Here is a 60948-nt window from a genome sequence, read left to right on the forward strand (position 1 = left end):
GTTGTGGTGGTTTGCCGTAATTTTCAATTCTCTTCAAGGAGTCCATATTTTCATCGTGTTTGGATTCAACGCAAGAGTACGTCAAATGTGGAGGGATTCTTTCAAACAATAGAGTTGAATAAATATACTCCCTCGTCGGACCTAGCATTTAAACCAACATCCTCATTATAATTATTAATAATATAATATGCACCATATCATGATCATGAAGTAGGGACGCAACACGTTAATGACGTTTTCGTATGTCTATGGTTTGTGGATGTGTTCGCCTCAACCCGCACCATTCATTAAGGGAGTGTTCATTAATACTTTGGTGGGGGGGCTGGTCATCCTCCAATTTTTCGCTCGAAAACTTTTTTGACCCCCCTCGATGGACCGCTAAACTTTTTTTGACCCCCCTCTTTTGACAGACAAAACTTTTTTGACCCCCCCCCCCATTATCGTATAACAAACATTATTCTTAATAGTGTTGTTTCCAGTGGTGTGGTATCTGGGTCACATGTCATTGAGGGAGGTAAATGTTTGAAACATTCCCGGTGGGGCAATTGCGCATGAAATACAAGCACAAGGAAATTTTCATTTTATACTTAATTTAGATTTGTCCCAAATCAGGGTGCTTATCTGATTTTACAGGTATTAATGAAATAGAGGATTTATTTTGAGGTTCATAGGCACATCAGCATATAATTTGGAATTTTGGATCCGTGGCTTTTATGATAGTACAAGTGCAAAAATTTGGCCATATTGAAGCTTGAATGGTCAACTATTGTTAAAATTGGTACTAATTTATGCAAAAAGCTAAAATGGTCAAATATGAGATTAATTTGGTCACATAAATGTACACAGGTATCAGTTTTGGCCCCCAAAGACCGTGGCACCTGGGCCTGTGCCCACTCTGCCCTATGGTAAATCTACCCATGGGCCTATGTGTACAAAATAATTTTGCAATAAGAAATAGTAAACTGAAGTGTGCAGTTTACGTGCAAAGAAATCCAATGACTGTATTTGCAATATTTTCTTGATTTAGTTGTATTTTGATCAGATTGGTACATACTCATGTTTGAAGAGATATAAAATTCTATGATAAAAAGTGTCAGTATTTGTTAGACCAACCAAGATGTTGCATGTTACTGATCATCTTTAATATTATGGTCCTGTGTCATAAACTGGGGTACCTTTGTGTTACATGTCACAATTTGTTGAAAATCAGAGGTGGTGTGGTATAAAGTGCTGTAACATTTTTTCCATAAATCTGACAATAGTAAAAGTATATATTTTCGGATAGCTTATAATATAGGGATAATAACTTTTTGAGTTTCAAGTTGATATACAGGGTTGCCCAAAATATATACAGGGTGAAACAAAAAGAAAGTGCTTGAAAACTTGTCCATGTAATTTATCTATTTATTTTTCACTGAAATGATTTTAGCAATAATTGTGATATATTTGAATAGTATAATGACGAAGCTTTCACAAAATATACAGTTTGTTTAAGTTTTACCTAAAGTTAAAATATACAGGGTTATGCCAAATACCTGTACAAAATTTATATAAAATATTTAGATAACTGTTTATGTACACATTATTTGGCCAAGTATTAACAAATGAATACCCAAATATACTCCAGAATGACTTGAATGTTGCAGATTACAGTAAAAATGTTAAATTATGCCATACAAAATTATACAGTGTGTCATTAAAAAGTAACACAACATAATTTCTATGTAAAATTATACAGGGTGTGATTTAATAGTAACGCAACAGGTTGAAAGAGGTCGAAAAAGAGGAAAGTAAGCCAAATTATTAACGAGTCAATCAAAGTCGCTATCTTGGTACCATATTGCACCCCATTTGTTGTTAGTTGGAAAGAATTTCAAATAATATTGAATGAAAACAGCAATGTAACTGTGTGGGGTTGGCGTGCCGATATTATGACAATAAATGACAAAAGTCTCGTTTCGCTTAAGGCCAAGTAAATAAAAAACCATGTTTCTCGTCCCTCCCGCTTCCTTTTTGAAGATTTCGCATTTTCTTTTTATTTTGCAATCTTTCTGTCATAACTTTTTGTAAAGATACTAGAGAAGTTGCAACTTCTTCTTATAAGCCTTTACAATAGTATTAGAAGCATTTGTGAAAATGACCAGAGGGGTTGACATCTCAAAACAACAGAATGTTTTTCAGCACCTAATCTTTACGCTATAAAAAGGATAAAAAGTGTTTAAATAGGGCAATTTAGAGCATTTTTTCAATAAAAAATAAAAAATAAAAAGCCCCTCTTCCTCCTATTTTTCCAAAACCTGGACGAGAAACATGTTTTATTTTTTACTTTGCCTAACGGGGATTCCCTTACAGATTCCCTCTTAAAACATAAATTCTACGTATATTGTGAACGTCAGCGCATTATTATGACAATTATTATGACAATAAATCAAAATAATGACGACAAAAGGTTCATTTGAGACATTGCGACACTGAAACATTGCGAAACTGGTTAGGTTAGGGTTTAAGACGCGGTATAGCTAAGTTTATAAGCATATTCAGCAGTTGGCCTAATTAAAGATACGGACGGTAGACATTGACCAGTGAACTACATTCATTGTGTTTGTAAAGTACAATCCACCTCATTGGTCAAATATTAGTCGCCTCTAGATAGAGTATACTATAGGGCGTCCATACGTCCATACACCATAGGTTCTCGAATGTAAAGATTCAGGCTAATTAAAATTCGATATTGGTTGGTTATGTATATCATATGATACTTGAGATGCAGGTGTTTTAATCAGTCCACGTAAAAGGCAGTATATACAATAAAATACTGTGTGTGGTTGTATTTAGTAGGTAATTGGTATATGAATGTTTTGCAATCAGTTTGCTGCCAAGGTAAACGTAGTTTCTACCTTTAATTAGCAAAGTATATGTTGCGTTTTGCCTTGGAGACCAGACTAGACAATTAGTTGCGTGCCGATTTATGCATGACCCTGATATTGAACTTAAACCTACTCCGAGACAATCGCTTGACGTTATTGACATGAATAGAAACAATGACGGTGACTTTTTCGACTCAGTGCGTCTTAATAGGCAAATCATTCCTGAAGTTTATCCTTCCGTTGGCTTGCAAACAATGTCTTTTGAATCTAAGCCCATCGAGCGTAAAAAATTGGAAAGACTAAGAATCACATGTCTAGCGATGCCGACATAATTATTCCAGGCAATCTAGCTGTTTTTCAGTCTCTCTACTTCAAAATACGTACATTTTTATGATGTCCATAGAACACAATACTAAAAGTCTTCAAATATTCCAGCAGGGGAAAGGGGTATACTTTGCATAAAACCAAAATGAGAACCCGGGCTTAGGGTAACTTGGGGTAATATGGCAGCTAGCAGTAACTACCCATTTTTGCAAAATTGCCGTGCAAAATTGTTGATTTTCTGATGGATAATCAGGCTGCTGCACGTATTCCTATGTTTAGAGCTCAAAGGACATTCGAAAGGTCGCATTAGACCCAATGATTCAACAGCGGGCTGTACAATTTTCTCTACAAGCAGATTTTTGTGTAGGGTGCCATATTTCCCCAAGGTGTCATATTACCCCAACTGACCCTATACATTATATGTATATAATTAATGCTCCCAATACCATTGCTACATATGATTTAGTACACCATTACATCTTCTTTCTTTAAAAGGACATTCAGAGATCTGTCAAATTCAAACTACATTATCCCCACTAGAATATTTACATATTATAATTTATATAAAATATTTAGATATAAACTGTTTATGTACACATTATTTGGCCAACTATTAACAAATGAATACCCAAATATACTCATAGAATGACTTAGATGTTGCAGATTACAGTAAAAATGTTAAATTATGCCATACAAAATTATACAGCGTGTCATTAAAAAGTAACAAAACATATAATTTCTATGTAAAATTATACAGGGTATGATTTAATAGTAACGCAACATAATTTCTGCTATTTTATGTTGTGAAAAGAAAAAAACAGGCTTAAAACATGAACATGTTTTCTACATATACATCATCCCATGAAGCAATCCCTTGTTAGGCCTAATTATTTTTAAAAGGAATGGATACTAGCCGTGTTTATACACTTCACCATACTTGTATAGGGTGTAACATAAAATTCCATGATTTGATATTTTCACAATTGTATGTGATCTAACTTCAGACATACGTCGTACCTTGTTCCTTACAAAATGTTTCATACAGTGTAATTCCAGTGTATTTGGTAATGCTTAAGCATGTCAATAACTAGGTATGATAATTGAAATGTGTACAATTTGCCCAATATACATAGGCCTATTAGAATTTGGAAGTTCAAAAATAAAAAATATATTTTGAAAAGATTAGGACATATTTTGTGATACCTTATACGATTTATACAAGTGATTCTATATTCCTAGAGTCAGCAGGTTTCCAAAAATGTATACTCTTACTATTCTAGGGTGATTGGCTCACAAGATGAAAAAAATGTGTATGCTATGCAATTGCGCAACTTTACACTTCAAATTACTGAGTCTTGCATAACGACAAACAGCATGGTCATGTGACGTGCATTTTCCCAGATCTCGGAGGTTTGTAATTTCGCTGCCATGGTGAATCATCACAATCAGATCGCATCAACTAGGCTGGTTATCCCGAACCTGTCACAAACCTATCCACACGTAGATGGTAGCATCCACCAATTATCTGTGCAGCTCCCCAAATTCCATTAGGTGAAGGAAGTTTTTGATAACCAAACAACTAATAACTGATTTTTGAAAGCAGGAGGAAACCGGAGAAAACCTGCGAGAGCGAGCATGGACCAAGTGCATATGCGTCCTTGAGCCGCGCCGGGGCTTTAACCCAGGACCTCGGTGGTGCAAGGCGAGGTAACAACCGCTGCGATCCCTAGGGTTTTTGTTATAATAAAATCAATTTAATAATATCTAACTGCAACATTTTCCCTTTAAAATGAGACCAAATATTATTATTTCAATTAAGGTTTGCCAACAAAAATTACTAGTAACAAAATTACAAATGATATAGTGAAAAAGTGTGATTCTGCATAGACTTTATACAGTCCCTCTCCCTAATCCTCCTCCCCCTATAAATCCTCAACCACCCTTGGCACATTTCATTTAAAATGTCATGAAAAAATAATGAAAGATGATTTGAAAACAGCACTTTACATGAGTAATAAAGAATAAATTAGCTTAAATTTAAGGCCTTAATGAGCCTTCTGGGTGAAGAATACTCAGGAGACAATGTTTTGTAATTCATACTGCACGTCAAAATGTAACAAAACCACCTTTTTGGATACCCCAGTATATTGCCCAGGACCTTATATTAATTAATAGATATGTGTACACTAAGTGCCATCATTTTTTCAAACAAAAGCACTGAAAACCCAAACTTGCCCATGTTAAAAGTGACATAGAGGGTCTCAATGCGCGCGAAAATTTTGGGTTTTAAAGCGGAAAACTTTTGGCCCCCCTTTCCTACCACCTAAAACTTTTTGGTCTCCCCTCTTTTAAGGTCCAAAACTTTTTTGGCCCCCCCCCCCCCCCCTTTTTAACAGCCCCCCACCAAATTATTTTTGAACACTCCCTAATAGTGAAGTAATTGAAATTGTTTGGAGTACCAAAATATCATTAATTACTAACTACATTAATTCCATAATTACGTCAAACACTTTCAAAAATTCTACATATTTTAAAATCGTCCAAATAACTTGATTTATGTCTCATATCGAAGGTTATAGAATGTAGTTTACCGATCTACTATTGAATTTCATCTAACATAATTTTTTTTTTCAAGATATGGGCAAATATGAAAAATGGCACGTTGTAGATGTACATTACAAAAAATGCCACCTTTAACCACACTGTACCATTGTTTGAAACAAAAACACACCCGTTGCGGACGTTCACACAGAAAGTGTACTTTTAACCACACTGTACCATTTCTTTTTGTTGTTTGAAACAAATTAATTTGGCACATTTTCAAAGTTTAGTATAAATACTTTGTTTTGAAAATGTTTCCTTGTATGGATCTATGTCCAATATTTAGAAATAATATCCGGAACTCGTTGCGGACGTACCCATTGACCAAAATCAGAGCGTACGTCCTCAACACAAAAAATGTACGTCCGCAACAGTAATTTTAACCTGTAAGATAAAAATAGATTTTTGTCTTTTCTGTGCTTCTTCAGCTTGGTCCGTCATGCAAACAAAACTGTATTAGTTCCCATCAAAGATATGTACACTTCAGAGTAATTATGACTGAAACACTTCAGAGTAATTATGACTGAAATACGTGTACCTCAAAAAGTACACTTTCTGTGAGTACGTGCGAACCGAGAATGGGATTGGAATTGGAATTAAATTTTCAGGTTTTATACTTCTCTATTACAAGTGTTCCAAATCTATGCCTCCATAAGTTAGAATCCTGTCCAAATTGAAATGACCTTGTAGAACGTTAGTAAAACATTCACATAATAAGTTATAAACATATCAATGCCCATAAAACATTAATGAATCAGATAGCAGCGTTTGCACAGTATTTTTGTTGGCCCTAAGAGCACATTATATAAAACGTACTTATTTTCTCTCATTGTATGACATTTTTGTTGGAATAGTACCAAAGTTCATACGCACGGCTTCTATTTTTAGTAAATATTATCTCTACCATTATTGTAACTTTCAGCTTCGAGGGCGCACTGCCATTTTAAGGTGTTTACGATTCAGTGCGTTAAAACAATAAAAGTCTCAGGTCAACCTATGTTGAGTTTTTGATCATTTGGCATCTAAATCATATAGTTTCACCTGATATTAGTGGCATTTAACTGTGAGACTTCTGAATATGAGAAAATTCCACCCGAAATTAGCCATTTTCCCATTGAAACCCGTGTAATACATAATTAGTGGTATTTAACCTTAAGCAAATAATACATGTACACATACACTTTAGTGCGACGATTTTACATTATTGATGTAAAATTGCTCTTGTATTGTGTGTAAGTTGAGAGTAATGTTGGAGTTTGCTGTTACAGATTCGAATCAGTGCGATTGTGTGGTTGCGTCGTCAGCATACGATCAAATCGCCCTCCTACGCTTGTGTTTACGCCACGCGGGATTAGGTTAGCGCGCGCGATTCGAATCTGCAGCAAATTGAGACGAGATAGACCATAGAGATGCGTAATTTTAATTACGCAATCGTTAAAATTATTGATCCATGACATTATTGCCTTGATCGCTGACCAAGGATGAGATTCAAATTATTGGCCGCTAGCGATGAGCGATTGACCGACGACCAATGGGATGAGCTAATAAGTTATTGGCCAATGGTTGTGTTTTGACTAGCTTTTAGCGTTGAGACATTGATCGGGGACGAATGAGATGAGTTGTAAATTATTGGCTTCCCAATGACCAATAAAATTAATTTTGATTCACCGAAAACTGTTTCTGAAAGCCTAATTTTACTATATCGTCTACTTAGCTGCAACTCATTTTATCATAAATATTTATAAATCAAGATACGCACTTCAAAAACAACAACAATCAATTAAACAAATTCCCTAAATAAATCAACCGCATCTCATGTATATAATATTGTAGTTTTTTACAAAGTGGACATAATATTTAAAACAAAATACAAACAATATTCTTATGACGCTAAAATTTGGGAATTAGCCAATGGAAAAATCGAGCGAAGGTACCGGATTTGGAGTCTCAAGGGATGTGGGAAAATGAACGGAAAGGAAATGATTAACACCAAATGAACCAAATGAAACAGAAATAAGTTTAAGAATGTATTATGAATTTACATCATCAGACAAACGGATCAAAATAATATAATGTATTAATATAAAGTCTTATCAGAGTTACATTGCATCATGATAAGTACTATAATTGAATATAATTCACGTGCAAGACATGATGACAATATAATCGCCATCATGTGGACCAATCTAAACTAATCATGCATCAGGAGAAAGTCTGGAAACGTCTGTACTGGTTTGAGAGCCGACCAGAAGTAATTCATTTATCAAAGCACAGACAATAGCTCGCTCCATGGCAATCAATTGATGTACGGGACAATACAACGTTCACTTGATGAACGGGTATCATGGCTTAAATAATACAATAATCAATATTCAATTATGCAAATAAATTATCGTCACAACAATATTATATTAAAGGCAGATATTGTAAAAGACGCATAATGGAAAGTAATGCCCAGTTATTCTAAAAACTTGGTTTCGATCGTCGATGAACAGAATTTTTCAAGCGATAAACTTAGTTCATGGAGAAAACCGAAGTTTATAGAGTAATAAAAACAACAGCTAAGTTTAATTATTATTAATTATTGTGACTTTACCCCTCGTTGTTAACTAAACATATCTCGAGATTAAAACAAGCAAATTGAAGGGAACAAACGGCATTTGAAAGCTAAGCCTGCGCCTTTGACGTTGATGGAAGCATCATGTCACAACAACAAAATGTGATTACAGAGCTTTTAACTGAAGCGTGTCTGGCATTGTGCGTTCTGGTCAAACTTGCTGCGCTTGGCTTTCTTCTGTATGACTTCATACGTGTGGGGACTGCTCTATAAGCTTCTATAATCTGACGCTTCTATAACCCGAAGGTTCTTTTCTTTAATCGGAAGGTTCTTTAGTCTGATACTTACTTAATCCGAAGACTCTTTAGTACGAACACGTGTTTTGCAATTTCGGACTAGAGAACATATTTGTAAAATTCGGAATATCTATATATAAAGCCTATTTTCATATTCGGATAGAGAACCTGTTTTGAAATTCGGAGCCGTCGAAATAAAGAAGCGTCGGAATAAAAAAAAACATTTGTAATAAAAAACCGTCGGATTAAAGAACCTTCGGACTAAAGAACCGTCGGACTAATGAACCGTCGGACTATAGAAGTTCCGCCGTCATTGCTTGATTACCCGATCTGGCGTGAAGCTGATCAACATCATATATATAAAACATTCAGTTCTCCATCGTTCGAAAGTGGATACAATTTTTTACCTAGGTCATACGTCTCCATCGGTCCAGTAAATGAATAAGTTGAAGACGGTCCCTTCTGGTGAACACCCAAAATCAGTATTCTAATCATGTATAGGCATGCAGGTAATACGCCAGCGACAATCGCCATTGTTAAATCTAAGGAAAGGCAGAGTGATTGAAGCGAGCCAAACCTTCTAACCTGATGATCCGTGGATTGATGATTGCATTTAGAGTTAAGGATATTGCAAGTAATTAGCATATGCATACTTATATACACAAAAATGTTCTTAAATGTTTATCAAACGTTTTAATTACATTTAAATATCGGTCTATATAAAGATCATGAATGAGTTATTATAAAATATTTTGGGCAAACATTTTTGCGAATTATTCAAAAATGTTAATAAATGTTATGAAAAGCTTTCATACACTTATAACCCGACATTTAAATATTTTCTGTAAAACGTTAGGCGTTTGCTGGGCATACGCATACTGAAGTAGTTACATAGCCTCTTTCTGAATAAGTTCAGGCGAGATAAATAGTGAATATTCATCTACGCAAAGGTATGATTTGAATTGAAATTACTTATACGGGTAAATGCTAACACTATGTTTTCTTTAATCTGTTGCTGCTGGTACCACAGTTTCCATATCCTTTTCATACATGTCATTTACAAATTCGTTGCAGTTATTAGACGGATTTTTGTTTGTATGATATTTCGTCCACACTCGCCAAATTGCCACAAGAATCAACGGATCAATCATCATGAAAATACCAAACAATGATGGAAATGTCATCAAATCGGCAAAATCAGGATGATCTGCAAATGTCATCAAAATCAACGTCAGAGTTAGTGCAACATTTTGACATCCTGTCTCGAAAGCAATGGCCCGGCATTTGGAGTGTGACTGCTTAAGAAGAAGAGCCATACCGTAACCAATGCTAAATCCCATGAAAGGCAGCGTAACTGAAGCGAACCAAACCTTCCAGCCGGATGTGAACATTCCAGGATTGATAAGTCCATTCAAAGTTATTGATACGGGAATCCCGATAAGTGCCATGATACTATTAATCTGAGAAAACAAAATGATCATAAAACAAAATCTGATATTTGTAAAATAAAGGAATATATATATGGTCGAATCCAACCAAAAGTGTCCACGGGCTAAAAATAAAAGTCCGAAATAAAAATGTCTCCACAATTTGTTCCTTTTGCCCATTGATTGATGACATATTGGCCTTATAGGAACCAAAAGTGCCATTACTAATCTTGAAAAATAAATCCAGGACGTGTGATAGTAAATGTGATATCAAAACCCAATGTTACCTACGAATACCACTAGGATGCTTTCACTATCGCAATACTAATCAACCTAAAACAAATGGAATATTCCCATTAACGCTTTTTTTCGTGTAATGTAGACCACAGGGTGTCAGGAAAATGCTAACTCAACCAGAAAATATTTGTTTTTATTTTTATAACGCGATCAATATGATCTTAGTCAATTTATGCTAGTTTATTTTTGAAAATGAAGTTTAGGTCAGTTTCTGTATTTTATTTATCAAATGAGTATGAATCAATTTACACATTGTATAAGAACGAGTATGATATATGTTTTCAAGAATATTAGGAATTATACGCATACACCTAACGCTTTATACAATGAAAAGGTGAAGAAACCTGGGTATTCGTAGGTAACATCAGCGATTTAACAATATCTATATTGAGTTTATAGGTTTAAATTTTGCTATTATGGTAATGAATTTATTAAATGGTAGTTTTTAGATCCCTTTCAGATGGTACGTCCAAATGAATAAATGCTATTACCTTAGATCAAAATTTTTTGATGCTTTAGCAAGATTTTGACCACTTCATTTTGATATACAAGTAGTTAATCAGCAATTTTACATAATAAATAATTGTTGAATGAATCCGTATATGGGTAATAATAGTGTCCTGGGGTACCGCTTAAAGTTTTTGACAATTAATTTCCATTGGTAGGGACACTTCATTACACATGTCATGTATTATGCTGTATTCGTAAGTAACATTTCAGTATTTGTAGGTAAGAATTAGACTTTTGGTGGATATCGCAATCAAAACTTCATTTTATAAAGCACTTTGAATGTATTATTTTCTTTATGTGCGTTTATTGATACTTTAGACCGTATCATGTATTAATAATGTCGGTTCACAACGGTTGAAAGAGGATTGAAGTAAAAAACAAAGGCACTAAAGTGACTTTAATTTGCTTAATTGCACACAAATCGCTTAAAACCGTTATTGCAGACTTGTGAAGTCCATCTTTGAGTCAGTTACGTCTTGTGGCCTTTCGTTTGAGGGCAACTACAATTAGCTTTATACCAGGGTCCATCAATGTGTTGTCTAGATCATGAGACAATGAGAACAGTCGTTTTTCCATGGTATTCGTAGGTAACCTTAGCGAAAACGTCAAAAGTTACCTTCGAATAAATCAATTTGGACACAAATTACTAAGAAACCAGAAGGTCGGTAAACATTTAAAATGAAGCACACATGACAGTTGACAAATCCAAGTATTTATCCCTTCTAATCTTCTTTGAATCTGATTTTTCTTTCAAATGAGCAGACCGTCGTCTATTTCAGTACATATTTTTCACCAATTAAGCCGTATTCAGTTTTGCATGGTGGGCATGTATGTGAATTCGCAACTTTCATTGACATATGATTTGATAGCAAACATACAGGCCTTCGTTATGTACCAATATGGGCATTGGCATGAATGGCGGTGTTTCACAATACAGTCATGATGTCAAAGTGTATTCGTAGGTAACATTCGGTTACCGAAATTTACCTACGAATACTTGCTTTTATTGTTGACATCTCAGAAATATTTAAACGCAGGTTATTGAAACTTGGTAGAAATAAAGAGTGTATTACCCTGCACCTATTGCTTAACTATTGTTTACTATTCTCTCACTTTGTGGAAATGACACAGCTTTTAACATGTATTCGGAGGTAATGCATATTTTTTACCAAACCTACCTTTGTGCCATTTAGAATTTCTGGCAGCTAAACACAATAACAAAGATGTCCGAATGCAATGCATTTCAGTATTGGACATATCAAAGCTTGTATCAATTGCGCATTTATTAGTGATTTCCATTTTGTAAAGATATATCTAGTGCTATGAAAAATTGTATTCGTAGGTAATGTAAAAAATACCACTCAAAAAATTATCACAAAAATTCATAATTATGTACAAATATGTGAAAAATTGAACAGGCAATCTTTGAATACACACCTTTCAGGAAATCAATTTAGATTCAATCCAATGACTTCTTTTCATAACTGATTTAGATGTTTTTAAAAATACCTTAAGAAATATTTTGAAAAAATGGGTAAAAATAGCATGTTTTGGGGTCACTGTGTCTAAGTTTTTCACAGAAGGGGGTCTTATTATATATGGCGCGAAGCGTATGATCAAGGCGAATAAACACAATATAAAAACGAATGCCAATTGATTAATACTTTTAAGTTATGGCCCTGAACATGCCGTGTACACTTTTCGTTGGATTCGACCATATATATATATATAATAAAGGAATATATACGGTCACAGGAATGAACTTTATTTTGAGAAATTTGTTATTGATCACTCCCTGATGAGAGGAGGTGTAAAAACCTCCTCGAAACAATGTGAGCCATAATAAATTTTTGTAAAAATATCATAAACTTGTATTAGCATCTTTTACTTCTTGATACCTCCTATTTATTATTATATAGTTGAGCACTATTATCAAATGAGAAAATCATATCTAGTGAATCATCAGGTGGAAGTGCCATCGGATTGCAAAATAACTTTTCTTGCTAGACCAAATAAAGTGTTAAATGCGCATATGCATGTTACCCACGAATTTAAGCCTTTTTCACCTGTTGTACGCCATAAAATTTCACTTTCTTTAATACCTTTCAATATTTTACGTGTGACCCATATACACTAGAAATCAGAGAAGACTTTGAACGTAAAATAGAATTTTATTACCTATATCTACAAAGAAATATTTTGGTTATTACAAATTTTAAGAAAGATCCAGGTGTACAGGTAAGATTGTGTCTATTCTTCGAGCTCTTTTCTAAGTGGCTGTCATTTAACATTAGTTCGAAAGATTAGACTAAATGCTTTATAGAAATATAAAGTTAGATTTTGTATCTCGTCGCAGGATGAGGACCACGGATGGGTTCGTGGGGTAACAGCGTCTGAAAATTAGCAAATTCCTATTAATTCTTTTAATAAAAATAAACACACACGGAAAACTACACGGAATATTTTGAACTGATCATTATGGCATTTTGGGTATAAAAATTTTGAGAATAATAAAGTTGCCAAATTCAAATAGACATAGCAACCAGTTTTATATTATTATTTTAAGTAAAATCATTCCACATTTTCATGCAGCAATATTCTATTAAATCATGTTTGATGGTTCCTATGAACTAAAACACTATCAAGACATTGTTAAGGTTGGTCTGAACCCTGGAATTATGGAAACTTACGGGCCTCATAACTTCTAAATTGTTGGTCTAAAGTATATAAAAGTATACATATTTAGAATGGCAAAGACTTGATAAGTTCATCTGTGAGGTCAAATTTGGGCCAAAATGCCATTTTTGGCCCCAAATCCCAAAAATAGCGGTTTTTGGCCCACTTCTTTTTCGTGCATCCTAACAAAAAAATTCTTGGGCCAATTTTTTTTTTTATTAATTTTTAAAAACCAGATCAAAATATCTAGGACCCTTTTTTTCATTTTTTTTAAATTTTGACCAATTTCACCAAAAATATTTGAAATTTGAGCCAAAATCGGGCTTTTTTATGATTTTTTTTGGAAAAATCAGCGTTTTTTGACCATTTTTGGTGCAAATGTTCATGAACATGGAACAATCTATGTAGTGATTTAACCCTGGATGTGATGACCCAAAAATTGACTATTTTGTCTTGCCACAGTGGTCGTGGTCGTTCCCACCAAATTTCATAAACCTGCGACAATCTATAGTGATTTGACCCCGGGACCCCGGATGACATCAATATGCCTTTTCATGAACATGAAACAATCTGTCGTGACTTGACTACGGATGAACTCGAATGATACCAAAATGACCTTGACCTTTTTATTTTGCTTCAGTAGTTGTTCACCCTAAATTTCATAAACCTGATGGTGATTTGACCACGGATGACCCCAAAATGATCTTGACATTCTTTGAGTCACTTAAGGTGACATGCTTTGGTGATCGTTCCTACCAAATTCCATGAACATACAACAATTTATTGTGCCTGGACCACGGATGAACTCGAATGACCCCAAAATGCCCTTGACTTTTTGTCTTGCTTCAGTGGTTGTTCACACCAAATTTCATAAACCTGCAACAACCTATGGTGATTTGACCCCGGATGACCCCAAAATGACCTTCACATTCTCTGTGTCACTACCAAATATCATCGAACCGTAACAATCTATGGCAATTTGACCTTGAATGACCCCGGATGACCTTATCATTTTTGCCTTGCTTCGGTGGTCGTTAAGACCAAATGTTATAAACATGCAACAAGCTATAGTGATTTGACCCCAGATGACCTTAAATTTCATTAACATGCAACGATATTATAGTGATATGACCACAGATGAACCCAAATGACCTCAACATTTTTGCCTTGCTTCAACGGTTGTTTCCAACAAATGTCATAAACCTGCGATAATGTATAGTGATTTGACCCCAGATAACCCCAAAATGACCTTTACCCACCTGGTCCACTCTACCCCTAACCAACCCTCCCAACATACCCTAACTCACCCCTAAGTAGATCTACTAACCCCAACCTACCTCACACATGAACCCATTACATGTACCTTTCTACATGCAGTGTGATTAAGAGAGAATTACCATGTGCCAGATATGAGATTCCAGTCGTATTCACACGGTCGGACATAAGTGACTTATTACCGGTAATAGTGATTTATTACCGGTAATAAGTGACTTATGTCCGACCGTGTGAACACGACTTTAGGGAGATGTGCGCATAAGTTATTCAAGTTACTAACTTCATTACCATACAGGGGCCGGGTGTCTCAATAAAATAGGCCCTGTGGATTGGAGGTCTTAACTTAAAATGCTGGTAGTAAAATTAAAACCTTTTAAAGATTTATTTCAATTGGTGCATACATCATCAAAATCCATTCACGCACGACTGAGTTAATTGGGATTATTCGCTGTAAAAATGACGTTATCATCGGATTAACTACTATAGCAATAGATAAATACAATTTTTGACAATATCGCCCTGCACTATAACGTTCACGCGGTAACTATGCATTGAACCATATCATACTGATCACTCGCCCCCTGTAAAGTCGTGTTCACACGGTCGGACTTGTTATGTATCCGGCCCTACGGATCCCCAAAATGAATTAGTGCATCGTTAAGAATGGGACACAAAATGCCACAGGTCGATTTGCTTGTTGTGTATGGGTCAAAAGTGAAAGTTTCTCCATTTTTTGTAAAGGTTGTGGCCTAGCTCTAGTTAGCATGTTACACAGCAAAGAGTTTTAACTCTTTTAATTCTACAACTCTGAACATGTCATGGCAGATCGTAAAAAAACTATTCTGTTCCTGAATCCCTTGAACTTGCGTCCATTTTTACCAAAATCGGAGCAGCTTTAATTTGTCACCTTTGTATAACATGCAAATTGACCTTGGACCTGTTGAGCCTCATAACTTTGTAAGTATTTGTCCTACGCACAAAGATGTTACATTTTTGTGATCATTTGGAGCATGTTTAATTTTTGCCCCCTGTATGATGATAATGATGTAGGGGGTTGTGGGTCTTTTTTAGTGTCACGGGGTTGGGGTCGTTTTTAGGGTTACTATATGACAGGGCAGATAGTAAAAACTATTCTTTTCTCGAATCCTTTGAACTTGCATCCATTTTTACGAAAATCGGAGCAACTTTAATTGTTCTCCTTTGTATAACATGCACAATTGACCATGGACCTGTTGAGCTTTATAACTTTGTCGTACGCGCAAATGTTACATGTGTGTGATCCTTAGACCCAGACGAATAATTTGACATGTTTTTTAGTAAATTTGTAGCATGTTTAATGTTTGCCCCCTGTATGATCATATTAGGGGGTTGGGGTCTTTTTTAGGGTCACGGGGTTTCAATATAGCTTGGCAGACAAAATATTTGAATTCAGCATACCCGATTTACCAAACAAGTGCAGTTGCCAGCTTTTACGCGAAATGGCCGCTTGATAAGCACATAATTTAAAATATAGAACCAGTCTACTACATGTACGTCACTGGTTAAATTACTTTAAGGGGACTCGATCTTTTGTGCGTAATTATAGAGGGCCAGGGGATTCACTCTATCATTAAAAAAATTATTTGAAGAAGTCAAAGAGCCCTAGGAATAAAAACTATAGTGTAATTCACGCCAGATACAATTTCTTTATACGACAAAAATTAATTTTTGTAATCGATCAAAAACAAACGTTTTATATCAATTTTAAATTTAGCCTGAATCCGTAAATATGGTACCTCTCGCCCTTTTTTAGGTCAAGGCTATTTTTACCATTATGCAGCGAACCATTGTTGAAGCTATTTTACATACATGTACAAAACATTCTAGAGAAAGAATGAGGACATATAGTGTTGAAATATCTTTTTTTTTCATGAAGTCGTAAATTTTAAGGTCAAATTCCTAAAACCAAAACAAAACATTGCGACGCAGATAATTCCCGACTTACGCAATTTCATCATCACATCAGTGTCTTTATTATTTGTTTGAAACCTTTCCCAAACGTTCGGACTATTTATACATAAAACGGCTAATCTATCTTTACAAAACGCGTCTTTTTTTAGTAAACAAAAGGCTAAAGATGGCATTATGAGATTTATCTTTTATCATTACACTCCATCCGCTCAACTGCCACGGTGGACGAGCGGTAAAGCGCTAGACGCGTAATCGAAGGAAGTTTAGAATCGCTGGTTCGAGTCTCATCATGTATCGTATCCTTAAATATACTTCTAGCCCTTTTCTATTCACAGATTATCCATTGTATTCCTTTTGTTTGAGGTTCGTTGCCTCGACCATTACCTAGAGTAATGGAGGTAGCAAGCTGCCCAGAGACCGTTATCAACACAATAGCTCAAGATAACGGTCTCGGGCAGCGAGCTAAACAAAAGGAATACCATGGACATTCTAGAAACACTATGGAAAGGATCACAACATACATGTAGAATCTGAGTTGGTTACTATTATTTGGAAAAAATGCATTTACAGCTCGATTTAAATGCAAATGTTACATGGCAAGAGAAAATTATAGAGGGCTCCTGCAGTCCGTAGAACAGTAATTAAATTTTAATTAGCATAACGAAGTAAATATTCATAAATAAAAAGTAACCGTTTCGTTGAATGTAAACTCAGTACATGTATATAAACTTGCCATTGGTTTTTAGAAGGGAATCGGCCTTTATCCTTGCCCAACCCAAAAACGCTCAACGGTCCATGCAAATTAGCTGCTAGGCAAGAACCCCCGTGATACTACCCGACCAGGGGAGCTTCGCAAACTAACCTGCGGTACTCATTACAAGTCAAGAGGCTGGGGGTGCAAAGCCTTACTGTGACCTACCCATAATGGGGAGCACCATTGGACACAACGTTACTAGGTCTTTCAAATATCACATTTTGAAATGTAATGTAATACTCACATTTTTCTAAGATATAAATTTCATGGTGTTGAAACAGATTGTAGTCCATATAATTTGCATTATTCATTAATCATTTGAATAACAATGGTCACGGGGTGAATAAACTCCAGCGGATTAAAGCAAGTGAATAACCTACCAAACCACTTCAAATACAATTGTCAATTGAGATCAATTCTGTATTGATTTGATTAAATCACTTGCATTTGTCATTAAATAGACTCGCACGCAGGACACATGGGAAGAATATTACACTATCTCGAGGTGTTTTTATTTTGGGAAAAACCCACAACTTTTACAAAATAATACATCAGTTTTTTCCATTTTGTTTTTTGGAAAAAGAATACACTTTTACAACTAATTCGTTTATTTTTGCTCGCCGTATATGTAAGATAACATACTGTAGTTACTGTCCGTTTTCCTATACACAATACACAGTGCTCTTTCCCATTGACGCGTGACCTCTACAAATAGCCCTACGTTAAAAGTATGGGGATATGACTAGTTAACGTCGCTGTGTGAAAAATAACCGGCCAATATTAAAAGTACTCTTCTAAAGTTCTAGAAAATATAGTTTTTTAACATGTCCTAAATTTTTAGCTAATTTAGATGTTTGGAAATATTCGTACTTTGGTGTTTTAGTTAATGTTAAAGGTAATAGTACATTGCCTAGTTAACGTCGCTGTGTGAAAAATAACCGGCCAATATTAAAAGTACTCTAAAATTCTAGACAATATAGTTTTGTAACATGTCCTAAATTTTAGCTAATTTAGGTGTTTGGAGAGGGTCGTACTTTTGTGTTTTAGGAAGGACATGTAAACGACAGATAACACCAAAAATATGAAGAAATTATTTCCAAACCGTGTTAAGTCAACAATCATTATGTTGCTCATTTTCAAGAATGCTGGTTTACAAAAAGCACGCCATTGTCTCATTTCGTGAACAAAGGTACACATACCATTGTTTCCTTTCGTTTCCTTTATAATCGGTTACCCAACTGAAGCTATGAATACCAGCTTTATTGCGATATCGCACATGAAAACAGACACTTGTGCACAACCAGAGAAGATCCGATTTAATCAGTTGAGCTGTTTCAATGAGTGTTATCTTGGTTTAATAGCTTTTAATGGGGTTAAGTCCTGCAAAGGTCGAGATGAATTCTACTGTAGACATGACTGCATCATGAACGGTTCAAAACAGACCATCACCATAGATAATCGGTGTCTTGTTGAGGTATGGTTCGCATGTTAGTCGCTCGGAAGGCTCGACCCCTTCGGGGTCTCGCCTTCCGAGCGACTAACATGCTCACCATACCTCAACAAGACACCGATTATCTATGGTAATGGTCTGTTTCTCACCCTTTATCTACTACGTAATGTACCTCTTGAAAAGCAATTGTTATTGTCACCTCGTTTACTTCCTTTCGTTGTCTAGTACCGTGTTATCAAAAGCAATCAACTGTAGTACTGATTAATAATAAAATATCTTTTATACTTGTATTACTTGTATTCTTTGCGAAACATTGTTTATGCAATTAATAGAAGCATGGAAGGACTATGACAGAAGCAAGCCCAGCATCATCAAGTTTGTTCTTGAGGAACGGTTAGCATACCTTCTCAACGATCGGTGCCCATCGGCTCAGCTTATAACGTATGAGCATCCCCACTGCAACTGGTACGAGAATGCAGACCAAAGTTATAACGATATCTGTGTATGGGATGACTGAAGCCTCATCGGTCCAAGATCGGCTATAGATGAATAAATTCAGGGGCATCATTCCAAAAGCTAAGATGACAGAGGCAGTTGTCATTACAACACTGTAATTTGAAATGGATTGGAATGAATTAATGTATACCGTACTAAACTACGTAGAATGGTGGCTATACAAATAAAATGCAATATATTGCCGGAACATTTATACGGAAGTAACTATACTATCTGTACTATATCATACAAGTTTATGCACCAACATCAGATGCATCAGAGAGTGCGATGACAGATTTCTATGATATGGTACAAGGAGCTGTGGATATCATACCTAGAAGAGACTTACTCATCGTACTGGAGATTGGTATGCTAAGATTAGAAAAATGAAGGAGAAAACTCGGTGTATAGGCCAACGTGGACTTGGGATCAGAAATGAACGTGGAGACAAACTGGAGACATTTTATGAAGCTAATTTAACCTAGTCATTGGGAACACGTTTTTTGAACATCATCCACGGTTACTACGGACCTGGAGCCCAGGAGATTGGTTACATCATGCTTAGGAAGAGAACATCACTCCAAAATTACATTGAGCTTGCAATGGAATAAATGAAAAATGCTAAGTCACCTGGCATTGATAATGTAGCTTGTGAGTTGTTAAAGGCAACTAACTGGGAAAGAAGGGATAGGCCTAATGTGGAGTCTATGTTGTATCATCTAGAAATGAAATGGCCAAGAGACTGGTGCAGGGCAGGGAGGGCAGTATCTATAAAAGAACTTTGAAAGAGTGCGCCAATCACCGGACCATCAGCATAATTTGTCATGCAAGTAAAATGCTTCTGAAGATCATCATCAAGAGAATGAGGAACAAAATGGAGCAAGAAATATCTGACGAGCAGGCAGGATTTAATGAAGGAAGGGGGACTAAGGATCAAATTGTTAATATCAGGAATGTGATAGAGAAATGCATAGAACATAGATTTCCTTTTTACATATGCTTCATAGATTACAGTAAAGCTTAGCCATCCTCAGACATGTCAGAAGTGGGAAACTATGAAAAGGATGGGTTTCCCAAGTCATCTTGTGGACCTGATCAAGCGCTTATATGCAGACCGAGAATCTGCGGTCAGAAGAAGTAGTGGGGACACAGATTGGTTCAAGATTGGTAGAGGCTTACGACAAGGCTGTGTACTATCACCAAATCTACTCTGAAGACACTATGAGAACAGATTTGGAGGGGTTTGAAGGTGGAGTGAAGCTTAGCGGTAGATAACTTGACTTGGTAGATACGCCGATGATACCACTTTTTGTAGCTGCAGAGTAAAGCTGATTGATCTTTTGAAGCGCATCAAAGAGGCCAGCGAAGAAAAAAGCCTTCTCCTGAACACAAAGACGACAAAAATAATGGTTGTTGACAGTGATGAGGTTGTGATAGATGGACAGGATAGCAGATTGAGGAAGTGAAGCAATTTGAATACCTGGGTTCAATGATTAACAACATCGGTGACAGCACAACTGAAATTAAGAGAAGACTGACTATTGCAATGACAACTGTGCAAGGCATGTCAAGCATATGGAAAAGTCGAGGCCTATCCATTGACCTCAAGGTACGCCTACTTCGTGCAACTGTGTTTTCCATTGCTACTTACTGATGTGATTATTGGGCTATGACCAAGAATGACAGGAAAAGAGTTGATGCTTTTGAGATGTGGAGTTTCAGGAGGCTTCTGCAAGTGACGTGGAAAGACAGGAGAACAAATTCCTGGATCCTTGACAAGATTGGTACAAGTCTAATTATCAGAAATGGCATAATGGAGAGAAAGCTGAAGAAAACGGGGGCCATACTGTCAGGAAACATGGAGGTGTAGAAAAACAAATTGTGCAATGAGCTATGGAAGGCCGACGAGGAAGGGGAAGTCCACCAACATCTTGGACTAATGATCTGAAGCTGGTTTCTAACCAAGGAATGCAAGGTACAACGCACTTGAAATCAGATCGAGTGAGATGGCGTATTCTTGTGAAGACCACAGCAGCGCTACATAGCGCCACCTGACACACACATAACTATAGAGGTCCTGCATGTGATGTAGTATGCCGCAAACGTGGCTGAATGTTCAACTCCGTTCAATAGAAGCAAGTCAATATCTCTAACATACAAACTAGTTTACTCCACATACAATACATAACTTGCACCACATGTGGATCTCAACAGTATATTAAACAGACTGCATTACGGCCGAGGCGAGCGATCGCTTTCGCTCGCCACCGCTCGCCCAAACTCGATTTCTAGTGAGCAATTTTCCACTAGCCATAGGCACTAAATATCACTCGCTGCGAATCTCCCAAAATCAGTCATTGCATCAGCCAATTCAGCATTAAATCGATTTTCCAAGCGGAGAAAGTCAAAAAGTTTTAGTCAAATTTGTAATTTTTAAAATTTTATTAAACGGAATTTTTATTTACCTGAGGCATATGTCTCCATTGGTCCAATAGGTGTATAAGTTTGAAACTGTCCCTCCTGGTGAGCACCCAACGATCAACATACCAATCGCAAACTCGGCTTTAATTTGTAACGCATGAGCCAAACTAAATGTGAGCAAAGGCATCACAAGAAACTGAGATATAAAACCAATGATAACTCCCACTGGACGACGACACTGCAATAAAGATATTCATAGTAAACGTGAATCACATTTTGGTAAATAATGAATTTCCATTTTACAAATCATTTTTGACAGTTTCGTATGTATTGGTTTGTATCAGAGTCATTGACGTTCCGTCAGCCTCACTGCTGGCGGTACGGCACAACAGTTCCATATCGTTTTGGTACAACAGATCCATATCGTGGTGACATGTCGCTAAGAGGAAATTTAATAACGACACGTTGTCTATTTGGAATTCAAATTGATTTTCTAATGAAAAACGCTATCAGCATCAGATAGGATGAGACATCAGTCACTCTGATGAAGTACATACACTCTCCGTAAGTATTGCCCTGGTTTTAACGCTTTGAGAATTAGAAAGGATATAGAAGTTCAGTTGCAAGGTTTATGGTTTTCAACGGTCGTGTATCTTTTGTGTGATAAGGCTTGCAAAAAGAGGTAGGCCTATATCTTAACAAAGTCACACAGGGGTCAAATTTCAAAATTGATTAGATTTTGTTCAAGTCCACCCCAAATTATCATTATTAAAAAGTTTTTGCGGGACATGAGAGCACATCAGAACTAGAAATATCGAATTGGATTCTGTATACGAAGAATGTCCTTCTGATATCAAATTTTTTTAATACGCGATATAATACGCGGTACAAATTTTATGGTAAATTATTAAAATATGTAGCTGGGAGGAAAAAGCTGGGAGGAAAAGCCGACGACCATTTGAAAATTTTGACCTTTCGTATAAAAGTTTTTTCCCCAAAAGACCTGAAAATATAAGGGTTTTGGGAAAAAATGTGTATCATCAATTAATACGAAAGGTCAAAAGTGTCAAGTGATCGTCGGCGTTTTCTCCCAGATACATACACTTAGTACATCATTAGATTTGCTTCGAGGACTGTTAAATATGAAAAGATTTTTTTTTTATTATGTCACCAATTTAAAAAAGGACATTCCTCGTATTCAGAATGCAAATTGATTTGTCTGATGTGCTCTCAGGTCCCACAAAAATACTGTGCAAATGTTGCTATCTGATTCCTTAAAGATTTCAGGATCAATTTAACGACATCATAAGAGGTTTATATTCAGGTTTTTTTGGGGTGTGGGACTTCCAAATAGTAGGTTTTTTTCGAAAAGAAAGTGCGCTAGCTCGCGTGTGCAACTATTTTGGCAAAAAGTGGACTTAAACACCCCTAAAATAATTTTGTTTACGTAGTTCTAAAACAAATCCAGTATAAAATAGGTGATGTTGACATACCTCAATGACGTTTGGTGCTGTAACACAGCACTTTCTCAAATTGAATGACCAGCTTTGACCTTAGACGTCTGTTGCCTCCTGTTGGTAGGTGACGTAGGTGGCGCTGTTTTGGTTTTGGTTTGTATACCTCATTTAATAAGTCAATCCCCCCCCCAAAAAAATTGAATCGTCACAGTTTCCAGCAATTCAAAGATAACCCTCTTGACGCTGGTTGACCCTTTTAAAGGTTTTTTTTTATTTTATATTAAAACTGGTTTGTAAAATCGCTCGGAAACCACTCCTTTGTGCCGAATAACGTGATAAATATGTCATCACTAATGACCGCTATATAGGTCATTTTAAAAAGCTACCCCATTAGCGAGGATCGTCCTTAAAAACACCACTTCTTCCAGTAAAACATATAAAACGAGTTTTTTGATACCCCAATCGCGGATCCGCGTTTTGTTTTTCAAAACTGCCCTAAATCTGCGTTTTCTTTCACAGGGCTGTTACAAGTATTATTCTAGTAAGATTGATTGGAATTCAAACAATCATAGAAATATTCAACAAATAAATATGTAATCTCTCTATTTGATATCAATCCAAAGATCAAAGTTTAATTTATTTACCCTGGAGATATCTATATCTCATTTCAATGTGCTTGCTGTGTAGTTTTGTCATTTTAAAGGGTGAATGTCCGATATATGTTCCCCGGGTAATGGACAAATTTCAAAATGTCTGCCCAAAATCCTTATCTGCTCTCGACATGCCAATAACACTTTGCCACACATGACGTGTAATCGCAATTTTTTACCCCATAAAGTATACACCTGAAAAATACCGTTCTTTTTTTTTACTGTGTTACAGCAGCAACATTATACGGAGGAGTCTGGCCCCATATCGTTTTCGTACTATAATATACAAGTCTGACACACACATTCCCCACTACTATTCATGTTATCAGTGGTTATTGAATATAAACTTGCTGGTATTTGCAATTCAACTTGACATGGGAGCCAGATATTGTCATTTGAAAGAACCATTATACTGAAAATAATAGATGGTTTGATAGCCTTCTTTTGGCACATTTTGGGTTACAAAAAACAAATAAAATCATTTTCCCGACCCATAATATCACAGTTTTAAACGAGAGCAAGTATGTTTTTTCCTCTCATGCTAAAATATTTTCCTCCTTTAAGATAAATAAATACATCGCCATAAAGTATACACATGAAAAATACCGTTCTTTTTTTTTTTACTGCGTTACAGCAGCAACATTATACGGAGGAGTCTGGCCCCATATCGTTTTGAAAGAGAGATCGGGTACCTATGGATACGGGACATGAGCATGATAAGTACGGGTACGGGTCCCTAATACCATTAGTACGCGTCCCAGGCCATGAGTACGGGTACGGATATCCTTGAGTACGGGTACGGGTCCAAAGCCAAAATAGGGCGCGAGTACGGGTACGGGTACTATAATATACAAGTCTGACACACACATTCCCCACTACTATTCATGTTATCAGTGGTTATTGAATATAAACTTGCTGGTATTTGCAATTCAACTTGACATGGGAGCCAGATATTGTCATTTGAAAGAACCATTAAACTGAAAATAATAGATGGTTTGATAGCCTTCTTTTGGCACATTTTGGGTTACAAAAACCAAATAAAATCATTTTCCCGACCCATAATATCACAGTTTTAAACGAGAGCAAGTATGTTTTTTCCTCTCATGCTAAAATATTTTCCTCCTTTAAGATAAATAAATACATCGCCTAAAAATTAGAAAGCAATATGTATGTGGCTCCAGTACTTACCGTAGTTTTGACATCCTTTATACTAATTACGCAACCCATTGATACCATGATAAACACCAAAAGAAAAGAGATTAGTATTCTATTAGCGAGTATTAGTTCATCGATATAGTGCGGTGGGTTTTCATCGGTGTCATTCATGGTGTTCATATTTATGGTCGTGGCTAATTCGGTTATGAATAACGTCTCCAAGCTGAACTTTCTTTTCAAGAGTGCATGTAGTGTATAATTTTGCTGTACTCCCAAAAATTGTTCAAATCGAATCAAGTCACTATGCAGATTGACGAGGCACGAATGAAAACCAAACATAATTTGACCTTATATTAATCAATAATTCATTTTATCACAGATCCTGTATCTGTGATTTTATTGACATTTACCATGTTTACCAAACATGGAAGTATAGTCAAGCAACGGATACAAAATAAGTTTATAAAACATAGGTTGCAGTAACTACAAGGCCGGTCGACTGCAGATCCTTCGAAACACGCTCCCTAACCCTAACCCTAACCCTAACCCTAACCCTAACTAACCCCTAACGCTAACCCTAATTAACCTCATTGTGACATCATCCAAGCAACAAAGTTCAATTCCCATTGAAAAAGCGTTATCCGACGGATCTGCAGTCAACCATTCTGCTACTTTTTATGGAATAAATAATGTATGAGAGCAAATACACATGCTTAGAAGAACAGATTATTTTATAGCATCACGTATGGTACATGCATTTGAAGTGAAAGTTATAACACTATTTACGATATCATAGTCAGCTAAAACTGAAGTCAAAGACATCATGGAAAGGATTGGAGATGGGCAGGACATGTGGCAAGAAAAAACGACAACAGATGGACAAAAAGAGTCAACGAGTGGCAACCAAGAACAGGGAAGTAAGAAGAGGAAGGCAAAGACGAAGATGGCGAAATGACTTAAAAAGCATATAGAGGCACCACTTGAGCAAGGGATGCGCAAGACAGACAGAAATGAAGGATTCTTCAAGAGTGCTTCATACTACAGAGGATGAAACAGCCTAGGTGAGGTGAGTCAGTTACACCCATTAAAGTAAAAAAAAACCCCAGGGAATCAGGAGTAAGCCCATCAATATTCAAAGTTTCAGAAATATCTATTATCTATTATTTGGTGGGTTTTGGGAATTGAATAATTCAATCATTAGACTTATGCGTAACGTAGTAAATGATGACCTGAAATTTATATCGAAGAAATCAACATAATCTTTGCCGAGATGCCTTGAATTTTTGCGGTGGCACCTATCCCAAGTTATTGGGGCCCCTATGGTACTTAAGCATATTTATTGGGGCGGGCCCTGGTTCCGGAGGTACTGTAAGCACAGCAAGCTCATCAATAATAATGTAAAAACGTTTATTTTATGTTTTAATGCCATTATACAAGTATCTATACCCTTTGTTAAGATGTAAACAAGATTTAAGATAAATAGCGCCACCAGTGTTCAACTTTGCTTAAAAATGAACACAGATCTTACATTAAATAGTGATACTTTTGGAATGGCATTTTACAGAAGTTGAATCAAATTAGCACATACTTACCAGAGGCCGGAAGATTTCAAAAAATGGGGGGGTGGCACCTATCCCAAGTTATTGGGGCCCTATGGTACTTATTTATGGGGAGGCGCCCCGGGCCCTGGTTCCGGAGGCACTGTATGCACATACTCACTCAGTAAACACAAAATGTAAAAACGTTTATTCAAAACGTTTTAATTACATTTAAATGTCGGCGTATATAAAGATTATGAATACGTTATTGTAAAATATTTTGAGCAAATATTTTTGCAAAATATTTTATCAACAGTTAAAATAACATTCTGTTAGAATGTTTTGCATTATGAACATATGATTAAAACGTTTTCATATCCTTCAAATATAACCCGACATTTAAACCTTTTATGTAAAACGTTTTGTGTTTGCTGGGCATACACATAGCTAAATAGTCTCTTTCTGAATAAGTTCAGGCGAGAGAAAAAAGAAAAAATTATGCATGCAAAGGTATCATTTCAATCAAAATTACTTATACGAATATCTCTGTTTACGGGTATAAAGCTAACCCTATGTTTTCCTCTAATATGCTGCTGCTGGTACCACAGTTTCCATTTCCTTTTCATTCATGTCATTTGCACACTCTTTGTAGTCATGAGATGGATTTTTGTTTGTGCGGTGTTTCACTCGCCAAATTGCCACACAAATTAACGGATCAACCATCATGAAAATACTAAACAATGATGGAAATGTCATCAAATCGGCAAAATCAGGATGCTCTGAAAAGGTCATTAAAATCAACGTCAGAGTTAGTGCAACATTTTGACATCCTGTCTCGAAAGCAATGGCCCGGCATTTGGTGTGTGACTGTTTAAGAAGAAGAGCCATACCGTAGCCGATGCTAAATCCAAGGAAAGGCAGCGTAACTGAAGCGAACCAAACCTTCCAGCCTGATGTGAACATCCGTGGATTGATAAGTCCATTCAGAGTTATGACTATGGGAATCCCAATTAGTGCTACGATACTATTAATCTGAAAAAACATAATGATCATAAAGCAAAATATGTAACACAGAACACAGATATTTGAAAATTAAAAGAAAAAAAATGCAAAAATTTGACAAACTACCCTGAAAATTTGTTCTTGTCCGAGCGATCCCTCCACACACACACATACAGACAGAAAATACTATGTCTCATTCTGAATATAGTTTTAGGCGAGACAAAACTGAGTCGGACTACTACGTCGTGGGTAGTTTTAAGGGAAGTAGCGTGTGGATGTCGCACGTCACTCATTGTTATATTTGGGTTACAAAAGACTGTTCTTTCTTGAGTTAAGCCACCCGGGTAGGCCACTTCTAGTCTACAAGCTGATATAACAGCGTGGATGATTTAATACGTATTTATAAATATAATTAAGAACCAGTCTATTTACGCCACTGGTTACATTACATTACTTAATACTCTTGAAAAGCAATGGTTATTGCGGTCACCTCGTTTACTTCCTTTCGTTGTTCAGTACCGTGATATCAAAAGCATCGACTATAGATGTTTAATAATAAAATGTATTTTACTTGTATTACTTGTATTCTTTGCCAAACCTTATTTATGCAATTAATAGAAGCAAGCCCAACATCAAGAAGTTTGTTCAAGAGGAACGGTTTGCATACCTTTTCAACGTACGGTGCCCATCGCTTCAGCTTATATCGTATGAGCATCCCCAATGCAACTGGTAAGACAATGCAGGCAAGAGTAATAACGATATCTTTGTATGGGATGACTGAAGTTTCATTGGTCCAAGATCGGCTATAGATGAATAAATTCAGGGGCATCATTCCAAAAGCAAAGATGACGGAAGCAGTTGTCATAACAACACTGTAATTTGAAATTGAATGTAATTAATTATACCATATTAAACTACGGAGAATGGTGGTTATACAAATAAAATGCAATATTTTGCATGTACAGTGTGACCCGGGAGTGTGACACGAGTGAGAAAGGACCTCCACCATTGAGATTTGAAATTCAGCTTGCTATGGAACAAATAAAAACTGCTAAGTCACCTGGTATTGATAATGTAGCTTCTGAGTTGTTAAAGGCAACTGGGAAAGAAGGCATAGGCCTATTGTGGCGTCTATGTTGTATCATCTGGAAAAAGAAGAAATGGCCAAGAGACGGGTGCAGGGTAGTATTTGTTCCACTGCCGATGAAGGGGAATTTGAAAGAGTGCACCAATCACCGGATCACTAGCCTGATTAGTCATGTAAGTAAAGTAAAGTAAAGTAGAAAAGGTTCTTTTTCAGATCCAATTATTCTGGTACTTACTCAGAAATATTTCAATTCCTACACGAATCTTGATCACTCTGTTGTGGTGTTTCTAGGTGTTTGATGAAACGTGTTTCCAGGGTTTTCAAGAAACACGGTTTTCCACTTGTTTCAAACCCCACCGCACACTACGAAACCTACTTGTGCACCCCAAGGACAAACGCGACCTATTGCAGACAGCCGAGGCTATTTATGAAATACCGTGCCAAAACATACATTGGTGAAACTGGTCGTTTGTTCGGTACAAGACTTTCAGAACATAAAACAGAAACTGAGAAAGTGAGTGCAAAAGCTTTACTAGGGCTCAAAGAAAAGTCTCAAATTCATAAATCAGCAATAGCAGAATACGTAGCAGCAAAAAATCATGTAATTGGGCGGGAGGAGGCATAGATCATTGACCAAGAAGCAGACAAAACAACACGCTGGCTGAAGGAGGCAATCTGGATAAGAAGTAGGGGCCATATTAAACACCATGAACAAAGACGAGGGGGCTTACAAACTAGACAAGATCTACGATCAACTCATCAATAAATGGCAACCAGGAAGTTTGGAAACGTCATCAAGACCAAACAGTGTTGCCGTTTCATCAAACATCTAGAAACACCACAACAGAGTGATCAAGATTCCTGATAGGAATTGAAAAATTTCTGAGTAAGTACCAGAATAATTGGATCTGAAAAAGAATCTTTTCTACTTTATTGACTATGAACGATCCTGATGAATCGGTTTTAAAAGGGATGTAAGTAAAGTGCTTCTGAAGATTATCATCAAGAGAATGAAGAACAAAATGGAGCAAGAAATATCTGATGAATATGCAGGATTTCGTGAAGGAAGGGGGACTACGGACCAAATTGTAGTTAATGTCAGGAATGTGATTGAGAAATGCAGAGAGCATAGACTTCCTTTTTACATGTGCTTCATAAATTACAGTAAAGCTTAGCCATCCTCGGATTTGGGAAACTATGAAAAAGATGGGTTTCATCTTGTGGACCTACTCAAGCGCTTTATGAAGACCAAGAATCTGCAGTCAGAAGAAGTGGTGGGGACAAACAGATTTGTTCAAGATTGGTAGAGGCTTACGACATGGCTGTGTACTATTACCAATCCTATTTAACATGTACCCTGAAGACATTATGAGAACAGCTTTGGAGGGTGACATGAAGATAATGATGACGATGACGATGATGATGATGATGATAATGATGATGATAATGATGATGATGAACAAATCAAATCAAATCAAATCAAAGATGATAATGATGACGATGACGATGACGATGATGATGATGATGATGATGATGATGATGATGATGATTAATACACAAACGAAAAGAGGAACAAACATGCCTAGCATGTAATTCTATTTTAACATGGAAAAATTTGACCTCTTATCTACTCGCAAACTGAGATTATGCATATGTTATCTCTTCAATAAACATTGTAAAAGTCGATTTGGCCTTAAAAATATGTCACATGTTGTTCGGATTATAAAGACACAGTTTGTTGACCCTATAATGTTTGTGCACTCATAAATTGACCTCTGAGTGTATTTGGTATAAATGCATGATCTTCTATAACAACAGGTTAACTTTCTTGTTGAATGGAGGCCTCGAGGTCACTGAACTGTGTATTTGGAGATGATGTATTTTTTGGGTCATAGCACACGTGTTAAGCAAAAACATACATGAGAAGTAAACAGGTTACATCTTCTCTGCTGTGACTGATACCATAGAAACGTGCTCTTTGTTTAAACATTGCAAGTAACATGAGAGGCAAACATTAATGTTTCATATTAGCTTACAACCCCCCAAAGCAATGTTGGAGCCAATACTAGGCCAATTGTCCGTTCCTGTCTCAGTATCAAAACAACATTGACTGATGGGGGCGGGAGGGGGTGATAATTTCATACTAAATTAAATCACGACTCTAATAATCATCTGACATCAGTTGTATTATCCATCATCATCATCATCATCATCATCATCATCATCATCATCATCGTCATCATTATCATCATCATCGTCGTCGTCGTCATCATCATCATCATATCATCATCATTACCTGACTACTAGCCACAAACCCATACCAAGGAAAATAAAATATCAATTTTGCTGCAAGCCCTCAGAGAAAAGTAATATACAAATGTTTAAAATCATGTTTTATTACAACGTATCTAATAGTAATAGGAATTTGCACACAACCATGACAACTGCTAAATTAAGCTGAAATGAAGAAAATATAGACTATAAAAAAGTCTAAAATGAAAATAAATGTTGTTCATAATTAAAATATTTTAATTTTTCTTTTTGATTTTGAAAACATTAGTCTAGTTACATAAAGTACTACAAATAAAAATTCCCTTTAAAAGGGAAGGCCAGCCTCAATGCAGAAGAGGTCTTGTAAATAGTTTGGGTCACCGTGAAAGGCATTTTTTAGGATCACGCTTACATCCATGTTACATGACAGTTCACCAAACCATCAATGGTGAGAACATGCACACTGAAACAGCAAAAAACATTAACTCCTATAACTCCTGTCAACTCTTTAATTCATTACTCCAAATTGTTCTGTATTTTTGTCTTTACTGCTTTTTACCCATGCTTATTATTAAAATCAAGAAATACACTGCAGTTGTTAGTTAATTCGCTATGTTAACTCAACTTACATGCACATTTTATTTTAAAATAATTTTATATTATTTCGCAATGTATCGTTTACTATAAAGTAGATAGTGGCAAGCACACGATAAAGGACTGATCATTCACTACAATCTTCACTTTTAAACTGTATTTTTTGAATGTGTTGATTGTTAGTCCGAAACTCCTGCAAAGCTATGGACATGACATCTTACCTACTCCATTCTGTAATAGTCTGCATTGTGTGTTTTTTCAGTCTTCAATCATTTTGTTGAATGTAATTTTATGAATCAAATAAAAAAGATAGAAATTGGCCTCACTTTAGTTATGTGTCATTTTACAGTATTTATAATTTATAAAGTAAGACAATAATTTATTTATTTTCTATAAGTGCATGTCAAAATATGGGATATATTGTTCAATATTATAGCTAGCCCTAAAAACTTTATTTTCAATCGGATTTTCCCGTTGAAAAGACAAAACTGATGTTAAAGATAGCAATAATATCATCAATAACATTTTGAGTCAATTTTATCCATAAAACGATACAGGATAGGATAGATAATTACTTTGACTTCAATGTGGTCCATATAATGAAGATTTTGATTCTACAACATTATTAGATCTGTTATCAACATATCAATTATGCACTCACAGGCAACCAAACATCATGCTATGCTCAGTAGTCCACTGATATGACCTCGTGATCATTCCCCCGCTTTGACCATGTCATTTTTTTGATATGCTGATTGCTGAACAAGTTTATGTTTATATGTGTAGGCCTAACCTATGATAACTTTTTAAGTCATAATTAATTCAAACATAACTTTGGCAATACTCAATCGTTTTCGTTCGTTGAAACGGCAAAACATACTTTCTTTTCCTTGCAAATCGAATTAGCAGACATCAAAAACATTTCCACCACGAGAAGTAAAAAAATAATTCATACCAATAGAAGAAGGCTATAATCTTAGCTAATCTTTAGTGTACACAAACCCCATCTCAGAATTAGGTACCAGCCCTATGGGCTGGCGAAAAGAATTTGATTGCAAAGGTGGTTTCTAGAAAAGGGGTAAATTTATTTTGTTATAAAAGCCCTTACATCTACAAATTATGAAACTGATCAACTGGACTCACCTTTTTTGAGAGGTTACAGTATCGCACCTTATCCTATATGCATCTTCAGGCTGTCTGATGATCTGTCGGCAATTGGTCACTGACCACTGGCGAGATAGTGTTGCCAGAGGTCGTTGATTTAGAGTCAAACTTCTTAGGAATGTTCTTAATAATGGAATTATAGGCCCCTGCCAAAGGGGCCGCCTCCCCTGTTGAGTGAGGCTGTTCTTTCTTCACATAAATCGCTTCCTTGACACCCCTTTCGTACCACCTGCGTTCCCTGCCAATTTTGCCAATGTCTGCTTTGTTTCACCTATGTGTCCAGTTGGTCAGTTTCATAATTCCAATTTAATATTTTATTATACCTGGATGAATGACAACCTTCACAATAGCAAAATAAATAGGAAGGCTTGAAAATTGTACCAAACCTATTCTTTTAGTTTCTGTTCATCAATACTTTATTCAAAACCAAAATGATTCAAATCGAACAAGTAATAATTGCACAATTAAAAAAACCTATTTTTCTCAAAAAGTGGATGTAAGGGCGGGCTTTAGCAACACTTCAAATAACAATCATTATTTTTATTTACCTGAGGCATATGTCTCCATTGGTCCAGTAGGTGAATAAGTTGGAGACAGTCCCTCCTGGTGAGCACCCAACGATCAACATACCAATCGCAAACTCGGCTTTGATTTGTAACGCATGAGCCAAACTAAATGTAAGCAAAGGCATCACAAGAAACTGAGATATAAAACCAATAAGAACCCCCACTGGACGACGACACTGCAATAAAGATATGCATAGTAAACGTGAATCACAGTTTGGTAAATAATGAATTTCCATTTTACAAATCATTTTTGACAGTTTCGTATGTCTTGGTTGATATCAGAGTCATTGACGTTCCGTCAGCCTCACTGCTGGTGATACGGTACAACAGCTTCATATCGTGGTGACGTGTCTCTAGGAGGAGGATCAGACATGATTTAGTTGCTAGGCCCCCTAGTCCCTATTCATAACGACACGTTGTCTATTTCAAATTCAAATTGATTTTTTAATGAAAGACGCTAGAATGGTGAGACATTCACTGTCCATAAGTATTGCTCTGGTTTTAATGCTTTGAGAATTAGAAAGGATATAGAAGTTCAGTTGCAAAGTTTTCAAAGGTCGTGCATTTTTGTGTGATTATAAGGCTTAGAACCTCGAACCATAAATGTTGTTTGATCCAACCACAGCTATCAAAGTTCTCTATAAGCATGCGCAATTTGCAGTTAGCATCCTGGACAACCGATTCTTTTGTTTGGCAAGGCTCACTCGGTCATTTAATGAGGCAATACAAACGATCGAATTTGGTGTTGAAATTAGCTAAATTTTTAGTTACACCTTTTCGATGTAAAATTAATTTTCTCGGCCAAATGAAAAGCAATCATTTTCATTTTTTCAGTAAATGTCAGGAAAAATTGTAGTGCTTGATACTGTATTTTTTTTCAAATTCTAGTGTTAAACTTAGGCGTGAAATTTAGTCATTTAGTGTAAGATTTTCGAATGAAGGATTTTTCCCAACTTTCTAACGCACATCACCGTGAGCGATATATCATAGTTTTGTCAGAATTTGCGTTTTCATTTCACCATTTTTACTGCCGGCTGACCATTTTTCAAAATCAACGAGTGAAATCTAAGGCTAATACTAGCATTGTGGATCGATATCCCTGGGTTTAATAGGAATACCGGCATGGCTACAGTGTTGCTAGAACTTCAATATAGCAAAGAAATTCCCAGGCCTATAGCGTTCCTACTGATCATGTTTAACCAGAACACTCAATTGGGGATTTGGGCTACCAAATCGCTGGTCGGGCAATTTGCTTTCAATGGAAAATTGACCTGGATAAACAACAAAGGAAATATCGACTATTTCTGCTGGTTGCTCTCGAGATAAAAGTACTAAGTTAGACATTTTCGGAGCAAAAAAAAAAAAAGGGTAAAATAAAAACGGAAATTCTAACAAAACTATAATATATAGACCCACACGATGTGCTTTACAGAGGTGGGAAATATCTTTCTTTAGCAAACTATATTAGTTTGAGACGCTAAAAATGAATTCCGTAAAAAGCTCGCGGGCGAACTGAAGGCCTATAAAAATCAAAAATATCACGCTAAAAGACACAATTTGATGCTTAATTTTAACACCAGGATTTGTAAAAAAAAATGTATATCCAAGCACCAAGTTTTTAACTGACATTACTGAAGAAAAAAAAATATTGCTTTATATTTGACCGAGAAAATTAATTTCATAGCAAAAGGTGTATCTCTGAATTGTGCTGATTTTTTAAAACATGTATCGATCGACTTTCAGCGCGACTAAGCATTTCTAAAGAATCGGTTGTCCAGGTTGCTAACTGTTTGAGCATTCACAATTTTATTGCCCACAAAACAGTGGGCATCATTATAATAAATAAATAAAAGCATAAAAAAAGGGAAACTGGGTCAATATAATTCAGGGTTGACATAGGCTATTGCCAAATGTCATGCTATTTAGTAAATTAATTTACCGGCTTGGGTGGAAAATACCGAGGTATACAATAGGCTTATGTCGCAGAGATATGTCGAATCTAAAAAAAAATTGATATCAGAAGGACATTCCTCGTATTCAGAATGCAATTTGGTGAGTCTGATGTGCTCTCAGGTCCCACAAAAATACTGTGCAAACGTTGCTGTCCGATGCCTAAACTTATAAGTATTTAATATTATTATAATTATATATTATGTTTAAACACCGAGCATTTATAAAGAGAGATTATGATGAGCTTTCCAGAAACTTGTCGCTCTGTGTGCACTGGAGTATTATAATATAACACTATGGTATTATAACACTATGCAAGATAGGCATTCGTCCTTGCATAAATACTCATTAATTATTTGCGCTTGGTTAAACACTATAATTTAATAAACCTTACAATTTATAAATATTTAAGTGGCATCAGAGAAGATGTAAGGAACAGGAGGGTTAACAGAATTATACAATTGAGATAATCCCGTAGGTAATCCTGTCGCATCTATTCATAGTCCTTTATTCTGAAGTAGTTGGACATCCACTTATAGTAGCCTTTGATGTGATGTGTGAGACCGCTCAAGGTTGACCGATTTGCACTTCAGAATGGGAAATATTTCCAATGTTTCTATAGAGATTTTGTCGAAAAGTTATGAAAACCGTGTATTAAGGACCTACTGTTGAATGGGATACCACATGTGGATAATACAAGAAAGAAATCGAGTATTGTAAAAATTTCCCCCACAATCCGCACTTTTTTGTAAACATATACATTTCTAAAGAAGAATTTTTTAGGATATTGTTAAAGAATTGATGATTGTTGATCATTTCTATTTAATTTTTTTTAATGTATTTTCCTGTCTTTTCCTGTAAACCTAATAAAGATATTCTGATAATTGAATACCTGAGTGGAAAAAGGGCCCAACTCCAATTTTTTACAAAAATGAGTTAGACCCATCCTTTTATTGCCAGCAGACTGTTCTTCCTTGTGTGTGAAAGATGAGCCAAAATCCACGATCTAAATGGTCTTCCATGTACATGATGTACACTTAATCATGGTTTTCATGGAAGAAAGGCCCAACTCCATGGATTTGGGCCCTTCTTCCACAAATATTGGGTTAAAGAGGAATTTTGTTCATCCATGAAATCTGCTTTTCACTACAATAAACATTCTTGCTAACATATTACATGCTTCTACTTGTGCAATTAATGGATTTCTGTAGCTATTTATAACACATCTGCTTACGGAACTGGTACTTGCAGTATATTAGTGGAAGAAGGGCCCAACTCCAGCTCGTATTAAGACCTGCACCGTTGCCATGGAAACATCATATATAATTTCCAATGTATGTAATATTGTATGTTCATGTATTGAAGGTCCCCTGAAGATGAAAACATTCTATCTATAAAACTTTTCAAAATATTAAGTTTTTTCTTAATATCTCAAAAACAGTTTTGATGGAGTTGGGCCCTTCTTCCACTCAGGTATTCAATTAAAAACACCCTCTATTATAAATAATAGAGGCTGAAAGTGACAAGAAGCGACGAAAATTGTAATTTGCCATGGAACTTCAGGCATATTTTATCTGAAAAATTACTGCATGAAGGGCCTGCATGTATGGTACGCATGGCATGATGACATTCAAGCACTGACCTATCCCTAAAACTAGTTAGCTGCAACTTGTGTATCACATCCGTCCCGGGTTCAAACCCCATTGTGGTATTCTATTGTTTAGCGGCTATAGAGGGTAATGCATCATTTACTTTGAATGAGCGGTCTCACACATATTTTGTCTGAGGATAGCTGGATCAACCTCCTCTTCCTTACATCTTCTCTGGTGGCATTGATCAAGCCTCCTAAAACATTATTTTTCAGTTTCTGAAAACCACCTCACTAGCCCTAGAACTCTGGCCATAGTATCCGTTTTTACTTCTACTAGGGCCAGAGGCACTTACATTGCCTCATTTCAAATATTGAGTTTTAGTTTTGGTTTTTGTTTTGGTCACGTGGTTTTCTATTGTCCTGCCTAACCACTTGAATCACAAGATATCGAACTCATTGTTTCTACCTTTTGTTTAAAACTAAACATTTGTGACAGGTAATTTCGGTTTTGGTTTCAGTTTCTTATAAGTGGTGTGACGAATAAAATTACAGGATTTTCGAGTTACCTGATCTAAGTATACAAAAGAAATGTTTAAATTTCGCAGTGCAATATTCACGAGCAGAGAAGTCGAGCAAAGCAGTCTACATTTGAAAGCATTGATTTAGTTTGAAAGCATTGACTTGAGACTACGAAATAGCCTAAGCTGATTTCACTGTGAAAATATATAGACCATCGAAATATTTGCATTCGACATTACAAAAGGGCTACTATTGTAATTGTATAGGTGCTATAAACAAAATCGATTCATGTCCTTAATCCCATGTACCAGAATCGAAGGAAAGGCCATTATATGACCTCTAATAACCTAATGACTTTTACTGAAGCAATTTTTACTGCAAAAAGTAGAAGATAGAGGGGAGAAGAGATTGTGTGATGCGTGTGTGTGTGGGGGGGGGGGTTGGAGGGCCAGGGGAAATGGGCCGGGAGAGAGAGAAACATATGAGAGAGAGCATTGGAAGTGAAAGAGAAGGGGAGGAGAGCTCGAGATGAAGATATCGAATGTAGGGGAGGAGGAGGGGAAAGGGGTAATTTAGGGAAGATGTGGTTATATAGGGAGGGGAGCCCCCTCTTAAAGAGGTATGTGTTGTGCTTCCCGGGGATAATAAACTAATTCATAATCAAAACATCACCATGCATCGTTTATGTTTCATACAAACAAACAAATCCCCCACCCCACCCCATCCTTCAATATACGCGCATGTATATGATTTCTAGGCCTAGAACTCGTGAGTGTAATATGCCACCTACCGTCGACAGAGAGCATCAACTGTCGTCCGCGGGATAGATTTCCGATATCAATCATGATAATAATTATGTTAGCACAATAGGCTATTGTATACTTCTGGTTATATACCCTACACTGTGTCCTCCCAGCATAATAGTGTTATGATTGCAGACCAGATCAGCTCTACTTTTTAATCCCTTGATTTTTGGTTTCTGAACAAAAGAGAAACCAAAACTATATATTTGAAATGAGGATTGAAAAAATTGTTGGAGATGCTTGAACGATCCAGTACAAAAAATGACAGCATTTCAATGCTTGATCGAGGTCACTAATTAACATGATAAAACCCACTTGAGAACACACAATCGCCGGTCATTTCTAAAGATGCATTTATACTCAATCGCTTTTGGAGAAACCTGAATCGCACGCATGGTCAGTGTACTAAATCGCCGTCGTATTTGCCTGCTGAGCATGCGCATGATTCGCTGTTTTTCAAAAGCGACACGTAGGCCTATATTGACACCCTCTGTCGGTCAACGTTCTCTAAAATTGCACACATAACTTGTGTAGTTAGCGACAATGATTCAGTCTGATGATGAGTAACCCGTGGGTATAAACACAGCTTTACACAATGACTAATTTACATAGGCACAAAAGACCGTGTTCATGTACCGTTACTCAGCCAAACATGGCAGAGTAGGTCCCGGATCTTCTGTACATGTTCCTATCTCCTCAACGTTATACCTTTCCAAGAGATAGATAGATAGATAGATAACAATCTTTATTCAGGGTATTTCATTCAGTTTACAAAAACTGGTCTCCCATGAGACCCTGATAATAATTACATAATATAAGATTTTAACAATTTACATATCAAGAGATAAATTACATTTAAATACAAAAGAATTGAAAAGCAAAATTGAAAAATGAGTACATTATGTACAGTAGGTAATATTTACAAATCAAGATGATAAAATGTATTTTATAAAACATGAATTTTAACAAACAGGAAGTGAAATTTAGTACTAACAGAGGTGGAAAGGTGTGAATTATATGCTTATCTTTGATTTTAACATGTTCACATTCATTGATGTAAGATTAATGCGAACATGAGAAGACAGTTTGTTCCACACTGAGGCACCTCTGTAAGAAAAAGTTCGTTTCCCTGAATTATTATTCCAAGATGGCAAGACAAGTGTATTACAAGATTGACTTCTGGTACATTTTGAATGAGTTGAAGAAGTAAAAATAAATTGCCATGAGAGGTAAGAAGGAGCATCATGATGAAGACATTTAAAAACAGTTACAAGAAGCTGTTTATCCCATCTTTCATTTAATCTGTCCCAGGAAAGGGTGTTCATCATATCAGAAATTGGTGTTCTAATGTCGGCAGACAAAAGAACACGAGCAAGTTTGTTTTGAAGAATTTGGAGAGAATTACAATGTTCAGAAATGCAGTTTGACCAAATAGGACTGCAATAATCAAAGTGTGGGAAGACCAATGCATTGGCAAGTAAATTTAATGTGGCTGGAGGAAGATAGAACTTAACTCTGCGAATGACACCAATACGTTTAGAAATAACAGAAGAAATATAATTGATATGTTCATTCCAAGTTAAGATTGGATCAAATATGACCCCCAAATACTTAAATTTATCAACCTTTTCGATAGACTCATTACCATAGATAAGTGAAATGTCATCAAAATTTTTTTTTTTTTTTTTTCAACAAGGAAAGAGATACGAAAAGCGAACGTCTACACCTCACCACACTGTCTATCCAATGTTATAAATAAGGAATATTTTATACTAAGCGGTTACCCGTATTTCGCGGTTCTCGGCTGTCATAGTTATTGGCTTTTGCAGATCTCAAAATCGTTAAATCTCATGGATGACCTAACAAACGCAAACCTGGGCTTCCTTGGCCAAAGTTACACCCACCGACCAAGTTTGAGCTCCATGAGCAATTTGAAATCTTTGTTTTTTGACCTATGACCTCTCAACCGTAGGTCTGACAAAAAGGTCACAATGGAACGTTTGTTTGTTAGTCCAATTTCCACCTACCCACCAAGTATGAGCTCCATAGGCAATTTGACATTTTTACCTTTTTGACCTTTGACCTCTTAACCGTAGGTCTGAAGAAAAGATCACCGTGGAAACTTTTGTTTGTTAGTCCAAGGTCGACCCACCCACCAAGTTTGAGTTCCAGAGGGGCAATTTGAAATTTTGACCTTTCTTGACCTATGACCTCTTAACCGTAGGTCTGACGAAAAGGTCACCGTGGAAACTTTTGTTTGTTAGTCCAAGGTCCACCCACCTACCAAGTTTGAGATCCATAGGGACAATTGAAAATTTCGACATTTCTTGACTTATGACCTCTTTTGAGCTCCATAGGAGCAATTTGAATTTGTTACCTTTCTTGACCTATGACCTCTTAACCGTAGGTATGACGAAAAGGTCAACGTGGAAACTTTTGTTTGTTAGTCCAAGGTCCACCCACCCACCAAGTTTGAGCTCCATAGGAGCAATATGAATTTTTACCTTTCTTGACCTATGACCTCTTAACCGTAGGTCTGACAAAAAGGTCATTGTGGAAACTTTTATTTGTTATTCCAAGTTCCATCCACCCACCAAGTTTGAGCTTCATTGGGGCAGTTTGAAATTTTTACCTTTCTTGACCTTTGACCTCTTAACCGTTGGTCTGACGAAAAGGTCACCGTGGAAACTTTTGTTTGATAGTCCAAGGTCAACACTATGGCATGGCTAGATTTGCCATTCAAAGTATTTGAAATTATACTTCAATTGAACTTGACCCCGTCCTTGACCTTTGACCTTAAAAAATATAAACTCGTTCTTCCTCATACCAAGCTGCACCCACCCACCAAGTTTGAGCCCCGTGCGACCTACGACGGCCTCACATTAGCAGTCACAGACCAACAGACAGAGAATAGCGTATTATTATATAGACATTCCCTCATTTCAAATCATTAGTTTTAGTTTCTCTTTTGTTCAGAAACCAAAAATCAAGGGATTAAAAAGCGGAGATGAACTGGTTTGCAATCATAACACTATTGTGCTGGGAGGACACAAGAGGGTATATATAATCAAAAGTATAATGGCCTATAACCATACGTATATAATAGCCTATTGTGCTAACATTTTCATTATCGATATCTATCAACGCGGGCGACAGTTGATGCTCTCTGCCGTAGGTGGCACACTTCCATGACACCTTATAATTACACCCGAGTTCTATACGAGGCCTACATGTAGAAATCAGGTGCATATATTGAGGGGGTGGGGGCCCGGTGGGGTATTTTGTTTATTTGTCTGAAATATAAACGATGCATGATGATGTAGATGATTTGATTTTGAATTAGATTATTCCCCGGAAAGCACAACACATACCTCTTACCTATGTTCCCTCCGCCACCTATATATAACCTCCTCCCTCCCCCCTCCCCACACTCGATATCGACTCTTCCCTATTATTCCACTCCACTCTTGAGCTCCCCTCTCCCCCTCCTTCCCTTCCCACTTCCAATGCTCTCTCCCCTCTGTTTCTCTTTCTCCCTTACCCTTACCCACCCCCACACACACCCTCTTTCCCTGATGATCTCTTCTCTCTCTCTCTCTCTATCTCTTCTCCAATAAATAAATTGAATAAAAGTCAGTTTAAACCAGCTTTCTATGATATTGATCTTCCGTCATGCGACATGCACATAAATAGAGTTGTGTATAATAGTGTTTATATCACTAAAATGTATAATCTGTCAAGTGCCTATTGTAATGTCTGTGGAAATATTTCGATGGTCTATATATTTTCACAGTGAAATCAGCCTAGGCTATTTCGTAGTCTCAAGTCAATGCTTTCAAACTAAATCAATGCTTTCAAATGTAGACTGCTTTGTTCGACTTCTCTGCTCGTGAATATTGCACTGCGAAATTTAAACATTTCTTTTGTATCCTTAGATCAGGTAACTTCAAACCCTGTAATTTTATTCGTCACACCACTTATAAGAAACTGAAACCAAAACCGAAACTACCTGTCACAAATGTTTAGTTTTAAACAAAAGGTAGAAACAATGAGTTCGATATCTTGTGATTCAAGTGGTTAGGCAGGACAATAGGAAACCACGTGACCAAAACCAAAACCAAAACTAAAACTAAATATTTGAAATGAGGCATTATATGGTACGGTATTTTAAAGCCTAAAGATTTCTGAAGGTTAAAGTCTTATGTTTATCGGGGATCGATACAAAGGGATGGGCATCCTAGTATTACGTAACAAATCGGAAGATGTAGTGTAAGTCTAGACAATAGGCGCCATATTGCAGGAGGGTTAGAGTTCATAGAGGAACGTTAAAGGTTATTAGAAATAGGTCACCCAGGCACATCACTAATGTGTTTCACGAGTTGTAATACCGACAGGTAAAAACATTGATTTCTTAAAATTCTCCCGATTTTTTAAATTACTAAATAAGGTTAGTACTTCAAACCATTCAGTTCAGTTCAGTTCAGTTTATTTCATCCAATCAAAATACATGTTAACATAATACAGAATAATATTTTTTGTATAAAACAGTGTGGAACATTTTAAATTATATGACAAAAGTATGAGAAACAGAGGATGAGGATGCCACCAAACGCACAGCGTGATGTTGTGGCACCCTATACATAATGTTTCAATTTTACAATAAGCAAAACAAAATTTAATACATTAGGAAAAAAAACGAACAAAGACAAACAAGCCTTGTAAGTAAAGAAAATACAAATTCTTTGGTGAATCTATGCAATATGACGGTAATTTTTGAAACATCTATGAATCAATCTTAAACATCTTCATGATACACCTGTCAATTATTTTTTTTGCGCATGGTCAAAGCATGCTCTTACGCTATCCACAGACTATCCGGTGGAAACTTCAAAGCAACGATCATGCGTTAATATTTACAAAATGGCGAATGATGTAGTCTAAGTCGAACAATAGCGTGACGTAGTTTCCGGCATTGTTCCTATGCACTTTCACCCTCCTGTGTTTATCAGAGCTTTCAATCCTAATATTATGCTTGTAGAATAAATACCATGTGTAGGTTTATAGAATGTATGTTGTCAACTTATTTGTCATAATGAAACATGATAATAGATTCCATTAACCTGTTAAATTGTGCCAACAAGCAGATATACAACATCTATGATATACATAATGTACATTCCTGAAGGTCTTAAGATATAATCCCATAACAACTCTGGCCATTTATGAGATTTATGAGATTTTGGCACAATAGCATAGTACAATAGAGAGTTAAAGAACAACCTTGATGGGCTGCTGAGTCAAGAGTGCACACACACACTTCTTGAGCTCCCAAACATCCGTCAATTTAACAGTCTTCATTGAAGTATACTACATAAATTTTATACTGTTGTAACCAGCTAAGCACCAGGATTCTTCACATGTGCTTTTTATTTTGTATGGACATGTAATTTTGGAATTATATTGCATTTTATATATCAATTTTGAGTAATATCTACAACTTGGAACTGTAAACATCATTATTGATTTTCATCACTGCACTTCCTGTTTTGCATCCAGCCATCATCTATTCACTGGACAATAGGGTCCTAATTGAACAATGGCATCTTCCCTGAATAGGACAATTGGCTCAGCATGGAGTACTATACACACTTTCATGAACTTGTCCTTTGCTGGATTTACAAATGGAGAAATCTACAACACTGAGAAATGGAAAATTATTCCAAAAACATTTTCCACTACAATACACGTGGACCCTGAATGTATTCAAGAAGTTCGCCACCACTTATCAGCTATGTATGGATCCCCTGAATGCAAGGGCAAATGTGGACTTATCTTCAGATCTTCTACACCAGTGGCAACTATTACTATGTATACTTCAACATTTACTATTTCTGTTCAAGGCACCCAGCATACTGAATGGGTAGACTCTGTCCTTCATGAAATCAGCAGTAGAATTGACTCTGACACATCATTTGTTGGCCCCTCTCCAGACATCTGCCAGAACACTTCAATTTGTACGCAGCCTCAAACATCAACCCCCCAGCGGAGCTCAACACTGCCATGTTTTGATCTCAATGCTTCTGCAAATGTCATGGACTATTCATCTTCCAGAGCTGTTGAAATACAAACAGATGATGCTCCAGTTTATGCCAGTGTTGGAACACAAACCACTACCACCACGTCATGTGCATCAACCCAATGTGACACCACCACCACATGTATGTCCACCCAATGTGATGAAGCACCTAAACTAGTACCAAAACCAGCACCAAGAACTTCACTACTTCAACAACAGCCATCCTATGAACCAATTGTGAATCCAAACCCTACCCCCGCCCCACAGACTTGTGAAGCAGTTGCTACTATTCCCACCAGCAACCGTTTTAGTGCTCTTCAAGTTGAGGACTGCGACGTGCCCAGGAATATCCCCACAATTGTAACCAGCCGCAACTCTCCAACCAAGAAACTTAGACCTGTACCAAAGCCAAGATTACTTTTCCCTCCTCCCACGCCATCTCCTACCCCTGCTGAACCTACCCCTGCTGAACCAACTCATGAACCACCACAACCAACAGCTTCAGCTTCACGCAAACACACCAGAAGGAAGATATTGATAATTGGAGATTCCATCCCAAAACTTCTTGTAGGCCGTAGAATGACATCAAAGTGCCAGATTGTCAACCGTTGCATCCCTGGTAGTAAGCTTGGACTATGGACAAAACTGGCTGCCCCTATCATTGAAGAGGAACAACCGGACTTAATCATTATCCACTGTGCTACAAATGACTTGTCAAAATGCCTTGTAAATGAATGTCTTGATATGTACAACTCTCTTCTAGCTGCAATCTTGAAAACTGACCCTTCAATTAAAATCGCGATATCGTCACTTACTACTCAGAGAAATTACGCCCATCGAATGTGGATCAACGAATTTAATGCTAGGCTTCATGATTTATGTAACGCAAAGGACTTACTCTTTATCAACAATAACAATATTGAGAGAACTCATATCGCGGATGAAGGCCTGCACCTGTCAAAATCAGGCAGAGCTCTCCTTGCCCGGAACTTTATTTCTTGTGCTTCAAATGCTTTCCAACAGGATTTTCACATGACTCCATCTCAGTGGAGGAAGAGGTAAATGAAAAAAGGACTCGTGTTAAAAGAAATAATAATATCAATAGTTGCCAAGAACATATGTTTTGTGGACAGTGTAATTGTAAAATTGGTAAGGCTAAGTATTTATCTTGTAATAATTGTAATCTTGATTTTCATGTTCAATGTATTGGTAGATCTTTAACAGATAATTTTGTGAATTGGTTATGTGATTGCTGTTTTACACGAATTGCTAATGATGAGCTCCCTTTTGGTAAGTGTTTTGTTGATTTAAAGTGCAAGTTGCAAAAAGGCCTCAAAATGGCTCATCTAAACATTAGAAGTGTTATTGACAAACTTGATTATCTGGATATCTTTGTGCATGAAAACAATATTGATGTTCTTTGTCTGAGTGAGACCTGGACAGATAATAGTATTGATGACTCTGAACTTATGATAAGTGGTTATAACTTTTGTCGTCTTGATAGAAGTAATGGGATGACTCATGGTGGTGTAATGTGTTATGTTAAAGAAAATTTATGTTTTAAAGAAAATGTTGACATTCATGATGATGAGGTAGAGGCAATTTTTGTTGAAATCAACTTACCTAACACCAAACCTGTTGCTGTAGGTACTATTTATCGACCACCAGATTCTACTGTTGATTATATTGATAAAATGAATGTTTTGTTTCAAAAGTGCAATGATATTTATGAAGATGTGTATATATTAGGTGATTTTAATTTGGATGTTGCAAAAAATGTGATTCTAAAAAGTAACCAATCTTGCAAAAAATTCCCAAATGTGTCAACTCATTAATGATTACACTAGAATTACTGATACAAGTAGAACTATAATTGATTTGATCTTTGTGTCTCGTCCAGAATTGGTCATTTCGTCAGGTGTACATAGTCTAGGACTTAGTGATCACTCATTAATATATGTTGTTCGTAAACACAAACAAATTAAATTGCCTCCAAGAACTGTCACATCCAGAAACTTCAAAAATTTTGATGAATCACACTTTGTGAACACAATTCAGAATATTGATTGGGAACAAGTTAACTGTATTGATGATGTTGATGATGCTTTATCTAAGTGGCAATCATTGTTTAATGAAGCATGTGATAAACATGCACCTTTTAAAACTAAGCGTATAAAGGGACATCTCCTGAATGGGTAGACAGTAATTTTCTTAAATTGTGTAAGGATAGGGATTATTTGTATGCCAAGGCTCATAAAACAAATGACCCTGATGATTGGGAAAAGGCTAAGTCAGTTAGAAATAGAGTTAATAATATGAAATTTTATTTGAAGAAGAAGCACTTTGAAAGGGCAATTAATGATAATGTACATGATAGTAAAAAGTTATGGAAAACACTTAAAAAAGTAATTCCAAGTACAATAATAAACCAACTGTGCCTAATATTATAAGTCAAAATGGTCATGGTAATATTGCTACAGGTAAAGACACTGCTGACTCATTTAATCAATTCTTCACCTCAGTAGGTGAAGAACTTAGCAGACAATTTGATAATGTTGATATCACTTGCCCATGTAATGATGGAAAAAGTAGTATATCTCGATGTAACCATAGTGAGAGTTTTAGATTCTCTTCTGTATCTTATGATTTTGTATATAATCAAATATGTAATATGGATAATAATAAGTCACCAGGTTTAGATAAATTCAATGTAAAACTACTCAAATTGGCCGCACCTTATGTGTCAAAAGCACTTGCTCATATTTGTAATATTTCTTTAAACAGTTCTAAATTTCCTAATGAGTGGAAGAAAGCCAAAGTTACTCCAATTTTTAAATCTGGTGATAAGAATAATGTAAACAATTACAGGCCAATATCTGTCTTACCAATTATTTCGAAGATTATTGAAAGAACTGTTCATAACCAATTATATGATTATCTTTGTAGTAGAAATATCCTTTCTGATTCTCAATCTGGTTTTAGATCCAATCATTCCACAACAACAAATTTACTAGATGTCCAAGATTATATTCTTAATAATATGGACAATGGTTTTACAACAGGAGTTATATTTTTGGATTTAAAAAAGGCTTTTGATACAGTAAATCATGAAATTTTAATTAATAAACTTGCTGAATATGGTATTAAGGGTAATGAACTTGGTTGGTTTAAATCATACCTAAGTAATAGGGCTCAAGCTGTGCATGTTAATTCTTTTCTGTCAGATTTCAAAACTTATAATACTGGAATTCCTCAAGGCTCAATCTTAGGTCCTCTGCTATTTATTATTTTTGTTAATTGTTTACCTGATGTTGTAACTTGTAAGACAGTAATGTATGCAGATGACACTTCTCTTATGTGTAAAGCAAAAAATGCTGATGACTTACAAATGCAACTTGAATATAACCTAAAAACTGTAGCTAACTGGTTTAAAGCTAATAAGCTCACATTAAATACTGACAAAACAAAGTTTATGATTTTTGGAACTAATCATACACTTAATCATTACAATGACATAACTCTTACATTTGATGACAAAATTATTGAAAGAGTTGATGTTTTCAAATATCTTGGTATTAAATTTGATAGTAATATGTCTTGGTCATCACACATTGATTATGTATCTGGAAATGTTTCCAAGAGAATTGGTGTTGTAAAACGTGCAAAGTATTTCCTTCCTCATAAAACCTTAGTTATGCTCTCTAATGCTCTTGTAATTCCACATTTCGACTATGCCAGCAGTGTTTGGTCTAATTGTTCTACAACCAATCAATATCAGCTTCAAGTACTTCACAACAGATTAGCTAGAACAATTCTCTTTGCTGATATCAGAACACCAGTAGATGAAATGTTAAGTTCTTTAAATTGGATTAAACTTTCTGATAGATGGTCTAATCACATGATTTTTCTTACCTTTAAATGTATCAAAAATATGTGTCCTGAATATTTATGTAATCAATTTAACTTTGTTCATAATGCTCATGATCACGTTACAAGGAGTCATTCTTCAAACACATTGATCGTGCCTAAATATTATTCTAACAGTGGTAAACGTACATTTATTGTAAGAGCTGCAAACTTATGGAACAATTTGCCACCATCATGTCGTGTAAACCTTGAAACTATGTCTTTGCATCAATTCAAGACAAGCATCATTACTACTGCTGAATTATAATCATTTATTTATATTGTATGTATTTTAAGATTTATATCATTCATGTATTTGAGGTATATTTATTTTCTTTCACACTTATTATTGATGTTTTTGTATAAATTACTAAATATCATGTTATTTTGTATACCGGTATATTCTGTAAAAATGTTGTATATATCATTGTATGAGGGCCTGCTTGGAAAGCAGTGCTTGTCACTGAAGTAGTTTAAAAATTCACAAATCAAAAAAATTCACAGACATGGGATAGCATATAATTCTAATAGTAAAAGGATGGAATGAAACATCGGATACGGACACATACTCCATCTTTTGCATGGAATTGGGATGGGATCATCCCATGCAAAGATGGGAGGGATTTCCTTCACACTCCCACAAAAATACGTGAAACCTCGCTATCCGAGCCCTTTATCAAACATAGAAATATTCATTGCTTATTACAATTCAATATGATCTATTTGATCGCAATCCAAAGATCAAAGTTTAATATAATTATTAACCTTGCAGAGATTTATAGCTCAACGCAATGTGCTTGCTGTGTTGCTTAATCATTGCAGTAAGTATTTGTATGTTCCGCGGGTGATGGACAAATTTCAAAATGTCTGCCCGCAAAACTTCTTGATTTCTCTCAACATGCCAATAACAAAACGTTGCCACGCATGACTTGTAATCGAAATTTTGTACAGTTTACTAATTTTGGGGGTAAAAATGTGCACAATTTCTTACCCCATTAAGTATACACCTGAAAAATACCCTTTTCTTTTACTCTGTAGCAGCCCGGGGTAACAGCAGCAACATACATGGAGTCTGGCCCATGTCGCTTCGAAGGAGAAATGCGGCACTCCAGCCTCCCGCCCGGCCTATGAACACAGGCACCTTACATACATCCCATTACCAACATATTCATGTTATTGAATAACATTTGCCTGTATTTGCAATTCAATTTGATAAGGGAGCAAGAAATTGTCATTTGAAAGCCCATAATACTTTGATAGCCCTCTTTGGACATATTTTGGCTTACAAAAACTAAATAAAATCATTTTCCCGACCCATAATTTCACAGTTTGAAACGAGATCAAGTATGTATTTTCCACTGATGTCATAAACGTTTTATTTAAAATAAAGAAAAAATTCTTCTAAACAATACAAATTAGACAATATGTATATGACTCCAGTACTTACCGTAGTTTTGATATCCTTTATACTAATTACGCAACCCATTCCTACCATGATAAATACCAAAATAAAAGAGATAAGTATTCTATTAGCGAGTTTTAGTTCATCGAGATATTTTGCAGGAGGTGGTCTTTCATCGGTGTCATTCATAGTGCTTATATCTATGGTTGTGGCTAATTCAGTTATCAATGATATCTCCATTTCAAAGCTGAGCTTTTTTTCAAGAGTACATGAAGTGTATAATATTCCTGTACTTCCTGCAAATCGAAGCGAGTCACAGTGCAGATTGGCGATGCCACCAAAGTTCTTGCACGAATGAATATCAAACTTAATCTGACCTTGTATGAATAAATTTTATCACAGATCCTGTATTGATTTTATTGACATTTACCAATTATGAAAGTATATTCAAACCCCCGCACAGCGATATTTCCCTACCCAAGAAATAGCGCCATCTCTTGATATACGGATATGTTTGACGGCGATATTTTGAGGCGTTTCCGAAACATCCCGAGTAACTGAACTATAATGAAAAACTACCCGTACAACCATTCATGTAGAAGATCATTTTACAACTCTCATATTCCCAAGAATACATATCGTTTTGTAGAATATAAATGGGTTGATAAAAACATACATAACTCATTAACAACAATAAATCAAGCAAGTTTTCAATATATGATTTGTAGAATGAACTTTTGCAAAACATCAAAGTGTTATTTTGCAATAATATATTGATTTAGATAATGAAAATCTCCCAACAATACCTAGTCTACACTTTAAAAAAAAACCAGGGAATCAGGAGTAAGCTCATCAATATTAAGTCAGAGAAATATCGTGAAACAAATTCTGCCTTAAATTACCATATAAATCACATTTCATTAAAAATGAAATTCATCTTCTATTCCATGTGAATCTCATACTTGGCATATTCTATTATTTGGTGGGATTTTGGGAATGCAGTTTAATTTGTACATCAAATGAAACACAAAATTATCCCTGCAGCTGAAATGGGATCGCCCTCGTGAGGTCACAAGATGTTTTCATGGGGAGCCAATTGGGTGACTTGTTTGGTATCAGGAGGGCCAATCACGGGCATCCTTGCTCGGGGCCGTCAGTGGCCATTTTGTTGGCTAAGGCCATTCTCTGTCAGTTTTTCAGCAAGAACGGATGCAGACATTTTTTATCCCACCCACCACTCCCCACATGTCATATTTGATATCTGTTTAAAATTGATTTCAAGAGTTTGATAGTGTGTCATAAAATTTGAGTCTCGCAGTAGTGAGACAAGTACATATAAAGTGTCGGTCTTCAAATTAAAAGGTAATTAGGAATGAGATGAAATACGAAGGAGAAATGAAAATATATTCGATTGAGAGTTCTCCGAATTTGAATAATATTCTAATTACATTGAGGTTTTTTGAGTTACATAGTAGTATGACTATTGTATACGGGTGTGAGAGTGTGCGTGGGTAGATCACTTTAGGTTCAGTTTCTATCTCAGCAACACATTCTATTCTGTGGCGCAGTTGTATTTTTTTAAAATTCTATTTTGTATAGGTGTGTTCACTCTAGTGTGTCTTCAGAAGCATTAACAAAATCGATACAATTGGTACCACTTTCAGTCTTAGGTGGTAATGCCCTTCAGTCTTAGGTCGAGTAATTTTATTTTTAGCAGGAAGGAAGGAATTAACACCAGGTTGGCATGGGATAGCTAGACAGGGGCCAAGTACTATGCCCTTAGATTTCTTGTTCATCAAAGTATAAATAAAAATGAAATATTGGGTTCAAGTTTTTATGAGGTTGCGCAGCCGGCTGGTTATCGCGTTAATTTCTGTTAAAGGCTGCCTTTTGTATTAGACATGGTATCCTAGTTATGTATTCGAATTCATAAATGTGCAGAGCATGGCACTGTGTTTGCTTGGCGTTGGCAGCGAAAAATAACGGGTTTTGCAATTAAAAAAATCGGGTTAATGGTCCACTGTGGTGAAGAGGCCTCAACCGTAAAATTCAGTGGCTCTTCAAATAATCACAAGTGTGGATCTTGCGGTATTTACTAGCAAAGGAAATGAGGGGATCAGAAATAGCTTATTCCATGGTACAGGGTACGGATGTTAACAAGTAGTCCTTGTGGCAGTTTTTGGATCATTTTTCTAAAATGATCCATTTAATGTTCCGAATTATACATGTACTACATTAATAAATTCTATTTAGTAGTTCCAATATCCGTAGGCATCTACCTACTGGGTATTTGGCGTTGGTATTTTTACCGATGTCCACTATGTAATCCAAATATGAATATAATAGGAAAATGAGAAAGGTATCAGCCATTTAATTTCTTTTGACGCGCTAGATGACTGCCTAGCGAATTCATGTAAGTCCGCGGCATTTTATATTCTCTCCATTGGTATTATGGAGCTTTTTATTTCCTCCTCCGAGGAGATATCGTGTAGAGGATTGCCTAGCGAAATATTTGTCCATTGGTATATGGAGCTTTTCCTCCTCGATATGGAGTTGATCGCTAGATGAGTGCCTAGCGAAATAGTTCCCAGTGTGTTAAGGGGAATTCTTGGGTTATAGGCGCAACTAGCTTCCCAGTAATTGTTGAGATGCTCGGTCGGGTATTTACTTCGGGCGAAAAAGTTGTCCAGAAATCATTATTATTTGGCTGATTCCAGGGAATTTTCTAAAAACATTGCTTGAATAAATTATGCGTTCTTTCTGAATGGCTGACTAGAGGCCCAAATTTTGGTGTAAGTGTTTTTGTCATTTCAGTGTCTGGGGATAATTGAATAACGACCTTTTTCAATCATTTGACAATGTGCACTTATGCGTAACTTAGTAAATGATGACCTGGAATTTCTATTGAAGAAATCAACATAATTTACTTTACAGAAAGATATCTTGAATTGGGAAGCACGGTGGTCCAATGGTTAGGCCGCGAGCTTCATAATCGAAAGGTTGTGGGTTCGAGCCCCACCGCGGCCAGTGTGTTGCGTCCTTGGGCAAGACGGCTTAGTTCCCAATTGCCTCACTCCATCCAGGTGTAAAATGGGGAGCTGCTGGGGGTAATCACAATCTAAGTCAGCTGAGAGTACCTGCGCATCAGTTGCGGACTTATGGAAGCACAAATGATTCTGATGTATCCTAATGACAGATGAATAATTGTTTAAGTGTATTTGAATTTACATTATGTGCGAAGTTTAGAAAACTTTGTTAACAATTTAATATAATAATTTATAAACAGATGAGGCTTCAGCCTAGAAGAGCTATTAACAGTATTGATTCATTAGCATTCCGAACCATTGAAATCTATATTATTTCTGGAAGTGGATACGTTCCCAGAACACGGCCTTGGCATACTTTAATCAAACTGGCACTAGTATTTGTGGATTTATACCAAACTAAGTTTGTTGTTTGACGAAAACACACATGTCTCTGTGTATAAAGGGTCAAAGATATTCTCGTATTTTCTGTATGCAGAAATACACAATATTAAATATCAACAATAACACACATCAATGTTTTTAAGCAGGTAAAATCCCAAAATATAGCACGCTTTTTGTTATGTTTTCTGTTTTCTATAGACGAATCCAATTTCACGCATTCCTATACCTCAATGGCTGCCAAATCCGTTCTGAAAATGACATCAACATCATACAAGGTGATCTTGATAATATTACTTATTGGTGTCAAATCAATAAAATGTCTTTAAATCCTGATAAATGCAAAGTTATGCGTCTAAGTAGGAGAGTTGGTGTTGCGCATCGCAGTCCCTTTTATAATATTCTCAACTCGCCTTTGGGTGTTGTGCAAAGCTACAAATATTTGGGTATTATCATTTCTTCTAATCTGAAATGGGGGGATCACATTAAGCATATTACTTCCAGGGCTTCAAGGCTCCTTGGTTTCATCAGACGTCTTGTTCGCTGTAATGATGCTGATATCCTTGTTAGGCTTTACAATACATTATGCCGCCCCATTCTTGAATACGGGGCCCAGCTTGGATTCCACATCAGTCTGGTCATCTTAAAAAAAATATTCAGAAGCGCTTAGCACGCTCAGGGGCGAGTTGTCTTATAATGAGCGCCTCCAAAGACCTAGTCTCACCTCACTGGAGAACATATACATATCTTGCCATTGCCTATGTTACCAAGTGTCTCTGTGGTGTGTATGACGTTGATCCCTTCAAATATATCAAGATTAATTTGCGTCATGCAGACACTCTTAAGTTTCATCATTCATATGCCAGAACTGACAGTTTTAAATTCACAGTTTTTAATAGATTTCCTGTTTATTTTGACAATTTACCCTCTCATGTCAAGGACCAACTCTTGATGAGTCTTCCTAGTTTTTTACAAGGTACAAAAAATATTTAATTTTTTTTTTTTTTTTTTAAATAGGTCTACATTTAATTTATACTTAATTTATACTTTTTTTTAATTTTATTCATTTTGCTTTTAGATTAAACAGGACAAAAGACAAATAACTTGAGAAAAAATAAATAAAAGATAGAAAGAATAAAAACAACACACACAAGTACAAAAGCATCTCTTATATCACTAGTACGATACAATATTATGCATATTTTTAAATTCGTTTAAATACTTTGTTTGTCCGTGGGCACATGAGAAAGACAATAATAATTAATATGTTATATTTATATATAATTACTTTGTTGTTACATTATTTTCTTACACAAAACCTTCCCATTTCATACGAAAGATATTCAATTTATTTATTCTCTGAAAACAAGCTTTTTCTTCTTCAATTTTTTACTTAAAAATGTGAGAACGTGGCGATATATGGTTTCTCATTTGAAAACCTGTTCCTAAATAAATAATACTTAGCACTCAGAATAATATAGTTTTAAGCACTTTGAACCTTGAATGTCCTTCCAGTCCCCAAATTATATCTTGTAACATAGATGTATTCGAGTCTGTATCTTTCCATTTAACCATGTCTCTATCTCCTTCCAAAAAGAGTTTATTTGATGGCATTCCCAGAACATGTGATCAATTGTTTCTTTATTTTGACATAAATGACAATTTTCGTTCTCTTTCAGATTAATAAGCTTTAAATAACTATTGCTTGGAATAATTCGATGAAGGATTTTACATTGAAAAAATCTCATTCTTTCTTCAGTGGTAATTTGAAAAGGTAATGTCCAAATGTATTCCCAATTTAGATTACCCAAATGATCAAACAAACGATCATAATAATTCTGATTTACTGGTTTTGTTGATTGTGACATGTTAAATTGTTTAGATACATCACGAGTTGTTAACTTCTTTATTTCTAACGAAATGTTTTTTTCAATACTTTTAAGTTTTCCCATATCTGTTTCAGAAAGTTTCTTTATTTCTAATTTCCATTCCCTTGGTAAACTATTTATAACACCGTAATATGTTACAAAATCAATACATCGTCCATATTTTTCACAAAGCTTTTCGTATGAATAAAATGAACCTTTATCATCTAATATATCTTTAATCTTTATTAGTCTTGTTCGAGCTCTATTAAGAGACTTGTTTACATCTTTTGAAAACAACTTGTTATAACTTAGTGGCATATGCAATACATCTTCCAAATTGATTGTTTCTTTGTTATTACATTGTTTAAAACTTTGCCAGCTTAAAATGACTTCTTTGTAAAACTGGGGGAAATTTGCAGGAAAAACAGAATCATCAACATTACATTGTAATAGGAACTCCAGACCTCCCATTCTATTAAAGAAATAATTTGGGACATCTTTCCACGGTGCATAACCTTCACTCAAAAATCTTTTTAGCCACATTATCTTTAATGCTTTGTCTGTATTGAATATATTTACCATCTCTATTCCTCCGCTTTCTTTTGGTGCAATTAAAACAGAACGTTTGATTTTTTCTGGTTTTCCACTCCATAAGAAGTTATACAGTATCTTTTGAACATCAGATAACACATTTCCACTCACATAATCTGTGGACATTAAATAAGTCATTTGTGAAATACCAATACTTTTTACTAATAAGACCTTTCCTCTAAGTGTTAGATCTCTTTGTCTCCAAATATCTAATTTGTCCTTTAATTTTGTGAGTCTTGGTTGAATATTATACTCATTACATTTTTTACTATCATAACCAACAAATAAGCCCAATATTTTCACAGGTTCCTTAGTTGGTTTAATACCATAAACATAATCATTACAGTTTCCAAGACTTCTTATCTTCATCAATTCTGTTTTCTCCAAATTTATCTTCAAAACAGACAACCTTCCAAACTTATCTATTTCTCTTACAAGATTCTCCACAGATTTTGAATCGGATAGAAAAAAGGTTGCATCATCTGCAAAAAAGGAGCACTTAAGCTCCACCCCACTTGGGAGTTCTATGCCATTAAGGCGATATAATACCCTGATTTTCATCAGTACCCATCTTCTTTTTTTTGTTGCAAATTTATGAAGTATATAAATATGTTCATCATCTCATGTCCTGAACTTATAAAATATCTCTACGTACAAAGTGGTTTTAAATCATTTTAGAAAATCATTTTAGCCCTATATATTTTTTTGTTTACTGTATCCTGGTAACTGAGATGTGTGTTTCATAACAAACCATAATTTATTCTATTGAACATGTCCAAGTAGAATACATGAATAGAATACATTAAATCCTTTGTTATACTATCTATAGAAATGTACTCACTGATTATATAACACTGAATAAATTAAATAGGCCTAATCTCTTCCACATAGACAATTTAATACTACACCGTGTATGTATCTTCTATAATGTGTAGGTTAGGAAAACATATTAAAAAAGGCTATAAGGTCATCAAAGGTCAGGTTATAGGTCAATTGGTTCAGGTCAAATTCAGGCATCAATTTTGAATACATGTGATAGTCTGTGATATCATACATGTCATAATGAGGCATCAATTTTGATATTTTGTCTGTTACTGGATATATAATGGAAATGTGTGAGGTGGATATACTAAAATACCTTGGGATGTAAATGGTGAGTACAATTTAGATTGCCTAGTTGAGTTGGATTGGGCAAATAAATATAAAATAGTTACCAAAATCACAAAAATGAAGCTTACGGAAAACTACCTAATATGGTGGTATAGGTGACAAAAATACAATCTTTTTCAACATTGCTGTAGTGTGGTTGTGGTAACCTGTTACCTATGGCTTAATTAAGTTTCAGTGACATAGTGTCGCAAGTTCAAAATACAAAATATAGCTCGACATTGAAAATAGAAGCATTTTAACCGGTTCGTTTTTTGATAGTTGTGGAGCACCAAGTTCATGAAGTCATAAAAGAAATCAGGGACCACTTATTCCCATTTTACATATCAACATTATTTTTCTAATGTGTTAGCAACACATATCCAAAATTTTAACGAAATCCGTTGATAGTAAGCTTTCCAAAATGAAGTGAATTTAAATCATCAGTGATGTACCTCCTTTTGGCTTCTATCTTCAAAAGCATGTAAGCTACATTGATACCGATGCCACCAATAAAACGAGAAGATTTCCCCTTCATTTTGCATACCACTTTGTCCAATTTTTTTTTTTTGTAATTTTTTCACAAAATGCAAAAAAATGCAAAAAAAAAAAATCAATGGGTGTAGTACCCCCTTAATATCTTTACATTTCAAAGTTATTAAAGCCAACATTTCTATCACACACACGAATAATGCTGTTGATAACGGGCATCCTTGACGAACACCTCGTGTCAGATCAAACCAACCAGTAGAAAACCCTTATTTATTACACAACTTTTAATATTTGAATAAAAACATTTTACCCATGAAAGCAGGTTTGGACCAAAATTAAATTTTTCAAGGTTGCCATAAGAAAACTCCATTCAACAGAATCAAAAGCTTTCTCCAAATCGGCAAAAAGTAACATACCAGGAATGTGGTTATCCTTTGTGTACTGCAGAATATCTTCAACTAAACGAATATTTTCTCCAATATATCTACCTTTGACAAAGGCTGTTTGATGATTACCTATAATACTTGGTAGTATACCTTCCATTCGTTTAGCAATTGCCTTTGTACCTATTTTGTAATCGATATTTAATAATGATATTGGACGCCAATTTTTGATCAGCTTTGGATCTTTTCCAGGCTTAGGTAGAAGAGAAATTATTGCTTGTGATTGCGTTGTTGAAAGTTGACCATTTAAGTAACCAAATTTTAAAGAGTCAACTAAAATATTTCCAAGCAAATCCCAGAAACATAGGTAAAACTCACTAGAGAAACCATCACTCCCAGGAGATTTATTTTTAGACATATCTTTTAAGGTTTTGTAACATTCGTCCAAAGTCAAACGCTTTTCACAGAGCTCTTGCTGTTGTGGAGAAAGCTTTGGAATCTCAATTTGATTTAAATATTCCTCAATATCTTCATAACCTTCACCATCTTGTTTACTTGAGAAAAGATCTTCATAAAGACTTTGATTTCTCCAAGAATATCTTTTGATGTTGTTTTAAGGACATTATTTACAAGTAATTCATCAATTCCCTTTTTTGAAACCGGCATTTCTTTTTTCCAAGTTAAAAAAATATTTAGAGCTTTTTTCTCCATCATCATAATACCTGCTCTTGATCTCACAATACTACCATTAACTTTGTATTTATATATTTCCTCTAAGTTTTTCTTCACTTCGGCATACTCGTGTACAATTTCTTCTTGAAGTTCATTATTTATCTTTTCTTCAAGATCAATTAATCTTTTATTCAAAGATCTTTCACGTGCATTTCTTTCTCAATTTTTGTGGTTGAATATGATATGGTTTCCATACGTAATTTGAACTTCATAAATTCCCAAAATTGTTGATCATTTAAGTTAGCATATTCACGTTTAACATCTGAAATGACACTTTTAATTAAATTATGATAATCAACATCTTCTAGAAGACTATTATTGAACTTCCAAAAACCCGGCCCACGAGGCTCGGTATCACTCAAAGAAATCTTCATAATAATTGTTTGGTGATCGGACATAATACTTGGTACAATATTACAATCTACTATATTCATTTTAAACGACTGCGGTATAAACCAATAATCAATCCTTGATGCAGAATTGCGATTACGTGTTGACCATGTGTAAGCTATTTTGGTAGGGTTTCTTGTACGAAAAATGTCTATTAAATTGTTTTTAAAAAGAAGACGTTTGAGGGAATTCGGCCATTCTTATGCTCATCCTTAATAGTATTATTTTTAGATTTTCTATCCAAAGTGATATCCATAGCTAAATTCATATCGCCTCCTATAATCAAGTATTCTTTAATTACATTCTATAATATTGCTTAACTGATCATAAAAGATAACTTGATCTTTGTCATTATTGGGAGCGTACACATTTAACAGGTAAAAGGGTGTTTTTTTCGATACTAACTTTTGCTAAAATGAATCTTCCTTCCGAGTCACTTATCACTTGGTCAAACGTACATGTAATTGTTGGATTTACTAAAATAGCTACACCTTTACTATCGTTTGTTCCATGACTAAAAACAATATTACTTGACCATTCTCGTTTCCACTGTTTTTCTAAATTTTTACAGCAATGTGTTTCCTGAAGGAATATAATGTCTATTTTTTCTTCTTCATATACATAAAGATTGCTTTACGTTTTTTACATTTCTCAACCCACGGACATTCAGAGATGCAACATTTATACACGACATAAATAAGAAGTACAAATAATAAAAATAATAATATTAAATAATAACGAGATTTGAAATAACAAAAATGTAAACAAAAGATAAATCCTGATCTACTTGATCAGTTTAGAGGGTGTCCACCCATCCGAAAATATTACAAAATGTTCACCAATCAGTTCAAGAGTTCACCTTGCTTTTATAGCCAAGTTCTTTCAATAGTTCTTAATATTTAATGTTTGTTTATTTTCATTGTTTGCGCTTTAAGGGCTGGGGTATGAACGTTTGGACAGTATTTATTGTGGGACATTAGAGCACATCAGACATATCGAATTGCATTCTGAATACGAAGAATGTCATTCTGATATCAAATAATTTTGATTTTTGAAATTCGCAATTTAATACACATTTTATGGCAAATCATTAAAATTGATATTTTGATATTTAACAGTACTTGAAGTAAACTTTATAAATCTGATGATTTATACTTAAAGTGTATGTAGGTGGGATGAAAAAGCCGACGATCAATTGAAAATTTTGACCTTTCGTATTGAAGATATGGATTTTTTCCCCAAAACACCAAAAAAAAAGGTCTTTTGGGAAAAAATCCATATCTTCAATATGAAAGGTCAAAATTTTCAATTGACCGTCGGCTTTTCCTCCCTGCTACATACACATTAAGAATATGTCATTAGATTTATATAATTTACTTCGAGGACTGTTATATATCAAAAATTTGAAAAATATCAAATTTTTATAATTTGTCATAAAATTTGTATTATATTGTGATTTTCAAAAAATGAAAATTATTTGATATCAGAAAGACATGCTTCGTATTCAGAATGCAATTCGATAGGTCTGAGGTGCTCTCATGTCCCACAAAAAATACTGTCGAAACGCAATAAACGCTCATTTTAGATCCCTTAAACATTCAGTTATGGTGTTGAGATTCACTTATTGATGCGGAACTCCGCTATCAAACTGTCTTTCATTATACTTGTAAACAGTATTGTGTCCATAATAATGTGGGTGCAGCTATCATTCTAACTCGTTTCCAGTTGGTTGATCATCACCAAGGTCTCGCTGATCATCCCTATGGCAACGGGGTGACACTTCTCTCGAAGCATGGCAAAATGACCCCTCCATTGTGTTTGTTCATTTGTGTATGGAGAGCCATTATACTAGAAATACCTTTTAAAATCATTAAATTAGTATCACCCTGGCGGCCCCGTGCACTGGGAAACCAGAATTTGTTGTTTAAAAAGAAACCAAAATACAAAAAAAAATCCAGATCTGCCTGTGTATATATAAATGGGTTGCAAAATTGGTCTCAAATATTAATGAATTAAAAGAAACATACGGGAATGAACCATTGACCTGACGCCATGATGGCAGAATTTATTAGTCGTTTTATTTCATGTTTTTACCGCATATCAAAATCCCATTTCTTGTTTAATTTATAATGACTTATAATTTGCATATTCAATGTGCAGTCCATATGCACAAACGAATACTAGTCTTTTTGATATTGAGCTTTTTGTACAACTCATATAAACATGTCACTAAAGCAGGTCACATGTGTTGACCTTCTTCTATTGTATTTGTTCATCTGTGTATGGAGAG

General features: G+C 35.6%; 2 protein-coding genes across 2 annotated transcripts; both read right to left on the reverse strand.

The window, feature by feature from the left end:
- Positions 1 to 9649: 9649 nt before the first annotated feature.
- Positions 9650 to 25243, reverse strand: LOC140170695 (ileal sodium/bile acid cotransporter-like). The gene is made up of 4 exons (XM_072193935.1): positions 25196 to 25243; positions 21945 to 22138; positions 19388 to 19592; positions 9650 to 10105 (listed from the first exon to the last, which is right to left on the reverse strand). The coding sequence occupies exons 1-4, from the start codon at positions 25241 to 25243 to the stop codon at positions 9650 to 9652; spliced, it is 903 nt and encodes a 300-aa protein (XP_072050036.1).
- Positions 25244 to 27120: 1877 nt separating this feature from the next.
- LOC140171215 (ileal sodium/bile acid cotransporter-like) lies at positions 27121 to 49945 on the reverse strand. The gene is made up of 4 exons (XM_072194428.1): positions 49677 to 49945; positions 33367 to 33560; positions 28370 to 28574; positions 27121 to 27732 (listed from the first exon to the last, which is right to left on the reverse strand). The coding sequence occupies exons 1-4, from the start codon at positions 49869 to 49871 to the stop codon at positions 27283 to 27285; spliced, it is 1044 nt and encodes a 347-aa protein (XP_072050529.1). The 5' UTR covers positions 49872 to 49945; the 3' UTR covers positions 27121 to 27282.
- Positions 49946 to 60948: the final 11003 nt, after the last annotated feature.

The sequence above is a fragment of the Amphiura filiformis genome, chromosome 15 (assembly GCF_039555335.1).
Source record: "Amphiura filiformis chromosome 15, Afil_fr2py, whole genome shotgun sequence".
Lineage (NCBI taxonomy): Eukaryota > Metazoa > Echinodermata > Ophiuroidea > Amphilepidida > Amphiuridae > Amphiura > Amphiura filiformis.

Bases quoted from the DNA above. Each gene is read 5' to 3' on its own strand.
- LOC140170695 (XM_072193935.1), bottom strand. From the start codon at position 25,243: ATGGTATCAATGGGTTGCGTAATTAGTATAAAGGATGTCAAAACTACG. The intron at 22,139-25,195 runs GTAAGTACTGGA...TCTTTATTGCAG, and splicing joins TAAAGGATGTCAAAACTACG to TGTCGTCGTCCAGTGGGAGT. The intron at 10,106-19,387 runs GTATGCTAACCG...TTGTTTTCTCAG, and splicing joins GGGCACCGATCGTTGAGAAG to ATTAATAGTATCATGGCACT.
- LOC140171215 (XM_072194428.1), bottom strand. From the start codon at position 49,871: ATGGAGATATCATTGATAACTGAATTAGCCACAACCATAGATATAAGC. The intron at 33,561-49,676 runs GTAAGTACTGGA...TCTTTATTGCAG, and splicing joins TAAAGGATATCAAAACTACG to TGTCGTCGTCCAGTGGGGGT. The intron at 27,733-28,369 runs GTATGCAAACCG...ATGTTTTTTCAG, and splicing joins GGGCACCGTACGTTGAAAAG to ATTAATAGTATCGTAGCACT.